The sequence below is a fragment of the Lathyrus oleraceus genome, chromosome 6 (genome assembly GCF_024323335.1).
Source record: "Lathyrus oleraceus cultivar Zhongwan6 chromosome 6, CAAS_Psat_ZW6_1.0, whole genome shotgun sequence".
NCBI lineage: Eukaryota > Viridiplantae > Streptophyta > Magnoliopsida > Fabales > Fabaceae > Lathyrus > Lathyrus oleraceus.
In genome coordinates this window covers 373,356,547-373,428,635 of record NC_066584.1, presented here as the reverse complement: position 1 = coordinate 373,428,635, position 72,089 = coordinate 373,356,547, and the positions used below count along the sequence as shown (strand labels likewise).

At 38.9% G+C, this 72,089-nt stretch overlaps 2 protein-coding genes and 1 non-coding gene across 3 annotated transcripts; 2 read left to right on the top strand and 1 right to left on the bottom strand.

Moving 5' to 3' along the window:
- The first annotated feature begins 605 nt into the window (after window positions 1-605).
- Window positions 606-1,597, top strand: LOC127095718 (uncharacterized). The gene is made up of 2 exons (XM_051034368.1): window positions 606-1,145; window positions 1,202-1,597. The coding sequence occupies exons 1-2, from the start codon at window positions 606-608 to the stop codon at window positions 1,595-1,597; spliced, it is 936 nt and encodes a 311-aa protein (XP_050890325.1).
- A 19,297-nt stretch (window positions 1,598-20,894) lies between these two features.
- On the bottom strand, window positions 20,895-21,001 carry LOC127099533 (small nucleolar RNA R71). The gene has a single exon (XR_007794025.1). It is a non-coding gene; the product is annotated as a small nucleolar RNA R71 (small nucleolar RNA).
- Window positions 21,002-61,012: 40,011 nt separating this feature from the next.
- Window positions 61,013-63,390, top strand: LOC127091148 (uncharacterized). Its single transcript, XM_051029706.1, has 5 exons — window positions 61,013-61,186; window positions 61,271-61,397; window positions 61,520-61,769; window positions 62,851-62,973; window positions 63,061-63,390. The coding sequence occupies exons 1-5, from the start codon at window positions 61,092-61,094 to the stop codon at window positions 63,183-63,185; spliced, it is 720 nt and encodes a 239-aa protein (XP_050885663.1). The 5' UTR covers window positions 61,013-61,091; the 3' UTR covers window positions 63,186-63,390.
- Window positions 63,391-72,089: the final 8,699 nt, after the last annotated feature.

Here is a 72,089-nt window from a genome sequence, read left to right as displayed (position 1 = left end):
CAATTGGGAATACCCCAAATAGGCCTTTAGTGCCCCATGGTTTCTCTATGCCTTTTAGTGGTCGAGAACAGCCTTATGGAATACCAACTTCAGTAATGGCAAGCTTACATAACGCTACTTCGACATTTTCAGAACTAGTGGTTAACATAACCTCCCCATTACAAGGGTCAGGATCTAGGGTTAACGTGGGTCGAAATAACCAATATTTAGGCTTGGGATACCAAACACAAATGCCTAACCTTACCAATAATTCAATAGTGGTGTGGAGGCAGCAGATGGACGAAAGCAACCATGATATTGTCCAAATGCTTACCCAAACATTTACCACTATATTGAATCCCTTGATTTAAAATGCGGCCCAATCGAATTAGCGGGTGACAACGCATATGGCGTGAATGGCTGATTTCTTGGGTGCGCCACAACCCTATCGACACCCTCCAAGGGATGGGATAAGGGAAAACCAAGGGGTAACCTTCGAAGAAGACCATACTATTAACCAAATTCCACAAAACCAACTGCCACCAGAGATGGTAAATCAGGGAGTAGGAGTCGAACCTCCTAGGGTTGCACCACAAATCCCTAGGGAGAGAGAGCCAAGGATAGTAATGGTAAATAGGAACCAAAATGTTGATAATGTCATACAGCAAATTCGACATGATGATATGGCAGTAGATAACAATCTAGCAGCTATGGTCGAGAGGATTATGGCATTAAATAGGGTAAAGTTTGGCCTTCAAAGGCCAAATTATACATCACCTTTGTCGGAATATATCCTACAGACAGTTACATCCCCTAGAACGAAAATTCCCAAATTTACTAAGTTTTCGGGGGATACCACTGAATCCACTATCAAACATGTGGCTAGGTATATAATAGAGGCAGGAGACATTACGAACAACGAAAGCCTTAGGGTAAACTACTTTCCAAGTTATCTCACGAAGAATGCCTTCACACGGTTCACAAGCTTGCCACAAAATTCGATCCACACTTGGAATCACTTGGAAAAAATGTTCTATGAGCAATTTTACATGGGGAAAACGAAGATAAGTCTGAAGGAATTGCCCAGTATTAAATGGAAATTTACTGAGCCAATTGATGATTATCTAAATAGATTTCGATTGCTCAAAGCCATGTGTTTTACACAGGTACTGGAGCATGAGTTGGTTGAAATGGACGTTGGGGGCCTTGACTATTCTATCAGGAAAAGTTAGACACCCAATATTTAAGAGATATAGCCCAACTGGCTAATAGGGTTCGACAGTTAGAACGCTTGAAGGAAGAAAAGGTTAGGGCAAATAAGAGTAAAAAAGTAGCCTACGTCGAATTCAATAATGATGATGAAGGATCCAATAATAAGCCTTTAGACTTCAACAAAAATGAGATCGACCTTGCTGAGTTAAAACAAGGGCCACCTTACTTTTGTAAGGTCTTGGCCCCGTTGAATGGGAAAAACCCTATCGAACCAATAAAGAATGATAAATTTCCTAAGAAAACTTACACACTCTACGTTACAAAATGTGACGAAATCTTTGATTTGTTAGTTAAGGATGGTCAAATGATAGTGCCTCCTGATGCTAAAATGCCTCCTTTGGAATAAAGAAAGAAAACAGGGTTTTGTAAATACATTCATTTTCTGGGTCATAAAATGTCTCAATGTTTTCTTTTCAGGGATCTTGTTTAGAATTCTATATAGGAAGGAAGACTCAAGTTCGGGGACAAACCCAGAAGCCAAATGAAGATTGACTCCGAGCCGCTACAAGTGGCTGATGCTTACTACACGGAGCCAGATAAAGTCAATATGGTCGAAGTTACTGAGCACCTCGACCAGGAATTCCTCAAAAAATTTGTTCAGGAAACTGCTGAAAGCTTCACCAGTGGAACCACTGATGGTTTCGACACCAGGGTCACTGAGGATTCCAATTTGATGATAGTAACCAAAGAAACTGCTGATAGTTTCAAACAAATTGATAAGGCTACTGAGGGCCTTCAACTAAAACTCCAAAATTTAGACATCACTGAAGATGTTGATATAAAGGTCAACATGGTCGAAATGTCCCAAGAAACCTCCATGGAAGTTGACAACGAGTGTCGACAAGAAAAGTACAATAAAGTTGCCTTCCCAAAAGAAGAGGAGACTCTAACGGATTTCCTTCAGAGATGCCAAAGAAAAAAAATCGGAAGTTATATTGTGCCCTCGTTGCAGCGCCATGTTCTACAAACAAGCGGCTGACAATCTCGAAGGAGTAAGGAGGGAAAAAGACCAAGGGTGCCAAAGGGGCCCTAAGGATCAATAGGTTTTTGAGCCTAGAAGGGCCTTCAACCCAAGGAGGTATTTTGATCCAAACATAACTTTGGTGAGGCTAGATGAAACAAAATGAAGGGTTCCTGCTGCCAAATCTATCTCCTTCAAGCCCAATGTTGAGGCCTCAAATGGAAAATGGGTGAGGCGAGTTGATGGAAGAAAATATGGCCAGGGAAAATGGCAGAACTTTGAAGTAAACAGAGGTTCGTCATTGGCGTACCGTAAGGAATTCCAGGCTACCAAAAAACATCTCACATCTCTAAAAACTATAAAGGGAAAAATCCCATGACAAGGTCCCAGTGGAGAAGGGAATAGAGAAGGAGGAAAACATAGAAAGAAGCTGAAGAAAAAGAAAAAGTTGAATCCAACACTAATGTGCCTGCCAGAAAGAAGGAAAAAAGGGAAGGAAGTCTTGACAAAGGGAAGTTTAACACTCCGGCAGAGACGACCAAAGAGAAATATGATCGAACAGTGGCCGAAGACGAAATGCTAACGAACAACTTCGGCTCTGGGTCAGATCCTTCACTGGATATCTTAGTTTGTGTGGTATCAGTGTTGCCCAGAGAATTCAACCAAATAACAGAGGTCGAAGACAGTGACAACATCACGGAAAGGGAAATGTCCGCTCATAAACTAGTATGCTATTATGTAATGAACAATGGTTGCATAGAGGAGCAAAATGATTTCTTTGAAAGACCAGATGAGGCAACGAAGAGTTATCTTAAGCCTATGTTTATTACTGGGAAGGTCTAAGACATCCCAATTAACAAGATCTTGGTATATTGCGGCGCAACGGTTAATCTGATGTCGTATCACATGTTGAGGAAAATAAGCAAATATGACACAGATGCCAGGCCCCACAACATGGTGCTTTCCAACTATGAAGGAAAGGTGGGTACTACCCTTGGAGTAATCCAAGTCGAGTTAACAGTGAGAACTGTCACCAGATCAACAATGTTTATGATTGTGGAGACAAAGGCCAACTATAACTTACTACTTAGACGTGAATGGATACATGGAGTTGGAGTTGTACCATCCTCCATGCACCAAAGAATCATCATATTGCACCCTAACGGTATTGTGGAGAACATAGAAGCAGACCATGGCTACTTTAAGACTCCTATAAATCATGTCGACAGGCGTCAGTTCGATAAACATTTGGCCAAGATTGCTCCATGCGATCCGACCAGCTTTGCATTCACTCTAGACGATGATGCCTATTGTTCTTTGTATCTACACCCCATAAATAGTTTTCAATGGGACCGTGAAGTAGTGGACGAATATGATTTTGGGTACATAGGAACGTCGGGAATCGACCCAACAGGTTGGGGAAGCGAATTCAGTGATGCTGACTGAGTTCGAAGCGCTGGAAAGGATTTTGGCTTATATAGACGAAAACAAATAACAATAGGCCTTGGAGGTTGAAGTCGAAAACATGGTTGTTGAAGCCAACAAGGAATTTCACCAAGAAGATCCTGGAAAGGACTTTGATCCAGAATCACCTGATAAGGTTCAGGGCGAAGATCAAGGCCAGAGGCTTGACGCTATTTATGATGAGGAGCCTTTGGGATTCGAGAAGGATCCGCTGGCAACAAATATCAAGATGTTGGCGCAAGATCCCCTTGAGGAAATAGACTTAGGAGGAGGGTTAACAAAAAGGCCAACCTACATTAGCGCCAATGTCAGCCCTCAACCCAAAGTCGAAGTGATCTAGTTGCTGAAGGAGTTCATGGACTGTTTCGCGTGGGATTACGATGAAATGTCTGGTTTGAGCAGAGATCTGGTCGAATTGAAGTTGTCAATCAAGCCTGGGAAGAAGCCCATCAAACAGAATCTAAGGCAATTTGCACCTGCAATTCTCTCAAAGATCAAAGAGGAGGTCAAAAGGCCTCTTCGATGTCACTTCATTCGTACAGCCAGGTATGTCGAATGGCTAGTCAATATTGTGCCTGTTATTAAGAAAAATGGTACTTTGAGGGTGTGCATAGATTTTAGAGATTTAAACGCTGCAACCCCAAAAAATGAATAGTCAATGCCTGTGGCAGAGATGTTAGTCGATTCTGCCGCAGCCCATGAGTATCTCAGCATGCTCGATGGGTATTCTGGATATAATCAGATATTCATTGCTGAAGAGGATGCCCCAAAAACAACATTTCGATGCCCTGGTGCTTTAGGAACTTATGAATGGGTAGTGATGCCTTTTGGCTTAAAGAATGTTGGGGCAACATACCAAAGAGCAATGAATTTGATCTTCCATGATTTTATAGAGACTCTTATGAAAATTTATATTGATGATATTATTGTTAAGTCAGTTCTAGGGAAGTGCCATTTGGATCATCTTCGATTGTCTTTTGAAAGGATGAGAAAACATGGTCTAAAAATGAATCCTCTCAAATGTGCTTTTTGTGTGCAGGAAGGGGATTTCTTAGGCTTTGTGGTCCACAAAAAAGGAATTGAAATAAACCAGAATAAGACCAAGGCCATAATGGAGGCGAAAGCGCCATAACAAAGAAGGAATTGCAGTCACTATTGGGCAAGATCAATTTCCTAAGGAAATTCATCTCAAACCTTAGTGGAAAAACGCAAGCCTTCTCGCCATTGCTTCGACTTACCAAGGAAGGCTTCGAATAAGGGCAGTCTCAGCAAAAAGCTTTCGATAAAATCAAAGAATATCTGAGTTATCCACCAATCTTGACACCACCTTGTAGGAATAAGAGTATGTATTGTACATATCTGCATCTGAAAAGACTTTGGGGAGCATGTTGGCTCAGGAGGATAATAATGGCGTTGAAAGAGCCATTTACTACCTCAATATGGTCTTAAATGATGCAGAAACTAGGTATAACATAGTTGAAAAGTTGTGTTTATGCTTGTATTTTTCTTGTACGAAGTTGAAGCATTATATAAAACCTGTTGATGTTTATGTGTCGTCTCACTTCGATGTTATTAAACATATGTTGTCTAAGTCAATTTTGCACAGTCGAATTGGGAAATAGGCACTAGCTTTAACTAAATATTCCTTAACTTATATGCCATTAAAAGATGTTAAGGGACAAGTGGTGGCAGACTTTATAGTCGACCACTCTATAATTGAGAGTGCATTGGACTACATTGAATTAGAACCCTAGAAGTTATACTTCGATAGGTCTAGTCATAAAGATGGAACAGACATAGGAATTCTAATTATTTCTCCTAATAAAACTCCAACAAAATTCAAATATAAAGTGGAGGGCCTCTACTCGAATAATGAGGCTGAATATGAAGCTCTCATAGTCGGACTTGAGATATTGTTGGAATTGGGGGCAACTTGAGTTGAAATAATGGGTGACTCGGAGTTAGTGGTAAAACAGATTACAAAGGAGTACAAATGTGTTAAACAGAATCTCATCGTGTACTTCATAATAGTCGGTCGATTATTGAAAAGATTTGAGGTGGCTAATATTCGACACATACCTCGATTGGAAAATCAGATGGCCAATGACTTGGCTCAAATTGCATATGGGTATAAAATTTCGAAAGAGAACCTGCAAAAAGTAATCGAAGTCAGAGGAAGAGTTGTGTCGACCAGATTAGCCCAATCAGACTTGGAAAAGACAAAACTGGGATACGCTGATAAAGAAAGTTTTTAAACATTTGTAATAGATATCCTGACAGACAGAGATTGGAGGAAACCAATAATGGAGTATTTACAGAATCCAACGGCGTCTGCTGATTGAAAAATCAGGTATCGAGCTTTGAGTTATGTTCTTTTGGGGATGGAATTGTTCAAAAAGACTCCCGATGGAGTTTTGCTTAAGTGTCTTAGTGAATTAAATGCATATTTATCCCTTTTGACTGTCCATAGTGGGGAATGCGGGGTGCACCAAGTTGGCCATAAGATGAGATGATTATTATTTCACCGGGGTATGTATTGGCCCACCATGTTAAAAGACTGTGTCGAATTCGCCAAAGGATGCCAAGAGTGTCAGGTACATGCAGGCATACAACATGTCCATACGAGCGAACTACACTCTAGTTAAACCTTGGCCCTTTAGAGGTTGGGCTTTAGATTTGATTGGGGAAATTCGACCAGCATCATCTAAAAATCAGAGATATATCTTAGTTGGCATTGATTATTTTACAAAATGGATCGAAGTTATACCTTTGCCAAATATAGTGCCAAGAAGATGAGATTGAATTTATCCAGAAGCACATCACTTACAGATTTGGGATCCCAAAGACCGTTACAACAAATCAAGGATCAATATTTACTGGTCGAGAGATGCAAGAATTTGCTAAGGAAATGGGTTTCAAATTGTTAACATCTACGCCATATTACGCTCAGGCTAATGGTCAGGTCAAAGCAACAAATAGAGTGGTAATTGATTTGATCAAGAAACATGTAGGGAATAAACCTAGAAATTGGCACAAAACTTTAGATAAGATTTTGTGGGCATGTCGGACCTCGCCCAAGGAAGCCCCTAATTCGACCCCATTTCGACTGACCTTTGGTCATAATGTAGTCTTACCAATAGAAATTTACCTGTAATCAACAAGGATTCAGAGGCATCATGAAATTCCATCAGAATCATATTGGAACATGATGCTAGATGAGTTAGTCGATCTAGATGAAGATAGACTAAATGCCTTGGAATTATTGCAAAGGTAGAAGAAGAGAGTAGAGAACTCTTATAATAAGAAGGTCAAAATTAAGACATTTTCGCCTGAAGATTTAGTTTGGAAAGTTAACCTTTCAATGGATCGAAAGGATATGGCCCTAGGGAAATGGTCTCTCAAATGGGAAGACCCTTTTCAAATTTTGTGTTTTATCTAATGGTGCTTATGAGATCGAAGAACTTAGTCGAGACCATATAATATTAAGAGTGAATGGAAAATATTTGAAAAAATATAAGCCAACACTCCAAGAAATAAGAATAACAAATGAGTAATTGCATTAAAATAAGTTGCTGCCAACATGGTAATGTGAAAATATTGCCAATATGGATGGAGTTTGTTACAAAGGCCCAAAGGGCTAATAGTCAAGACAAGTAAAACCAAAAGTCTTTAAGAGATAAATGATGATGAGGAGACCAAAGTTAAAATTGGAGATGATTCTTCATATGGAGGTATTTGGTCTTATGAAGCTCCAAACGTTTTTCACACAGAGATCGTTTTGATCGAAGAGTCGTGAGCTCTGCCTCTAGTTTGCGCATTTTTTCGACAAACTTCAAGCTAAAATCTAACTCTTTAGCCATGGAAGCATCATCAAACTTTAAAAGTTCATCTTTGTGTCTCTTTGCTTCAGTGATCTTGGCCTGAAGTTCCCTTATTTGTGCTTCCCAAGAGGCAATGTTGTGACCATAGTTTTCGATTTTGGCTTGGTTTTTCTTCTTTGTCTCCTCCAGTTTCAACGCCTTGTTGGTCGATTCACTAGCTGCGTCCCAAGCAGTTGCTTCAACACCTGATTTTTGCTCGATTTCTTTGGTAATTTGGGGAAGCAGTTTATTGTCTTCGACAACCTATTCTATCATGGTACCCAACTCCAAGATAATGTTGGCAACTTTAGGAGAAACATCTAACAAATTAACTTAGTTGGGGAGAGCTTTCAAAGATAAGGGGCAGAAGGATCAGCCAGCAAGAGTAGAAATAAGTCACCCTTAAAAATTTTCTCTTTAATTTTGGAGAGTGCGTCATTTAGGGGTCTGCTCGAAGATTGATCCTCAGAGGCTGCAGAAGTACTGAGACTTTTTTCAGATGAGCTTTCTCTTCGACTCAACATAGCCTTTAGATACTCAAGAGGTTGGATTTGTTTCAGAGCTGCCAATTCCTCTGAAGAAAGAACCCTAATTGCTCTTGTCAAATCTCTAAAACCCTCAGGGATAACTGCAGGTGTGGGGGTTGTAGCAGTTTGGCCCTGAGGTTGTTCTTCTTGGTCTTCAAGCTCCTCATCGCCACCAGTATCCTCAACATCATCGAATATCGATGACTCTTCGACTTTTTCTTCTTCTTCGTTTTCTCTCACTTCCTCATCTTGGGTGTCATCACCTACTAGAGCATTGGTGTCCGCACCTTCGACGTTAGGTGAATCACCTTCAGAAACATTGCCAACTTGGACTTCTTCGTCCACCACCATGGCATCTCTGTTTGCCTCAACTTGGGTTTCTGGACCCAAATCATCTTCACGATCAAAGCCACTTATGTGAGAGAGTTAAGTAGTGTTTTTTTTATGGCGAAGTCTTAATCCCTTCAGCAACAGGTTGGCTGATTTAGCTCATTGAGCCTTTCTCTGATGAGGGTCGATAAGTGGGTTCGCCAACACTGTTGAGAATATCTGGTGTAAAAGAAGATTTTCCTGCTGTTTGGGTGGTAGCGGCTACGCCATCCTGAAAGCCAAAGGTTAAGAAAAATAATAAGTTAGTCAAAGTATTGAAGGACAATAAAAAAAATCTAAGTCATGTATGCTTCTACCTTGTTCCCTTCGACTCCAGGGCTGGAATTGTCACTCTTGACTTGTGTCACTGCTATCCTTGACATATCTTCAGGAGTAGGCTCCAGGATGGAAAGGGAAGCATGTCGCTTTATAACTCTGGAAATTTTTGCCTGAGGCTGACTGGAGGTTTCGATAACCTTGGGTTGTTTCTTCCTCTTCCTAAGAGTCAGATCTAGGATGGGAGATAGATCCTCTTCGTCTGATTCTATTATCACATGAGTCGTCGCTGCTTTTGTTTTGATTTTTTGAGGAGTAGAGGGAGCTTTTCGAGCACTCTGAATATAAGATCGAAGTGTTAGAGATACCATTATACATAACAAAGTAATGGCTAGAGTAAAGATGTACCTTAATGGTCTTGCTGCCACCTTTAGTTTTTTCTTCGACCAACTTCTTGGTTGCTGGTTTCCTAGGTGGAACTCTGATAGCTAAAAGAAATAAAATGAAGCAGTTACTACAAGTCAAGAGTAAATATCCTAATAAGATATGTGAATTGAAAAGGCATTCCACCCCACACCTTCATATATATCTGATGCGACGCGAACATCTTCGATTCCTATATGAAGATGTCCTTTGAAACTATCTAAAGTATGCTTAGTCGCAACCACTCGATGGGCTTTTTTCTGTGACTGTTGTCGAAGGATTTTTATAGAATCCTCACAGATGAACTAGTATGGGAATGGAGAGGCAAGGGCCACTCCAAAATTAGCGTTTTGCAGTTGATGAAACTTAAGAGGATGCATTTTGAAAGCCATTTCGTAACGTTTCTCATGAGAAACGTACAAAGGGATTTTTAAACTCTCCATTTTCTTAGAAATATTTTTCTTTAGAGTGACAACTGCCTCGCGAATGGTTCGACTAAGATCATCAGGCCTATAGGTAGTTTCAAAGTAATTTTGGAATGCCTGAATTTCTTTGATATGTGTGTAAGTACCTTTTTTGGTTTTTTCATGCATAGAGAGGAAAGCTTTAGTAATATGCTGAGTAAATATAGAAACATCATAGAATTCTTCAGCATAGTATTTCGACCACCACTTCTCAAATTCTGGAGTACAGAGGAAGCATGGCTCAAATTTAACTGGAGCAAGGTGTGTTCTACCGGTATATCGAGCTATCTATTTGACAATAGTGGTTTCATTGTGGATCGTGTTGTAAAGAAGGAGGTTTCTCTTCTTGTCATAAAGACACTTTCGGAGAGCCTGAACTAATCCAAATTGTCGAACCACAAGGTTGGGTTGATAAGTGATTAAGGTAACCCGGGTTTTCGACGGGTGTAACCCGAGGGTTATAAATTTTGGGGTTAAAAAGGCTTCCCAAAGCATAAGGGATTATGTCTCTTGTTTTTTGGCAGGAGAAGGAAAAGGTCTTCTGAACCATGCTGGACCATATTTTCTGGCTGCAAAGGGGGCCATGTTCGACGTGAACTCATAGCGTCTTGCAAACATCAGAACATAGCTCATGAATTTAGTTCTAAGGGCTTGTCCTTCATCATTTGGTGTCAGTTGAGCCAATCGAACTCCTTCAACCCTTCTATTCTTCACTTCTTCAGAATATTCATCGACAAGGCCTTTGTTGGGAAGGCTTGCCTCGAAGGTGGTATTTAACCAGAGTTGTAATAGTCATAAAGGCCCAGAAAGGAGGAGATTTCTTTTCTCTCCCAGATTCTTGAGTTGAGTAACACCATCTCTTAAGGATTCATAGAGGATGGCCAAGTGTCGCAACCTGAAAAAGGAGAATGCGAAAAAAACAACCGGCGAGAAAGAAATGACAGAAGAGTCGCCACCATGTGTTATTTATCCCAAAGGAGGGAAAGGAAACGCTCGAAGTAAACCTGGAAAAAGGAAAGGAAAAGACAAGGTCTCGCAACCAAATCTTGGGTTCGGGAGTCGATTATGCGAAGGGAAGGTATTAGCACCCCTACGCATCCGTAGTACTCTACGGGATCCACTTTTGTTGTTCTTGTCTAAAGGGTGTGGGTTTATCTAATGTACTATTTGCTAAAAGAGGGGTCAAAAGAAAATGACTCGCACGGATATCGCATCCATTGCATACGTATCCCATCTGGATATGAGAATCAGAGTCTTCGTAGCTCGGCTGCCTATGGGCTAAAGAGGAGTGTGCTCACTAAGACATCGCGTCTTATGCCTATGTATCTCATCTGGAATGAGAATCAGAGCAAACCGTAGTTCGGCTAACTACGGGTTAAGGGTTGTGTTTTTTAGATGAACGACGTTACTACGCAATCTACCGGATGCTCGACCTTTGGAGACTTACTCGCCTATAGTAGAAGGAGTTAACGTGTTCTTAGGAGAAGAAAAATCAATGAGTTTGTTTGGGTTTTAGGAATGCTCATGCAAAAAAGGAAGTCCTAGACGAAGGAACAGTGCTACCTTAATTGACATGCAAACGAGAGACTATACGAAGCCTAGCAATCCTATGGGGAGACGATCACACCATACAAAACAAACATGCATAAAGTAAAATGCCACCAAGGGGGCTCAAACCTACATGGGTAGGGCTTTAGTCAAGAGGGGTACTATCAACCTCGACAAACAAGGCACGGAATAGGTAATCAAATGGGCTCTTAACCACTGACATTGAACGTCAGGGTGAGCAGATCATAAGGGTAATGAGGATAAGACCTCATAGCTCTTAACCCTGGACAGGGTGAGCTAATGACAAAAAGTGGGGATTCAGAAAGGTGGAACCCTCTCCACTGACTGACCGGACAAAAGATCTTGGGCTTTTGTTCTGAAGCATCAGCACGTAGTGCGAGCATAAAGAACGACACGCTGAATAACAGGGGATTGATTACTAATCCCTTTTATTCGTCAATTGCCTCTTCGTGGAGGTCTTTAGCACTGGTGCCTCCTTTTGGAGGTCTTTGGGCACAAAAGTAAACAAACAAAAGAAAACATTGCCTCCTATCGAGGTCTTCCAGCTAAGAAAGTGGTTAAATACGGGAAAGATAAAGGGATCAAGAGGTCTACCACACAGATAAAGATCCGAAGTAATAACAGCTAAAGAAATAAGAAACCTAGAGATCTCTCGAGCTGGCACCATCAAAGAAAGCAAGTCAATACAGGTAATCGGAATAAATCTCCAAATGGTATCCCACAAATAAAATGGAATGCCAAGCAAGCTATCCTTTCAGGAGTCATGTGAGCCCTCACAAAAAAACTCAACAAACAGGTTAGAGAAACAAGATGGAGTGCAATCAAGAGTTGCACCAAACAGAGAATCACATGAATCATGCCATTAAAGTTCACAAAAAGCAACCAAGGGTAGGAGGCCTAAACCTCTTGTCAAACAAATGCATCAAAAGGGTATCAAAATTCAAAGTCAGGGGGCAAGGATCCACACATCAAGGCATGACATACATACTAAAACATGTGCCCACATGCAAAACCTAACGATACCCACTCTTCCAAATTCACCCATAATACCTCATACATTCAGAAATTTCAGGTTGAAAGTATAAAGTAGTGGAAATAGGGCATACCTGATTGGGGAGGATCGATTGAAATTGAATTGCACTGTTGGCTTTGCAGAACAATCTTAGGGTTTATATGAGAGGGAATTGGTTCTTTGCAGATGAGTTCTCTTCAGTCTCTGGAGGTTGCTCTGAATTAGTTAGAATCTCTCTAGGGTTTTTCCACTGAATTTTTTTTAGAATTTATAACCTGGTTTTCGTGGCTTTGTGGGCTCAAATGAGAGAGATCCAAGTCCAAGATTTTTCTGTTATATTTTATTTATTTATTTTTTATTTTTTATTTTTTCAAAACGCGTGGGCTTCGCCTAGCGAGCATGACAGCTCAAGAAATTCCTCTGAGCGTAGGTGATTCTGGTGGCTTTTCTTGGGACTCGCTAGGCGATCCATTCTGCTCGCCTAGCGAGCATGACAGCTCATGAACAAACTTTTGCTCCTTCAAGATTAACGTTTTGACTGATGAATAGACCCCATTTGAACATGTTGGAAGTATCTCAAGCCATTCCCTTGTGTTGACTGATCACCCAGATAGGACCCACAAAGTGTCTTGGATGATATTCAAGCTTCTTGGATCTAATTCCGATTGACATGATGAAATGCAATATGAAATGTTAAATGACCTAAAAATGAATGCATGAATGAAGGGGGCAAATTTTGAGGTATTACAGCTCCCCCTATTCAATCAACTGGAGACCCGAAAAGAAGATAGCAGCGGTTTTCGCACTTTCGAGGTATCAAGGGATTGAATACAATAAAAGCCCGAAAATTTGCACTGAAGTGAAGTGAAGTAACAATGCCTGTCAGAATCGGCAAAGAGGTGGTCTTGAAAGAAGAATCTGTCTGGTACGGTGAGAGTCAGTCTGAATACCAAAAAAGAATGTTAACCTGGATACCAAAATAAATGGTAACACAGAAATAACCATGGCCTGAATGCTGCTCATCAGTCTGAATACTGGAAATGACTTCGATCTGAACATCGGAAGATATGAGATTATTAATATCGGTCTGAACACCGAGAGGCTGGCCTGAATGCCACAAGTTGCGTCGACCTGAATGTCGGAAACTTCTTCGATCCGAACATCGGAAAACTGGCCTGAATGCCACTTCGATCTGAATATCAGAAAATTGGCCTGAATGCCACTTCGATCTGAATATCGGAAAATTGGCCTGAACGCCACTTCGGTTTGAATACCGGAAACTGGCCTGAATGCCACAAGTTGCATCGACCTGAACGTCGGAAACTTCTTCGATCTGAACATCGGAAAACTGGCCTGAACGCCACTTCGGTCTGAATACCGGAAAAACTTCATGCCTGTCAGCATCGGCAGAAATAGGGAAAGATAATAGAGGCGGCGCATGGGCCAATGACACTTGCTGGGGATAATAAAGGTAAGTCATGAACAATCTTCAGCCTGAGTACTGGAAACAACTTTTGGCTTATCACTTGGGATACCGAGAATGTTTTATGCTTACATGCGTATGTTTGAATTTTTCAATGGCGTAATGCTCCATGAAAATGGAAATGCTACGCGATTTGGGAGGATGCAATGCAATATGATTCTACATGCAGGGATGCGAAATGCTAGGTAGAATGCCAAGCCGAGGCAAGGAAATCTGCTGGGGAAATGATCACCATCTTCTAGACCCTGACAAGGTTGTTGGAGATGCACAGCGCAAAGAACTTTGTGGGGAAATGACTCGCCACACGGTGTTCTAGCAATGACGAAATACCGAGACTCTGACTGGGAGAGAACGACACTAAAAACCTGCTGTTGGGGAAAGCGATAGTGGTTCTGGCAACCATAATCTGCGAGAGAGACGACTCAGCAGGGGAAGCTAACACCGATACGGTACCGAGATTCTGCTTCAAGGAAAGAGACCATGGATTTGGCATTGGGATTATCGATCTGGCATCGAACTCTAAGGAGCAGCCGCTTCTGCTGGGAAGATACAATCTGGCACAATCAACTCCGCTGGGGATATACAGTCTGGCACTGTCAACTCTACTGAGGAGTGTATAATATGAAACCACTGCTTAGGGGAGGTACAGCAGTGAGAGCCTGCTGGGGATCGAAGAATCCAATGCTCTGATCAGCTTTGCAGGGATAAGATACCAACTTTGACTGTTGGGGGAAAACATTCGCGATCATCGGCTGGGAACCTTAAGGAAATGCCCCGAGGGTACCTGTTCTGAATAGACGATCTAAAGCACTTAACATTTACAACAATTTTAAATGTTTATTAAGCATGTACCTGTAAAGCTCTTATGTTTCATGATGCAATGTTTATCAAAAATTTGGACGTCATTTTTGCAAACAAAACAGTAAAATGAAAATGAAAACAGAGATATACTTAATAACATGATTTTATTGATTGAATGGCCTCTGAATAGGCATTTACATCAGGAAGCAATCCTTGGAAAGAGGTAATCGCACAAAAGATAAAAACAGAAATTAATCTAATGGCAATGTGAAATGGATTTCTATTGGGTTCCAATTCTGCTATGACTTGCTCGTCTTCAAGATCCTCCAGATGATCAGCTTTCTGAAAAGAGTGATTGGACTGTTTCCTATCCTTCAAAAGTTTCCAATCATTGACACGAGATGAGATTCAGAGCTACTCAGAATGCAGTCATTCGTTTAATCCCTAACTTTTGCCTGGATCGCCCTTTTCGGGTTTTCAATCCAACGGGATACCCATTTTTGCCTAAGTTGCCTTTTCAGGTTTTCAACTTACCGGGTGTACGATCTTTTCATTTTTAATCCCTAATTTTTGCCCGAACCTTTTGATTTTCTTGGTTCGCGATCATCGGGCTGGGAACCTTAAGGAAATGCCCCAAGGGTACCTGTTCTGAATAGACGATCTAAAGCACTTAACATTTACAGCAATTTTAAATGTTTATTAAGCATGTACCTGTAAAGCTCTTATGTTTCATGATGCAATGTTTATCAAAAATTCGGACGTCATTTTTTTCAAACAAAACAGTAAAATGAAAATGAAAACAGAGATATACTGAATAACATGATTTTATTGATTGAATGGCCTCTGAATAGGCATTTACATCAGGAAGCAATCCCTGGAAAGAGGTAATCGCACAAAAGATAAAAACAGAAATTAATCTAATGGCAATGTGAAATGGATTTCTATTGGGTTCCAATTCTGCTATGACTTGCTCGTCTTCAAGATCCTCCAGATGATCAGCTTTCTGAAAAGAGTGATTGGACTGTTTCCTATCCTTCAAAAGTTTCCAGTCATTGACACGAGATGAGATTCAGAACTACTCAGAACGCAGTCATTCGTTTAATCCCTAACTTTTGCCTGGATCGCCCTTTTCGGGTTTTCAATCCACTGGGATACCCATTTTTGCCTAAGTTGCCTTTTCAGGTTTTCAACTTACCGGGTGTACGATCTTTTCATTTTTAATCCCTAATTTTTGCCCGAACCTTTTCATTTTCTTGGTTCGTTGGGATGCCCATTTTTGCCTGGACTATTCTTTTTACTGTCCAGCGGGTCTATTTTATGCGAAGTATTTTTTAACTGTGTCTGAGTTCACAGGGGAAGTGAAGTTTTCACCATCCATAGTTGCAAGCATTAAGGCCCCACCATCAAAAACCTTGGTGACAATATACGGTCCATCATAGTTAGGAGTCCACTTGCCCCTGTGATCTGTCTGAGGAGGAAGGATCCTTTTCAACACCAAATCTCCGACCTAGAAGCATCGAGGACGCACTTTCTGATCAAAGGCTCTCTTCATCCGACTCTGATACAACTGCCCATGACAAATGGCTGCCATTCGCTTCTCTTCGATAAGAGTCAACTCATTGAACCTTGGCATCCAACAGGACTCTTAGAGAAGGAATCTCCACTTCAACAGGTAGGACTGCTTCCATACCATACACAAGGGAGTAAGGGGTTGCCCCGGTCGATGTACGTACTAAAGTACGGTACCCATGCAAGGCGAAAGGTAGCATCTCATGCTAATCTCTGTACCTAACGACCATCTTCTGCACAATCTTCTTTATGTTCTTATTTGCCGCCTCAACAGCACCGTTCATCTTAGGGCAGTAAGGGGAAGAATTGTGATGCTGAATGTTGAAGTTCTGGCACAACTCCTTCATCATTTTGTTGTTGAGATTAGAACCATTATCAGTAATGATTCTTTCAGGAATCCCATAGCGACAAATGATTTCTTTCTTGATGAAACGGGCAACCACATGTCTGGTGACATTCGCGAACGATGCTGCTTCGACCCACTTGGTGAAATAGTCGATGGCAACAAGGATGAAGCGATGCCCATTAGAGGCGGTCGGCTCAATCTTTCCAATCATATCAATGCCCTACATAGCAAAAGGCCACGGCGAAGACATCACATTCAGAGGATTTGGCGGCACATGTACCTTATTAGCATAAATCTGGCATTTATGGCACTTCCGAGCATATTTGAAACAATCAGATTCCATGGTCATCCAGTAATAACCTGCTCTTAACAATTTCTTAGCCATTGCATGTCCGCTGGCATGAGTACCGAAGGAGCCTTCATGAACTTCCTGCATTAACATGTTTGCTTCGTGTCTATCCACGCATCTGAGCAAAACCATGTTGAAGTTCCTCTTATACAGCACATCGTCTTTGTTCAAGAAGAAACTGCCTGCCCATCTTCTCAAAGTCTTTCTATCATTGTTGGATCCCCCTGCAGGGTACTCTTGATTCTTTAGAAAGCGCTTGATGTCTTGATACCAGGGCTTGTCATCAACTACCAGTTCAGTAGAAAACACATATGCAGCCCTATCAAGGCGCATAACATCGATCTTGGGAGCATAGTTCCACCGAATCACGTTGATCATGGAGGATAGAGTGGCAAGAGCATCTGCCATCTGGTTCTCATCACGAGGTATGTGATACAGCTTTACTGTTGTGAAGAAAGTCAATAGTCTTCTCGTGTAATCTCTGTAAAGGACCAGATTGGGCTGGAGGGTGTTCCAATCACCATTCACTTGATTGATCACTAGAGCTGAATCTCCGAAGATGTCCAGAGTCTTGATTCTTAAATCAATGGCTTGCTCAATACCCAAGATACAGGCTTCATACTCAGCTTCATTATTTGTGCACTCAAAAGTCAGACGAACGGTGAAAGGCATGTGGGCACCTTTCGGAGTAGTAATGACAACGCCAATTCCACTTCCTCTGGCATTGACAACCCCATCAAACAACAAAGTCCATTTTTCGTCTGGATCAGGTCCCTCCTCAACAACTGGCTCTTCAGAGTCTTTCATCTTGAGGAACATGATGTCTTCATCTGAAAAATCAAACTTCATCGGCTCATAATCATCAATCGGCTGCTGAGCAAGATAGTCTGACAGAATACTCCCCTTGATGGCTTTCTGGGATGTATACTGGATATCGTACTCTGTCAGTACCATTTGCCAACGAGCAACCCTTCCGGTGAGAGCTGGCTTCTCGAATATGTATTTGAATGGATCCATCTTGGAGATCAATAAGGTTGTGTGAGACAACATGTATTGTCTCAATCGCTTAGCAGCCCATGCAAGTGCACAACATGTCTTTTCAAGCATTGAGTATCTCGACTCGCAGTCTGTGAATTTTTTACTCAGGTAGTAGATGGCATGCTCTTTCCTACCTGTCTCGTCGTGTTGACCGAGAACACAACCCATGGAATTGTCTAGTACTGTAAAATACATAATCAACGGTCTCCCTGGGACCGGAGGCACAAGGATAGGAGGATTCTGCAAATACTCTTTTATCTTCTCGAAAGCCCTTTGGCAATCATCATTCCACCTGATAGTCTGATCTTTTCTCAGCAATTTGAATATTGGCTCCCACGTGGCTGTTAGGTGAGAGATGAACCTTGCAATGTAGTTCAACCTCCCTAAGAAACCACAGACTTGTTTTTCTGTTCTTGGCTCAGGCATTTCCTGTATCGTTTTCACTTTGGCCGGATCCACCTCAATCCCTTTTTCACTAACAATAAAACCCAGTAATTTTCCAGATCTCACCCCAAAAGTACACTTGTTCGGATTAAGCCTCAGCTTGAATTTTCTCAAACGCTCAAACAATTTCTGCAAATTCACCAAATGTTCTTCTTCCGTCTGAGATTTGGCAATCATATCATCAACATAAACCTCGATTTCATGATGAATCATATCATGGAAAAGAGTCACCATCGCTCGTTGCTATGTTGCTCTGGCATTTTTTAGACCAAACGGCATCACCTTGTAGCAGAAGGTGCCTCATGGGGTTATGAATGTTGTCTTCTCCATGTCTTGATAACATGAAATAATATCACATTTTTGGACTCGATTTAATTAAATTATATTATTATTTGTTTCAATTTATTTCATATTATTCGATATTACGTGGTATTTTCCCTTCTATTTGTCTCAGGTAACTTATTTGAAGCATAAGTGAAAAAGGAAGAAAAGGGGGGTGAAAAAGAGGATGAAAGCAAATTCCACTAAAGCCCAGCCCACAATTACAAGCCAGGAGCGCTGAAGCTGTGACGACCGCCACACAAGGTGTGACGAGCGTCACGCCCTGCTACTTTGTGTTACGAGCGTAACACATGGTGTGACGAACGTCACACCCCACTCCTATATTTTTGGCTTTTGACGCGTAACAGAGGCACGTTGAAGCTATTCTTCCGCTTGACTCGTTGAAACGTGAAGCTTACTTACTGAAGGAATTTTGGGAAAACGGTTACAAAAGGGACTAATATAAATAGAACCAAAGATCCAACCCTGAATCTCGCTTCCCTTTCCGCCGTGCAAGCATTTACAGCACTAATTTTCTACATCTTTCTATTATTAGCAATTTTTATTTCCTTTTCTTTTCCAGTCAATTTTCAGAGCACTTAATTAATTTTTCACACAATAGTTTCTACACCGGAGACTATTGTGTATCTTTTACTGGATCTAACCTTACGTTAGATCATAGTATTTTTATCCCTTTGCTTTTATTTTCCTGTCCGATTGAAGAGTGCAAGAACAAATCCAACCGGTCTGTGGTGGAGTGTTCAAGATTCCTATTAATTATTCAGGTTCTTTAATTTATTGTTTTAATTTATATATGCTCTGCATTGCTGTTTATTTATATTGTTTGCCTGATATGGTTTTATTTAAGCATGATAATTGTTTAGACCTGTTTAGCATGTCCGGCTAATTAATTTAGATATCGGTATGTAAAGTAAGCAGAATGAAGGAATCAAAACTAAGTTGGTATAATTGTATTTAAAAATAAAGTCACTCTTTTTATGGTCTCAATTTACAGAGTTAATACCAAGGTTTTTGTACGAGAGTAAAAGACATAAAGAAGTTAAAATTAATAGAACGACGGTTTGAGTTTTTAACTGGACAGTGTAAATTGGACATTAATTCTAAATCAGGGCGAAAGCAATTTTTAGAGTTAATTAAATTCTAATCTTTTTCAAAAAGTATTTTTAAAGGTTAAATGTGAGGACGAGAGTTAAGCATTTAAGTTTAATTATATAATCTAAGTCAATAGAGCGAGAGTTTGAGACGAGGGTGTTTAAACGGTTATTATTTTAATGAAAAGAGTTTCTATAGATTCTGTTGTTTTCAAAAAGTGATTTTGGACTTAACTAATAAGTGACAACTACGTTAATATAAAGTCATAGTCTATTCAACAGAGCGAGAGTTTGAGATAAGACTTTTAATCAATAGTGTCTACTGAAAAGATTTATTTTAAAACCAAGAAACCAACGAAGATTTGATTCCCTAATTACGACGAACTACATACCGATATCCGCTTAATTGATATTTAAATTAGATCCAATTTTAGTTTTACTTCTCCCCCAAATCATCAAAGTATCATCCGCCTTAGCTTTACGAAGTAACCTTAGAAAACGGTATATCCATTCATAAGTCCCTGTGGGATCAATATCTTTTAAAACTACGCGATAGAACTGTGCACTTGCAGTTAGTACCCCAATAGACTTATAAAGTCGCGATCAAGTTTTTGGCGCCGTTGCCGGGGACTTTTATTTAGTCGATATCGTAACCCTTCTGTTACGCTGTAGAGACTAAGGAAATTTTTATTTCTTTCTTTCATTGATTTGTATGCCACACACTCGCTCACAAGGCGAGCCGTTTTACTTACGAATCAACGACGTTGAACTATATCTCCGAGTCTTACGACGAATTCGGGAATATCGTGCTGCAAACAATCTCCCTCCTATCGAAGTGCCCGACCTCAAAAATCTTCTTCCTTCGCTGATACCCGAGATGGCAGAACCAGCTCGTGCTCTTCGAGATTACGCCGCTCCATCGCAAGATGAGCTGCATTCGAGTATTGCTTCACCTGCAATCGAAGCAAACAACTTCGAACTTAAACCTTCGCTGTTACGAGCAGTGCAACAGAATCAATTCTCTGGAAATCCTACCGAGGATCCAAACCTTCATTTATCCGTATTTGTCCAATACGCTGATACTGTTAAAGCTAATGGTGTCACTTCAGAGGCGATTCGACTTCGTCTTTTTCCCTTCTCGTTAAGAGATAAAGCTAGAAGATGGCTTCAGTCTCTTCCTTCCAACTCAGTCACCACATGGAATGAGTTGAAGAAAGTCTTTCTTGCCCGATATTTTCCTCCAAGCAAAACAGCTATGTTGAGAGCCCAGATAACTGGATTTAAACAGAAAGATAACGAGTCTCTTTTCGAAGCATGGGAAAGATACAAAGACATGATGAGATTTTGTCCACACCATGGTTTAGAGGACTGGTTAGTAATTCATACCTTCTATAATGGTCTCTTATATAACACAAGGTTAACAATAGACGCCGCCGCAGGTGGTGCGCTTATGGATAAACCTTATTCGGATGCTTATCAACTTATCGAGAGTATGGCCCAAAACCATTATCAGTGGGGAAGCGACCGAACAATGGTAGAAAAACCTCAAACGAAAAGTGGCATGTACGAGATAAGTAGCCTTGATCATGTTAATGCAAAAGTGGATGCTCTGGCCCAGAAAATTGAAAGTTTAAATGTATCACCTCCAGCCACCGTGGTTGCCGCAGCTCAAAATTGCGAAGCCTGTGGAATCCAAGGTCACACTCCTGCAGATTGTCAACTCCTAACAGGAATCCAAGCAGAGCAAGTGAATTATACTCAAGGAAATCCCTACTCGCATACCTATAACTCAAACTGGAAGAACCATCCTAATTTTTCATATAAGAGCAATAATGCTTTATACGCACCAGGACAAGCTCCCAGTCAAGTCCCAGCTATACCCCCTGGATATCAAAAGCCGACCCCATCTACACCTAACAATAATGTTCCTAGAAAATCCAACTTGGAAATCATGATGGAGAACTTCATAGCTTCTCAACAGCAAACCAATAAAGATTTCTTAAACCAGAATGTACACACTAGCGAACAAATTAAACAACTAGCAAGTAAAGTAGATGCCCTGGCTACTCATAACAAAATGCTGGAAACACAAATATCACAAGTAGCTCAACAACAAGCGCCTACTGCTGCCCCAACTGGTACATTTCCTGGACAGCCCCAACCTAACCCGAAAAGCCACACTCATGCAATCATATTGAGAAGTGGAACAGAGGTAGAAGGACCGTCTGATCCAAGAATTAAAAACCAAAACTCTAAAAAGTCAACTGAGGAAGAAAATAAACCTAAGGAAAAGGAGGATAGTAATAAGGAAACCGTAGAAAAGAAAGAACCTTATGTACCTCCACCACCTTATAAACCACCTATCCCTTACCCTAAAAGGCTTATTAAAACCAAAGATGCAGGCCAATTTAAAAAATTTGTTGACTTACTGAAACAATTAAACGTCACAATTCCTTTTACAGAAGCTATTACGCAGATGCCCTCATATGCTAAGTTCTTAAAAGAAATTCTTTCTAATAAAAGGAAACTTGAAGATAGCGAAACTGTTACACTTACTGCTGAATGCAGCGCTATAATCCAGAATATGCCTCCTAAACTTAAAGATCCTGGTAGTTTCTCTATACCCTGTCACCTAGGAAAATTTGTCATAGACAAAGCTCTATGCGATTTAGGAGCAGGTATCAGTGTTATGCCTTTATCCATATGCAAGAAACTGGAAATGGGAGAATTAAGACCAACTAAAATGTCTGTGCAATTAGCAGATCGTTCCGTTAGATATCCTGTAGGAATTCTTGAAAACGTTCCCGTGCGCATAGGTCAATTCTACATTCAAACCGATTTTATAATTATGGACATAAGAGAAGATGAAGTTACACCCATTATATTGGGAAGACCATTCTTAGCAACCGCCGGTGCGATCATAGACGTAAAACGAGGACGACTCACTTTCGAAGTAGGAGAAGAGAAAATTGAGTTCATTCTTTCCCAATTTTTGAAAGCCCCTGCAATAGATGACACATGTTACTTCATGGATATCATCGATGAACGCATAAAAGAAACAGAGTTAGAAAATGACAAATTGTCTGACTATCGTATAGAAGACAGACTTAACAATTGTTTAGCAATGACATCGGATCCTACGCAATGCCTTAAGAAACCAAACCTCGACTTGAAAACACTTCCCAAAAATCTGAGATATGAATTCCTAGACTTAGAACTTGAACGACCAGTGATAGTTAATGCAGACCTAGGAAAACTCGAAACCGAAAAACTCCTACATATCTTAAGAAAATATCCAACCGCACTAGGATACAACATCACTGATCTTAAAGGAATAAGTCCTTCTATTTGTATGCACCGCATCATGCTAGAAGAAGATTGTAAAACTTCTAGGGAACATCGGAGGAGACTAAACCCGATCCTGAGTGAGGTAGTGAAAAAGGAAGTAACAAAGTTATTAGAGGCAGGTATCATATATCCTATATCTGATAGCAAATGGGTTAGTCCTGTACACGTAGTACCAAAGAAAGGAGGTATAACAGTTATTGAAAATGAAAAAGGAGAAACTATAACCAAACGAATCGATTCGGGATGGAGAATGTGCATTAACTATAGGAAACTAAACAAAGCAACCCGAAAAGATCATTTCCCTTTACCATTCATTGACCAGATGTTAGAGCGATTAGCAAAACACTCTCATTTCTGCTATCTAGACGGGTACTCAGGCTTCTTTCAAATACCAATTCATCCTGATGACCAAGAAAAGACAACATTCACATGTCCTTTTGGTACCTTCGCTTATCGACGAATGTCGTTCGGCTTGTGCAATGCTCCTGCAACCTTCCAAAGGTGCATGATGGCAATATTCGCCGATTTTCTCAAAAACATCATGGAAGTATTTATGGATGATTTTTCCGTATGCGGACAAAGCTTTGAAGAATGTCTTGAAAACCTAGAAAGAGTTCTAGAACGATGTGTAAAAGTAAACCTAGTACTTAATTGGGAAAAATGTCACTTCATGGTACAAGAAGGAATTGTTTTAGGACACATCATATCGAATAGAGGAATTGAAGTAGACAAAGCCAAAATAGAAGTAATCGAAAACCTTCAACCTCCGAAAACTGTGAGAGAAGTACGAAGCTTCTTAGGACATGCCGGTTTTTACCGACGATTCATTAAAGATTTCTCTAAAATAACTAAAACTTTAACCGGATTATTGATGAAAGATGTTGAATTCATCTTCGACAATAAATGTTTAGAAGCATTTCAAACGCTTAAAACAAGCATTGATCTCCGCGCCCATAATGCAGGCTCCGGATTGGAATGAACCATTCGAAATAATGTGTGACGCAAGTGACTACGCCGTAGGCGTTGTTTTAGGACAACGAAAGGATAAAAAGCTTCACGTCATATATTACGCAAGTAGAACCCTAGACGAAGCACAAATGAATTATGCCACGACCGAGAAAGAACTTTTAGCAGTGGTGTTTGCACTAGATAAATTTCGTTCTTACTTGGTCGGAGCTAAAATAATCGTTTACACTGACCACGCCGCCATTAAGTACCTCTTAACAAAAAAAGACGCTAAACCTAGACTCCTAAGGTGGACTTTGTTGCTACAAGAATTCGATTTGGAAATCAAAGATAAGAAAGGAACTGAAAACGTAGCAGCAGATCACCTCTCTAGACTTGAAAACCTGGAACCGGAAAGAACATCGATCAACGATGATTTCTCGTACGATAAACTTATAGCTACTTTGGAAGAAAATAAAGCTGATAAACAGGTAGAGACCACCTTAGCTATATGTGTTACACCATGGTACGCTGATCTCGTCAATTATTTAGCTGCCGGAATAGTTCCACCTAATTTATCTTACCAACAAAAGAAACGATTCTTCCATGACATAAAACATTATTACTGGGATGACCCTTTACTTTTCAAAAGAGGCCCGATGGTATTTTCCGTCGGTGTATACCTGAAGAAGAGATAGAAAATATAATCCAACATTGTCACTCCGCTCCTTATGGTGGACATGCAAGTACATCCAAGACCTGCTCTAAAATCCTACAAGCCGGTCTTTATTGGCCAAACATATGGAAGGATGTGCATGCGGCTATCAAGAAATGTGATAGATGTCAACGCACAGGAAACATATCTAGACGTGACGAGATGCCACAAAAGGGCATTTTGGAAGTAGAGATTTTCGACGTGTGGGGAATAGATTTCATGGGACCTTTTCCACCTTCTTTCGGTAACAAGTACATACTCGTAGCGGTTGACTACGTATCAAAATGGATTGAAGCTATAGCTTCTCCAACAAACGACACACGAGTAGTAACTAGACTCTTTAAGAATATAATTTTCCCAAGATTTGGTGTCCTAAGAATAGTAGTCAGTGATGGTGGATCGCATTTCATATCTAAGGTACTCGAAAAACTACTGTTTAAGTATGGTGTAAGACATAGAGTAGCGACACCTTACCATCCTCAAACCAGTGGACAAGTGGAAGTGTCTAACAGAGAAATTAAACAAATATTAGAAAAAACAGTCGCCACCTCAAGGAAAGACTGGTCATCAAAACTATCCGAAGCTTTATGGGCATATCGAACCGCTTACAAAACTCCCATAGGGACAACCCCATTTAAGCTTATTTATGGAAAATCTTGCCACCTCCCGGTAGAATTAGAACATAAGGCCTACTGGGCTATTAAAAATCCAAATTTAAACTATAAGGCCGCTGGTGAAAAGCGAATTCTTGACATAAACGAATTAGAGGAACTTCGACAAGACGCCTACGAAAATGCCAGAATCTACAAAGAAAGAACGAAAAAATGGCATGATAAACGTATATCAAGAAAAATCTTCAAACAAGGCGATATAGTCCTTTTGTTCAACTCTAGACTTAAGTTATTCCCAGGAAAACTACGTTCTAGATGGTCAAGCCCTTTCCAAGTCACCAATGTCTTTCCCAGTGGAGCGGTGGAAATTAAAGGAAAATCCATTGAACCATTTATCGTAAACGGGCAGCGTCTAAAACATTATCATTATGCAGAGAACAATGAAGATTCGCAAGTCCTGCACTTAGACGTAATGCCTCCAGAAGTTATAGATTATATTTGATGGTTTTTATGTCGAACTTGCGACATTAAACAAAGCGCTTCGTGGGAGACAACCCACAAATATTTTTTATTTTTATTTCTTCTTTGATTATTCTTTTAAATTTTATTTAGTATTCATTCTTCATTTATTTTAATTTATAAAAAAATTCTTCTTTTCTTCTTTCGGCATTTGGCCAAATCCTGACTAAAACTCTTGTTTTTCTTTTCTCTAGCTAACACTAACCTGATGGGACAAATTGATCATATGGGTATCAAATTCAGAGGGAAAGCTCAGAAATAAAAGTTTGAGGAACTAGCAGAGAGAGAGATGCTACCTAGCTTGTATGCTGATGATTGGGCAATGACTGCCCTTGGACTAAGAGAAAGTGTCATGTATTTGCTGAGTCAAATAGGGTGGGAAACCACTCTTATTCGAAGATAATTCGTCACTTACCGGAGACTAACGCTAGAATTCCTTAGCTCCCTGATCTATCTACCCAGTCATGGAAAAGGAATAAGCAGAGGTTTCATTCAGTTCAGAATGTTCAACATGGAGTATCAGTTTAACATTCAAGACTTTACTAACCTTTTAGGTTTCCCTACCTCTTTTGATACATTCACAGTGAGCCAAGAAGACCTTTTTGAATATAGAGAACTTGAACATTTTTGGGGAAGTTTGACTGGAAATAACGACCCCGAGGAACATGATTTTCTTTCTGGAAACATACATAACCCGACCTTTCGTTATTTCCATAAGATCCTGGCCCACACCCTTTTTGGGAAGAAGTCAAATATTACTACAGTATCACGTGATGAACTCTTCATCATATTTTGTGCTTCCCAGAACCGTCCAGTGAATGGTGCCACTTTTATGTTGGCGAACTTTGACCGCCTAATCCAAGATGAACGAGCACCGATTCAAATAGGCGGACTGATAACCATGATTGGTAATGCTATCGGATTACGTCAACCTATGCTTGACCTAAGCCCTTTTTGTGGCATTGCGACTATGAGTATACCCTTCCTTTTCAACATTATGTTTATAGCAAACCTCGGGCCTGAAGAGTTCGAACTAATAGTTGACAACCAAGTTCTTTGCCTATTCACCTTGCCTAGTCCGAGGACTGGTGTTCATAACCGCAATAACTGGCTCTACAACCTGAACGGAATACCTTCTCCTTCTAGATCTACTGAATCCATCCAGGACTATGAGATTTGTGACGACCAGATTCCTTATGCTGAGTCTGACCCTCAGACACCATCTGGTTATTATGATATTGACCCTCCACCTCAACCTATCCCGACCGAAGAGTCGGCAATACCCGATCTTAGACATCATATGCCCGGAGCTAATTATAACACCACCATTCAAGCTTTGATGTCAGAACAAGACGCCCTCAGAGAAGAGTTGGCTAATATGGGACAAGAATTTCTGGGATACATGAGCAGTATGACAAATCAATTCCACGAGTTGCTAAACCGTGTTAACTCCTTCGCTCCTCCGGCCAGAGATCCTGCAAGTGGCTAGAAGTTGTTTTTCTTAGTTACTTAGTTTTAGTTTAGGCTATTTATTAGTTTTGTTTCACATTATTTTTAATATTAGTATTTGTTTTTCTTTCGCATGTTTGCTTTTGTCTTCCAATGTTACATTATGATTATTTTATGAAGCTATTGCATTATTGGTTTATCTTATTTTAATCTATGTAATTTCTATAATTACAAGTAATGATATCCACTATATGCTAATAATTACTATGCCTGTTAAAGAAATACATATATTATGGTAGTAGAATAGCATGCAAGGCAATTTAAAAGCATTACAATAGCAAAATAAAATAAACATAAGCAAAACAAAATAACAAAAATAAAATATAATAATAAAAACAAATTATGAAGCACCCATGCAAGCTGACTGTGTGACGAGCGTCACACACGCCATCACGGTCATCACACCAAGTGTCTGTGACGCCCGTAACACCCCTGTCACGAGCGTGACACCTTCAGACTAGGTGAACGTTAGTAACCGTTGGGGACACTGTTGCACCCCAAAATTTGCCCGTTAATGTTATAAGGCATTTTTTAAGGCACTCCAACTTATTTTCTTAAGCATTGATCTTAAAGGAACAAAGACCCAGCTCACAGATGGCCAAATCCAGAAAATGGCCCAAACTGGCATGCTCGCTAGGCGAGCAACTCCTTCGCCTAGCGAACCCTTCGCCACGCCACTCGCCTAGCGAAGCTTGCGAATACCAGAAAATTCTGGGCTTCATTCCGAGCCCATCAGGTCACAAAGATTATTATAAATAGCAGAGCTTCATTCAGAAAAAGAGAGAGAGGGAGACGGACAGAAACCCTAGCAAAGAAACCCTAACAGAAGCAACACAGCAAACCTTGGAGGCTAACCCAGAGAATTCAGAGCAACCCTAAAGGAAACCCTGAAGGAAACTCATCTGCACCAAGGTTACCTCCGCCCAACTCAATCCGACTTGCCAATTCAAGGTTGCAATTCAATTGCAAACAGGTTTGCATTACTATTACCGCTTTATGTTCTTAATTTGCATATGGCATTATGATTGAATTTGTAAAAGTATCTTAAGTTTTGCATGTGAATTTAGGTATATATGAATATCTTGGATGTTTAACCATGTAATCTCGGTAATGGATGCCATAGGGTGTGAAGCTTGCTGAAATTGTACTGTTATCAAAACCAGAACCCGCAGTCGCTCGCTAGCATATCGCTAAGCGAGCATGTAGCGAGCATTCGCTAAGCCTTCGCTAGGCGAGGCAGGAGCGAACGTGACAGTCGCTGACTTTTCTGTTCTGATTTTTGCTCATCTGACATGTTTTATCATAGCCACGCATTATTTACCTGACCCTATTACTGTTGTGATTTCTTTTGTGGTGTAATTCTCGATTGCACCCTGATTTGGTATTCTGACCTGTTTGCTGAATTTTGTAAGGGTTCACATACTCCCGGAAAGGGTAGCTTGCTAGGTATTCCACTTTATTTGTGGGATACCCTTGTGGGGATTCATCCTAATTACTTAATTGATTTTAATGTGGAGATTCCTCCTAATTACTTAATTGATTATAATATGGACCTAATTACCTAATTGATTACAACTACCTAATTGATTATAAAATATTACCTTTGAATATGTGATCTTGGACCTCTCTTTGTTGCCTTACGATATTACGGTATTATGGTCATGTTCCGCAAATGTGGGGATACACTTATCAAAGACCCTTCGATTAAATCATCATGTCCCTATAAAATAAATCATTGTCCCTCGGATGTTGCCTGCGAATATATGATTATGTCCCTCGATGACCCGTCGTTGTAGCCTACGGTTAAATGATGATCGTCCCTTCGAATGCTAAGGTATCCTTACAAATGTTGCCTTCCATGACCAATCGATGACCCTTTTACATCCAAAGGATAAAACTACTTACTTCTCAATAGTAAGGATAGTTTTACCCTCATAAGGATAGGAAATGCCCATAAAGACCTTGGGTAGGTATAACTCTTAATTGCTGGCTCACAACCTAAAACATTTTTCATACCTCACACTTTGCAAATACTAGAAAATCACCACTTGGTATACATTCGTACTAGAATCATTGCCAAGTTATATTTTTCTAAACCGCTTTCAAAATTAAACGAGATAAATACTTTGTATACATTCGTACAAGATTCATTACAAAGTTAAACTCTCTTTTCAAAACATTTTTTAAGCAATTCACAAACACTTTTTTTCAGACAAACATAAGTGATCAAGCAATTAAGAGCCCATGGATAACCATGGATACAAAGGGTGCTAACACCTTCCCTTTGTATAATATACCTCCCGAACCCAAAATCTAATTAAGGTCTTTCCTGTTCTTTTCCACCTTTCCTTATGGGATAAAAGAAATGTCGGTGGCGACTCTTGCTAACCGCGACATTTGCTTTCCAAAGCAAAAACACACAAAGTCAGTTCACCGTATGACAGAACTGGCGACTCTGCTGGGGACAACTTAAAGAGAGGTTACCTTAAAAACAAGATCACTTATTCAAATTGTCTGATTTACTTTTAAGGGATTGCTTGGGTATCTTATGCTTGAGTGAAAGATCCTACACCCGGATCTAGTGTACCTTAGGTAAGTAGCAAGAGATCATCGCGACTATCCGGCGTATACTGGAATGGTTAAAATGATGGCTACGGTTAATGTGACACTTTGGATGTCCTGATGTTCCTCATGTTTACTTGAGGAAAAATTTGGCTTCCGCGTGGTGTCATCAAAGCGTTAACCAGACCTTTAGAACCCTAATTGACTCATCCTAGCCATTAGAAAATAGTGAGATAACTGACTTCGGTTCCGACTGGGGTTGGTTGAGACTCGATACTACACTCTTTGAGATTGGACTTTAGGGAAGCTTCGGTCAACCACTTGGTGTTGCACTGAAGTGGACTTAAGGAAAGGTCAATGATTTGAGATCCTTCTAGAACCCGATTACTATTCTAGGACAGGTTGAACCAACCAAACTTCAGTGGGGAGGGTACTTACCTATGGAACTCATGCAAGCCTTAAAACTTAAGAATGATGATTGTGTGACTTGCTTGTGCTTGTTATTTACATAACATCATAACATCATAACATCATAACATCATAACATCATAACATCATAACATCATGACATCATGACATCATGACATCATGGCATTGTACTAACCATTTCAAGGACTTTAAACATTGAAAACATTTCATACATTGCATAGCATAACAGGTACTCTAAAGGGATCAATGTTCTCACGGTTTTCCTCCAAACAGAAAAATGGACCTCGAACAAACTGTCAAAGATCTCCAGGCTCAGAATGCTCAATTCCAGGAGATGATCTTGAACTTATCCAAGGGGCAGGAGGAACTGAAGGCTCTCTTGCTCGAGAAAAAGAAAGACAAGAAACCTGTGAGTTACATCAACCCGGGAAGAAGGCTCAAAGGACAGGTTACAGGAGTCAAGATTAGAATTCCGAAGGATCAAGAAGATGAGACAGAAAATGATTCGGAAATGACTTAGCGACAGCTTTCTACAAGCATTACCAGTATAATTCTGAGTTGGCACCTACTCGGCTACAGTTGCAGAATATGACTATGGGATCTAAAGAAAGCTTCAAAGAATATGCTCAAAATGGAGAGATTTGGCTGGCAGAGTCAAACCCCCTATGACTGATCGAGAATTAGTGGACATGTTCATGAGCACACTGACTGGCCCATTCTACAGCCATCTATTGAGGAGTTCCTCACTGGGTTTCACTGAACTTATATTAACAGGTGAACATGTTGAAAGCGGCATTCGAAGTGGAAAGATACAGGCAGCTACCTCTGATCCTCCGGAGACTCCTAATGTCATCACTGCTCCTCTGCCTAATCATGACGAGACTGTCAATGCTGTGGAAGATACTGATAACGATTATGACTTGGATAGCTGGATTTTCCCGACAATTGGTGACGGACTCGACAATTGGAAGGCTGAAGACACTATCCCGATTTCCTTTAGTCAGGAGTAATTGTTATTGTCTATTTTAGTGTTGCAAATTTTTTAATACGATTGAACTTCTTAAGGCATTGTGTCTATGCCCGGGGCACAATAGCTAATTTGTTAAGGGTTTTGTCATTTTCATAAGCATATTCACATTCAATAAATCAATGGACCTTTTTGCATTCAAATATTGCGCTCTTTATCTTTCCTGTCATCTTTCAAATAAGCTACGTTTTCTTGCACACACTCACGTAACAATTTGCCGATCCATATCCACTCTGGATCTTATTGGTAATAACTCTGCTACTGTTCATTATGACTTTGAAAATCCGATCTACCAAGCCGAGGATGGAAGTGAGGAAGATTGTGAAGTCCCTGAGAACTTTCCAGACTATTACTGCAAGAAGAAAAGGCCATACAGCCGCAGGAATAATCAATTGAAACTGTGAATCTGGGTACTGAAGTAGACAAGAAAGGAGCAGGCTTGGAAAACAGTGTCAAAGAAAAATTGAGTCGGATGTTACGTGACTATGTAGAGGTTTTCGCTGGAAAAATCAAGAGATGATATGGAATGATGAATGTCAAAATCAAGAAGCATCTCCAAGAACCCATAAATCCGATGCCACCAGTTGAAGGAAGGCCTCTAATCATGTATTTGACCGTGTTAGAAAATTCAATAGGGTGTGTGTTGGGGCAACATGACGAGTCTGGTCGAAAAGAGCATGCAATATACTACCTTAGCAAAAGGTACCGACTATGAAACAAGATACTCACAGCTCGAGAAAGCTTGTTGTGCTTTGGCTTGGGCTGCTCGCCGACTAAGACAGTATATGTTGAATCATACCACTTTATTGATTTCTAAGATGGATCTTATCAAATATACATTTGGAAAACCTGCTCTCTCCAATTTGAACAACAAGATGATTACTGAACTCTGCACGCAGTTCAAGATAAAACACCATAACTCTTCTCCGTACAGGCCAAAGATGAATGGCGCCGTAGAAGCTGCTAATAAGAATATTAAGAAGATTATACAAAAGATGACAGTAACATACAAAGACTGGCATGAGATGCTACCGTTGCTCTTCATGGTTATCGCACTTCAGTACGCACTTCGACAGGGGCAACTCCATTCTCTTTAGTCTACGGAATGGAAGCCGTCTTACCAGTGGAAGTTCAGATTCCCTCTCTAAGAATTATGAAAGAGGCAGGTTTAGACGAGGATGAATGGATTCAAACTCGACTCGATCAGATCAATTGGATTGATGGAAAGAGACTCGCGGCTGTTTGTCATGGGCAGATATATCAGAAGCGCACGACCCAGGCATTCAACAAAAAGGTCAAAAGACAGGTGTATCAAATCGGCGACTTGGTGATCAAGCGTATCATTCTACCACAAAGTGATCCCAGAGGCAAATGGACTCCCACATACGAAGGGCCATTTGTAGTTAAGAAGGTATTCTCTGGTGGAGCCATGATACTTGCTACAATGGATGGCGAAGACTTCCCACATCCCGTGAACGCAGACATAGTCAAAAAAATACTACGCATAAAAGAGACCCGCTAGGTCGACGTACTTAGGCAAAAGTAAGGGCATCCCAGCGAACCAAAAGGGTTCGGGCAAAAATTAGGGATAAACATATAAAAATGTACACCCGGCAAGTCGAAAACCTGAAAAGGCGGCTTGGGCAAAAAAGGGTATCCTGGTGGACTGAAAACCTGAAAAGGCAGTCCAGGCAAAAATTAGGGATTAAAAGCGTATGACTATGTCCCGTTCTCAGACAGCTTCATCCAAGTTCAAAGGACTGAACAAGCCAATCACTTCTAATTTGACGGTAGGAGATGAGATGCTTGAAGACATAATGACAGTGGCAGAATTAAAACAATAGGACTTTTTCTTCATAGCTTTTCTTTGTTGTCTCGAGGATTTCCTCTTACTAGGATTTCTGTCTCCTTGTACACAAATTGCCTGTTTATAGGCCCTCTTTCAAAATCAATACAATTTCATTTCCAAAAAAGATGCTTTTGTTTTGCTTTCTCTGTTTTGTTTGCGTAAACGTCCATTGATTTAGATTGAATTGGTATATGCATTTGAATATGATCGATGTTTATCAAAAATACATGCATAAAACGGAAATAGCAATTACATAAGACTTCAGGATCGAGGAGAAGGTCTAACCATGCGTTCCAATGAGTCCGGTTGCTAACTCCATTCCCCAACAAAAACAGCTATTTCCCAGAAGAGGTTGGCATCACCAGACAGACTGGTCATCTCTTCTGTCCCCAGCCAGACCCTGTTGAGTGTTTCCACCATCAGACAAAAATCAAGTATCCCCAGCTAAGAAAGGGTCATCAATACAAATGTCTCCAACCAGAATATTGGGATTTATTTTCCCTTGGAAAAACTCCTCATGCATAGTTCATTCATTACATTATTTCATAGTATACGCATGCATACAACATTCGCATTTATTTCCGAAAGCATAAAACATCTCATGCATCATGACATAGCATGAAGCTAACTTTATTTTTCAGGTTAATTATCCTCCTGGTACAGTCAAAACAAAGGTCCATTCAGACGGACATCTTTATCAATTACATTCAAGATTCAACTACATCTCTCATATACAATCCATATGAACATCCATTCTGACAAGCACTCTGATATCCTCCCAATGGTGGCATCTTTAAGCCCACCCCAGATATTCATTGCAAATACAACATATACAAATACTATCAGATATAGCCTAGCGTACGGTTCATTTTGACTCAGCTCAACAGATGACTCCTTCAACTCAGATACGATCTAACGTACGATCCATTCTGACCTTCAACAACTCCAATACGGTCTAACGTACGACCCATTTGGATCTTCAAATCCTCAGATACTGCCTAGCATACGGTACATTCCGGGGTACAGTCTAGCGTACGACTACTTTCTTCTTCAGATACAGCCTAACGTGCGGCTCATTCTGCAACTCCAATACGGTCTAACGTACGACCCATTTGGATCTTCAACTCAGATGCGATCTAACGTACGATCCATTCTGACCCCTTTTTCAGATACAGCCTAAAGTACGGCTCATTCTGCAACTCCAATACAGTCTAACGTACGACCCATTTGGATCTTCAACTCAGATACGATCTAGCGTACGATCCATTCTGATCCTACCTTCGTCAGATACAGCCTAACGTACGGCTTATTCTGCAACTCAGATACGATCTAGCGTATGATCCATTCTGATCTTTCATCCCCAGCGAAGTCACCCGCCTAATGGATAACTCGTTCTGCTACTCAGATACGATTTAGTGTATGATCCATTCTGATCCTTCATCCCCAGCAGTGTATGACCCATTCTGATCTTTCATCATCAAACTTCCTGGATGGCATCTTTAAGCCCATCTCCATCAGGAATAACCTTTGATTAACAAGTGCAAATTTTTGGGCTTTTGTGTTCAATCCCCTTCAACCTTCCAAGTCACGAATGGCACACAGGCCAATCTAACTCCTCAGGTTTCAGAAAATTGAACAGGGGCAGCTGTTGCACCCCAAAATTTGCCCGTTAATGTTACAAGGCATTTTTTAAGGCACTCAAACTTATTTTCTTAAGCATTGATCTTAAAGGAACAAAGACCCAGCTCACAGATGGCCAAATCCAGAAAATGGCCCAAACTGGCATGCTCGCTAGGCGAGCAACTCCTTCGCCTAGCGAACCCTTCGCCACGCCACTCGCCTAGCGAAGCTTGCGAAGACCAGAAAATTCTGGGCTTCATTCCGAGCCCATCAGGTCACAAAGATTGTTATAAATAGCAGAGCTTCATTCAGAAAAAGAGAGAGAGGGAGACGGACAGAAACCCTAGCAAAGAAACCCTAACAGAAGCAACACAGCAAACCTTGGAGGCTAACCCAGAGAGTTCAGAGCAACCCTAAAGGAACCCTGAAGGAAACTCATCTGCACCAAGGTTACCTCAGCCCAACTCAATCCGACTTGCCAATTCAAGGTTGCAATTCAATTGCAAACAGGTTTGCATTACTATTACCGCTTTATGTTCTTAATTTGCATATGGCATTATGATTGAATTTGTAAAAGTATCTTAAGTTTTGCATGTGAATTTAAGTATGTATGAATATCTTGGATGTTTAACCATGTAATCTCGGTAATGGATGCCATAGGGTGTGAAGCTTGCTGAAATTGTATTGTTATCAAAACCAGAACCCGCAGTCGCTCGCTAGCATATCGCTAAGCGAGCATGTAGCGAGCATTCGCTAAGCCTTCGCTAGGCGAGGCAGGAGCGAACGTGACAGTCGCTGACTTTTCTGTTCTGATTTTTGCTCATCTGACATGTTTTATCATAGCCACGCATTGTTTACCTGACCCTATTACTGTTGTGATTTCTTTTGTGGTGTAATTCTCGATTGCACCCTGATTTGGTATTCTGACCTGTTTGCTGAATTTTGTAAGGGTTCACATACTCCCGGAAAGGGTAGCTTGCTAGGTATTCCACTTTATTTGTGGGATACCCTTGTGGGGATTCATCCTAATTACTTAATTGATTTTAATGTGGAGATTCCTCCTAATTACTTAATTGATTATAATATGGACCTAATTACCTAATTGATTACAACTACCTAATTGATTATAAAATATTACCTTTGAATTGTAGCGGTGTATTCGTCGCCATATGATCTATTGATTAAATCATAAGCAAGGTATACAATGATTTTTCGAGTTGCCACCGTACTTTTATTTATCCAAAGGATTGGCTAAAAAGCGAACAAAATCCTAAGAAGTTTTACACGTAGAAAACTAATAAAAAGATCAGAGAGTCTGGGTAAGGGGTAAATTACGCAATGGGAAGGTGTTAGGCACCCACTACGTCCTAGGTACTCCTAGGGAGCCCTTTTCACACTTGTTGTATAAAATTGTTATTTGTTTTTTTTTGACATAAATATTGTGCAAACATGATTGGGATGATGAGAAAAGAATATACAATTTTTATTGGGTTTGAACGGATGAACCCGCTGCCTACGTACCATCCATCAAAGGTAAGGATCAAAACGCCGTAGTTCGGCTAAAAACTTCCAAAAGTTAGTGGATTCAATTTTAAACACAAGCCCTAAGGTCTTACGTTATCCACGGGAGAAAACTCAACCTTATACAAACAACAGGTCCACCATGTGAGAACAGCTTCAACTTGCTAGTGAGGGGTTAACCCTATAATAAGCAAGGAAGACTTACAATTCAATCAACTAAGGACAAATAGGTGAGATTGACATCAACCAACTAAGATAAATCAAACCTATAGCTCATGTATGAAAACTTAACAAGAATGGACAAAGCCACAAAAACATTGAATGGGTGAAGTTAATTGATTGTGAGTATTCATGAAAGTAGGTCAAAGTATGATTAAGATTAATTTAAAGAAGTATTATGAAATGGAGTTTGAAAAAAGTCAAGGACTTGGGTCCAGGTTTTTAATTTGAAAACATGAAGATGTTTGCACAATATCTATCTCAAGTTTGAAAGTAAAGTGTGAAAAAGTTTAGGACATAATGGGGATGAATGGATGAAGATGAATTGTAAAACTTCTCAGAAAGTTCACCTCTTGAGATCATATAGAAGATGATTCAAGTGTGTCCTTTGGAATGGGCAATAAGCAATAACCAAACAAACAAACAAATGATACCGGATGCCACTCAATGGTCTTACTCCAATCTCACAAGCAAAAAGCGGATACCGGATACCAATAAATGGATTTACACCAGTCTCCTAAGACAGAAAATGGATATCAGAGGCCACTCAATGGACTTACACTAATCTCCTTAACAAAGAAAAATGAAAGAAAGTGGATACCGGATGCCAATCTGTCTGGACTTATACCAATCTCCAACAAAGGAAACATTGGGATGTCAGATGCCAATCTATCTGGGCTTACTCTAATCTCCAACATATGATCATAGGAATACAAATGCCAAATTACACGGACTTACAATTGTATCCTCACATACAATCAAACAAAGCAACTTATGATCACAGGAAAGCAAATGCCAACTTACAGGGACTTATAATTGCATCCTCACATAAACAAACAGAAGCAAAACATGGATGTCAGATGCCAATTTATCTGGGCTTACTCTAACCTCCACAGTATGGTCCTGGGAATACAAATGCCACATCACAGGGACTTATAATTGCATCCTCACATACAACAAACAAATGCATCAAGTAAAGATGAGATGAGTAGCCAATGAAATGGTCTTACAACTCACTTCCATATCATAGAAACAATGGCCAAAGGAATGGTCTTACAATTGTTCTCAATGGGGAAATCAACAATGATATAATGTCACAAAGACAAATGAGATGATCATGCAATAATGAGCAATTGATGATGATAAATGCATAGAGCATACAAGCAAACATGTGCATATGAAACAACAATCAATCAATGAAAGCATTCAGCACACACTATAACCAAACAATGAGGCTCATACAGAAGGGTTAGGCATTAAAGCCAACTGGAATAGGGTTAATGGTGCTCTTAACCTTGCCATTGAAGGGCTAAGGTGAAGCAGATGAAAGGATATGAGGGGTGTGCCTCATTGCTCTTATCCCTGATCAGGGAGAGCATTGAATATCAGAAGGTGTGGGAGTTCAGAAAGTAGGAACTCTCTCCACAGATAAGACTCTATAGATCTTGGGCTGGGATCTCAATGCTACAACCATGTAATGGGAGCAAGGAGAAGACTCACAGAATAGTAGGAGATAGGTTGCTTATCTCTTGGATTCTACCAATTGCCTTATTTGAAGGACTTTTCCTGCTTGGGACAAAAGTAAACACACACAAGCATTGCCTCTTAAGGAGGACTTCAGACAGTTGCCTGGCCAAATAACAGGCCAGGTCTTCCAGACTACATGAAGAAAAGGGATTATACCTCAATGCAAATTGCTATAATAGCAAAGCAAAGCAAGTTCAAAGAACTAAGCAACTAATGGTACCTGAAATAGTCAAACAGAATCAGTACACAGTTCAAAAGTTAAAGCAAAAGGAGGTAGGAATCAACAGTCAAAACAAATAGACAAATGTGCAATGCACAAGTCTCAAGGCATATGAGCCAAGCAACCTACAAAACAAAGAGGTTAGCTCATGATAATCAAATAAAACTCATTCAACTTGTATAAGTTTCTTTGAGACAATTGCTTCTCAACCTGAAAACATGAACTCAATCATAAGCAATAAGACCACTAGGACAAGCCTAGGGTCAAAAGAGGATGAGAAAGTCAAAACAGAAAGTGATATCCAATCAAAATCAAATTCAAACATTTAAGAAGCAATCTCAATTGGTTTCATGTTCATATCATGCATCATTATCATTTCATAAGCAAAAGAAGTCAAAGCATGGCAAATGAAAGCTCATAGAAGTCAACAGCAAGACTTAACTCAAAACCAACCATAAACAATTCCAAAAATCATCAAATAATTCATGATCAATCATAATCCATAACATGACATGCATATAAAATTTCAGCTCAATTGGATCATGGGAAGATAGTCAATGAAAATCAGAAAGTCAAAACAATTTCAAACATGCTCAAAGAAGTCAACCAAACATGCATCAACTTCAAAAATTCATAAATCAGTGATAACATATGAGAAATGAATGGGATCAACACCATGGCAAAGCTTAAGATGTCTAGTAATCACATACCAAATTTCATGTCCATCTAATAAAGTATGAGAATTTCACAAATGATATGGCATGGAGTGTTACAAAAAGTCAACATATGACCAAACAGGGGAGAAAAATCTCAATCAATTGGAAAATGCCACAAATAAATCCACAAAAACTCACATGTAAACTAGACATACTCAAGTACATTCATGCAAAAATTCAATCCATTTTGAGGTCAAGAAGCATGGTATTGAAAATCATGAAGTTGCACATCAATGGTGTGACACAAATTGTCACACCCTAATTCAAAAAATCATAACTCACAAACCAGATAAGATAAATTCACAAACTCTATACCAAAATCACCATGAATGTGTCTAGTTTGTGCATAAAAAATTTAAAGGCCATTGGATAATGCATCATCATTTCACAAATGTTTTGGTAAAAGGTATAAGAAATGGATACATGTTACAAATCCTAATACCATTAAAAATCCACTTATCCAAAAAATCAGGAAAAATCATGATAAATAAGTAGAGATCAAGCAGAGCACAATGCAAAAATTTTCATGAAATTTGGATCAAAAATGGATGAGATATGATTTTTGTAAGATTGTGCATCAAAGTGAAATAAATATTGAAACAAAAACATGAAATAATGGATTAATTGGGCACGATGGCAATTTTGTAAATAATGGGAACTTTAAGTAAAACGGTGCGCATCAATTCTGGGCGTGGCAAGCAACAATACGCTTATGGCAATCAAACAGTAGAACTCCATGCAAATAACACAAATAGCAACAACCAAACGCGATTTCATGGTTCTGGGCAAATTTTTAGGGTTTTAGCAACAGTGTATATCATCATCTTATTCACCAATCGTGAAAAACAAATGTGCCCATAAATGGAAAACTAACACACCATTCTAATCAGCAGGCAACACACATCGTGAATCCAAGCATCATTTTCATTGAATCAAACTATTCAGCAAGCATCAAACAAAAACTCACTTGAACATGAAACTTTAAAACCAGATTACTCACTCATCACTCAACCATTTTTAGTGATTTAAAGTTCATTGTGACCAGCAAAACATAATCTAACTAAAGCATGGCATGATTTAGGGAAATGAGAGACTCGAAAACTGACCAAAGTTGGAGGGCAGTTGAGCTACAGTGATGATTTGGCTCCAAATGGCAAGAACAGTTGTTGCTTCAGGCTTCAAATGATGAATGAGTAAGGTAATGTGGCTCAGGAATGTTTGTAATAGCTCAGCTCGACATTTGCCATGGATGGAGCTTGGAAGAACAGTCCATGAAAATGTTGTTACAGTTAAGATTCGAGGCTAGCAAATGGTCCAAAGATGTTGGTAGACCAAGGAACAAAGGACCAAAACTCGAGCTCTTTGGAGTTTTTAGCAGAATAATCAAATGAAGGAAAAATGGTGATTTGAGAGCACAAGAGTTTTTCTGTTAGAATGTGTGGCTGCTAGGGTTTTCTTCAGAATGAAAATGAGCTATATGTATACTGTTTAACATCTGTAAGCATGATTAAGTGATGTGTTAATTGGAATTGCTAATTTAACATGTTTTTGCTAATTTGGTCACTTTTCACTTAAGTGCATGGTGCATGAGGCTGCAGCTCGAATTGGGCCTTCAAACATGTTTCAAATATCATTCCAGACCTTATTCAAATGGCAAAATGGATTGGAAATGGTTATTTGGAAAATTCACTTTTCACCCTCACTTGAAAATAAATCATGCAAGTTCAAAAAGGCCATTTTGATTTGTAATGTTTTGGTGCATGATGATGACATTTTTGGAAAGAGGGGATCAAATGTGACTTGTTGCAAAAAACCCCACCCAAATTGGCCAAATGGTTTGAGAGATATGGCCTTTTGAAGTTCAAAATTTTTTGAAAATGATTTGATCATAACTTGCCAACCATACATGGGAATTGAGTGTTCTTGGACGTTTTGGAAATGGGAGAACAAGATCTTCAACTTTCATGTTGGGCAAAAATTCATTTGAAGCTTGGATCATGATGTAAGTTTAGGATCAAGAAGTTTCCATTTTTGGCAAATTCCAATTACAGGTCAACTTTCTATTTTGGGAAAATTCTTGTCTGACTTCAAATTCTTCATTGATGATGCTTGACATGATATATGAGGCTTATATGGACATGAATGAGACCTCTCAAACCAATTCCCATCATCAAATCACTGATTAAATGCACAGTTGACCAAAGGTTGACTTTCTAGGGTTTTGCTTGATTGAACCATCTTCTGATGAATTCCAAACCCTAATTCCTTGAGATCTTGATTCCAAATGATATCACAACATATATGAACTCTTGATTATTGATCATGGTGCCCAAATTCTGCAAGAATGGCCACCATCCACTGCAATGACTGACTTTGACTGATTTTGACCTAATTGGCTTCATCTGCAAGTAACATGGTTAGATGACAATATTTTTGTACTTTTGGTTAGCAAACATATGAAAAGCAAAGATATACAAATGCAAAACATGCTTGGTGATCAAGAACCACACTCACAAGGCAACCCACCCACTAGGAGGGAAACTAGGGCATGCAATGATCCTTGAGGCCATGATATGATATGATATGGGCCATGAGGGATCTTAGGGCCAAAATTGGGGTCTTACATGAATATGTGATCTTGGACCTCTCTTTGTTGCCTTACGATATTACGGTATTATGGTCATGTTCCGCGAATGTGGGGATACACTTAGCAAAGACCCTTCGATTAAATCATCATGTCCCTATAAAATAAATCATTGTCCCTCGGATGTTGCCTGCGAATATATGATTATGTCCCTCGATAACCCGTCGTTGTAGCCTACGGTTAAATGATGATCGTCCCTTCGAATGCTAAGGTATCCTTACAAATGTTGCCTTCCATGACCAATCGATGACCCTACGATGACCCTTTTACATCCAAAGGATAAAACTACTTACTTCTCAATAGTAAGGATAGTTTTACCCTCATAACGATAGGAAATGCCCATAAAGACCTTGGGTAGGTATAACTCTTAATTGCTGGCTCACAACCTAAAACATTTTTCATACCTCACACTTTGCAAATACTAGAAAATCACCATTTGGTATACATTCGTACTAGAATCATTGCCAAGTTATATTTTTCTAAACCGCTTTCAAAATTAAACGAGATAAATACTTTGTATACATTCGTACAAGAATCATTACAAAGTTAAACTCTCTTTTCAAAACATTTTTTAAGCAATTCACAAACACTTTTTTTCAGACAAACATAAGTGATCAAGCAATTAAGAGCCCATGGATAACCATGGATACAAAGGGTGCTAACACCTTCCCTTTGTATAATATACCTCCCGAACCCAAAATCTAATTAAGGTCTTTCCTGTTCTTTTCCACCTTTCCTTATGGGATAAAAGAAAAGTCGGTGGCGACTCTTGCTAACCGCGACATTTGCTTTCCAAAGCAAAAACACACGAAGTCAGTTCACCGTATGACAGACACGACCGTTACACCACCCCACTTTTTACCTTCCCCATTCACTTACCCATTTACTCACATTAAACCACATTTATTTATTTTTCACCCACTCCCTTTCCAACTTCCAAAACTTTTCCTATAAATACCCACCATACCTTTCTTTCTACATCATTCCAACAAACCACTCTATCAAAATCCTTTTTCATCCCTTCTCCTCCTTTCAACCCACTTATCAGTATGGCGGGAAACCAACAATTCGGAAATATCATCTTCCGATCCGAAGATGATAATTATCAAAGGAAGCAGTTCGAGCGTTTCCAACAGCGAGGTGTCGTATCTACCAGGTATCCTGATTTAAATTGTTTACAAGAATTAGGATTACTTCAAGGTATACAATGGATGCTCCGCCTTGCTGATTTAACCTTTCTATGCACACACAATCAACCTACCTACCCATCTCTCACCTTAGAATTTTTAAGTTCTTATTCGTACAACACTCCTACCGGTGAAGACGAGTACTTAACCGGCACCGCAACCTTCCGCATGTTCAACACCGAATACTCACTATCCCAGAACCAATTGAGTGTCATGCTACACTTCCCTGTAGGAGACCGAGTCCACCCAAGAATCCCTCCGAACTCCCAGTGGCACATAAACGCCTTCGACCTCTTTAGAAAATATCCGGTGTGGAAACCAACAACTGGGATGTACTACTTGCTTCGCATATACATAACCCAACCATCCGGTATTTTATCCGCATCCTGCAAAACACAGTTTTTGGAAGACCGAACAACAACAAAGTCAACGCCAAGGAATTATTCTTCCTCCACTGCGTCTTTGAATTGGATACAAAGGTAAACGCTGCTTCTTTCTTATTTCATCATATCCGCACCCTATGTGCTAGAGGCCGTCAACCTTTTGTGATTGGAGGATTAATAACCACAATAGCACTTGGTTTAAATCTAGGGGACCGACTCCAAAATTTACAATCTCTGCCACCCCTATTTATGGATATAAGCTATTGTCGGTCCAGCCGCCTAATCAAAAACAGGGTAGGCGGAAGATACTATCTTATGGTAAACAACCAAAAAGTCCCAAGAGTTGTTTTACCCAACATTGCCCTCACAGATGTCACCAACCCCAACCGCTTCATCTACGATCTGAATGCTCCCGAAGCTACCGAGCCTACACACTCAAACTCGCCTCCAGACGAGTTTGAAGAAATGGAGCAAGGTGATCAAGGTCCTGAGCAACAATCAATCCCGCTCAACCCTTCCGATAATGCTACATCCTCCCGACGCCATCGAAGAAGAAGGCCAACAACTAATGAAGACATCATGGACGCTATTGAACATCAAACCCAATGGCTTGATGCCATGCAAGTGCATAACAACGAAGTAATGCAACTAGGGGTGTTCGCGGTGCGGTTTGGGCGGTTTTGGTGATAAAAATCATCCGAACCGCAAGAGAAAAAGGCATGCGGTTTGGTTTGGTTCGGTTGACTTTTAGAAATAAAACCAAACCAAACCAAACCAAAGCGGTTTGGGTTGGTTCGGTTGGTTCGGTTTTTTATAATATTTTTATTGTGTCATACATACACCTATAGAGATATGCATAACTTTGTATTTAGTCATTCATACATGACTAAATAACATCAAAACTCATCATATTTAGACAAAAAATGTTTCATTCAATATACAAAAAAAATTAGATTAGACAAAAGTGGAATAAAAAACATATATAAATAGTAGCATAAAATAATATCGAAGACATTATAATAAAACATAAAAAACGTATGAGATGTGAGATTAGAGAAGATGAAAAAAAGAACATAAGAGATGCGAGATTGAGAAGAAAGGTGCGATAAAAATATAATTAAAAGAGAAAATAGTAACATAAAAGATGAAAAAGAAATAACATAAGAGATGACTTATTAGAGTAGAATAAGCGAAACCTACATGGAAAAAAAGACAAGAAGAATGTGTGATACTACTATGAGAGATTTAAGAAGGTTGAAATTGAAACCCTAAGCGTGAGTAAGAGAAAATCGTTTGTAATTGTAAGCTTAAGGCATACTAGGTTTGATGTTGTTTGTAATTGTAAGGTTAAGGCATACTAGGTTTGATGTTTTTGTTGGATGTGGGATAAGTAAAATTTGGGTTGTAACATAATGCGGTTTGGTTTGGTTTAATTCGGTTTTCAAAATACAAACCGCAAACCAAACCAAACCGTGCGGTTTTATTAAAAAATGACCCAAACGAATCCGAACCAAATGCGGTTTTTTGCGGTTTCGGTTTGGTTTGGTTTGGTTTGCGGTTTTCTATTGGGTTGGTTTGGTTTTGAACACCCCTAAATGCAACTAATGCGCCAGATGCAACAACAACAGGAAGCGAGGAATGCAATAACCGGCCAGCGGTTCACTAAGTTGCTCAGCAGGTTTGACGACTTAGGAGTACGTCAACGATCACCAGGTCCAAGAACAAGAGGCGACAGGCAGCATTGACTTTAGTTTCTTTTTCTTTTTCTATTTCTTTTGTTTTCTTTGAAACATTGGGGACAATGTTTCATTTAAGTGTGGGGGGGAAAACCTTGTTCTTTCAACCTTCCCTTTTCAAGTATGTTATTTTCCCTTTCATTGTTATTTCCCTTTCTTATTATGAAAAAAAAAATTATTATAATATATATTTATTTTAAGTTAAGTCTCTAGTGTGAAAAATTCTTATTATTTATTCCCCTCAATTTACTTGAGCCATAACAAAAATTCAACACACTCAATAAATATAAAGGTTGCTTATTTTATCAAACTTGAGTGAAATCAAGACAAAATTATTACCATACCAACGCTCTAAACAAACCTCAACATGTTGGATCAGAAAAGTACCTATTATACCAATCCCTTGAACTTTTAGTTTTATAGTAACCCCGAGTAGTTTATACAAGAAGTCAGCACCATCTTAATAGCAAACTACGTGGAGAGCCGATGAATATAAGTGAATGATTCCCAAAATAACAAAATATATATATATATATATATATATATATATATATAATATATATATCAGGAAATGCACTAATTAAGTTAGGTGATCCTTACCAGATCATTTAATCTAAAGGTTGCAGATCATACAAAAGCATAGTACGAAAGATCCATTATGAGTTGGTTCAGCAGGTATCTGGTGCTGAACTTGGTAGGGCGGACTACGGTCCGATCCCCCACAATCTGCAATGGACTAAATAACGAAGTTATCCAACTTATGTACCAGAACTTCAAGCTAAAAAGGGGTTCAGAATCACTAACCGGTTACTCCACTATGTGCGCGAAAAGATAAAGGGCTTAATGTGATTTCGCTAGAATGAAAACGGGTGAAATAAGAGTAAAGGAACTAGGATAGCTATAATAGCATTACTCGAACTGGTTTGCATAAGGTGGGGTTATCTGAAGTTGTGACGGTAGTTGTTGATGTCAAGATTAAACTCAGGTTACTTCTAAACAAGGTTTACATGCAACCTAGTACGAATTGATGTGTGTTTTGAAATTTCATCTGGCCAAATTTTTAAAACGATTTCTATACTGTATCTTACTTGAGGACAAACAAAGGTCTAAGTATGGGGGAGTTTGATAACATGAAATAATATCACATTTTTGACTCGATTTAATTAAATTATATTATTATTTGTTTCAATTTATTTCATATTATTCGATATTACGTGGTATTTTCCCTTCTATTTGTCTCAGGTAACTTATTTGAAGCATAAGTGAAAAAGGAAGAAAATGGGGGTGAAAAAGAGGATGAAAGCAAATTCCACTAAAGCCCAGCCCAAAATTACAAGCCAGGAGCGCTGAAGCTGTGACGACCGCCACACAAGGTGTGACGAGCGTCACGCCCTGCTACTTTGTGTTACGAGCGTAACACATGGTGTGACGAACGTCACACCCCACTCCTATATTTTTGGCTTTTGACGCGTAACAGAGGCACGTTGAAGCTATTCTTCCGCTTGACTCGTTGAAACGTGAAGCTTACTTACTGAAGGCATTTTGGGAAAACGGTTACAAAAGGGACTAATATAAATAGAACCAAAGATCCAACCCTGAATCTCGCTTCCCTTTCCGCCGTGCAAGCATTTACAGCACTAATTTTCTACAACTTTCTATTATTAGCAATTTTTATTTCCTTTTCTTTTCTAGTCAATTTTCAGAGCACTTAATTAATTTTTCACACAATAGTTTCTACACCGGAGACTATTGTGTATCTTTTACTGGATCTAACCTTACGTTAGATCATAGTATTTTTATCCCTTTGCTTTTATTTTCCTGTCCGATTGAAGAGTGCAAGAACAAATCCAACCGGTCTGTGGTGGAGTGTTCAAGATTCCTATTAATTATATATACTCTGCATTGCTGTTTATTTATATTGTTTGCCTGATATGGTTTTATTTAAGCATGATAATTGTTTAGACCTGTTTAGCATGTCCGGCTAATTAATTTAGATATCGGTATGTAAAGTAAGCAGAATGAAGGAATCAAAACTAAGTTGGTATAATTGTATTTAAAAATAAAGTCACTCTTTTTATGGTCTCAATTTACAGAGTTAATACCAAGGTTTTTGTACGAGAGTAAAAGACATAAAGAAGTTAAAATCAATAGAACGACGGTTTGAGTTTTTAACTGGACAGTGTAAATTGGACATTAATTCTAAATCAGGGCGAAAGCAATTTTTAGAGTTAATTAAATTCTAATCTTTTTCAAAAAGTATTTTTAAAGGTTAAATGTGAGGACGAGAGTTAAGCATTTAAGTTTAATTATATAATCTAAGTCAATAGAGCGAGAGTTTGAGACGAAAGTGTTTAAACGGTTATTATTTTAATGAAAAGAGTTTCTATAGATTCTGTTGTTTTCAAAAAGTGATTTTGGACTTAACTAATAAGTGACAGCTACGTTAATATAAAGTCATAGTCTATTCAACAGAGCGAGAGTTTGAGATAAGACTTTTAATCAATAGTGTCTACTGAAAAGATTTATTTTAAAACCAAGAAACCAACGAAGATTTGATTCCCTAATTACGACGAACTACATACCGATATCCGCTTAATTGATATTTAAATTAGATCCAATTTTAGTTTTACTTCTCCCCCAAATCATCAAAGTATCATCCGCCTTAGCTTTACGAAGTAACCTTAGAAAACGGTATATCGATTCATAAGTCCCTGTGGGATCGATATCTTTTAAAACTACGCGATAGAACTGTGCACTTGCAGTTAGTACCCCAATAGACTTATAAAGTCGCGATCATGTCTTCTGGTGCCATCTTAATTTGATTATAGCCAGAAAAGCCATCCATGAAGGAGAATACCGAGAACTGAGCCGTTTTATCCACCAAAACATCGATGTGAGGTAATGGGAAATCATCTTTAGAACTAGCTCTGTTCAGATCCCAGTAGTCAACACACATCCGTACCTTTCCATCCTTCTTAGGTACTGGAACGATATTTGCAACCCATGGCGGATAATTTGTGACTGCTAGAAACCCTGCATCCAACTGTTTTTGGCACTTCTTCCTTTATCTTGACAGCCATCTCTGGTCTCGTTCTTCTGAGCTTCTGCTTGACCGGAGGACAAACTTCTTTGAGAGGCAAACGGTGTACCACGATGTCCGTGTCAAGCCCGGGCATGTCCTGATAAGACCAGGCGAAGATGTCAACATACTCTTGCAGCAATTCAATCAGCCCTTTCTTCACATTATCTTCCAAAGCAACCCTTATCTTGATTTCTCTCTGGGCATCCTCGGTGCCGAGATTAATCACTTCAACAGACTCTTGATGCGGTTGAATGACCCTTTCCTCCTGTTTTAATAACCTGGTAAGTTCTTCAAGGAGTTCACAGTCTTCATCACCCTCTTCTTCAGCTTGAAAGATTGGATTTTCAAAGTCGAAGCGAGCCATAGCAGAACCTTTATCAATAGGATCCGGTGATGTGCATCTGCATGAGTGATGGTCTATGCTTATGAGTGTGAACAAAGAGTAAAGACTAAACAAAACATTGCCAAATATTTTTTTGATTTTTGAAAACTGCAAAGATAGAAAGACAGTGAACGAAATATTTGAATGCAAAAAGACGTCCCTTATTGATGACAAAAAATGCAGGTATTCGCATAGATGAGCCCTACAATGAGTCATTACGCCCTGGGCGGAACGTAAGACTTGGATATGCATGAATAAACAAAGAAAATTACTCCTTCAGAAAAGTGACTTGGACAATCTCCTCAGAAGACCAATTGTTGATGACTTCACCAGGGATCCTCAGACGCACCTAGTTATCGATGTCGTAATCGCTATCCCCATCTTCATCGTTGACCGCAGAGACCTGGCCATACTGAATGATACCAGCACTGGAGAAAGTAATCAGCCCCTGACGAGTCTGAGGTGCTAAAGTACACACATCCGAAACATCGGAATCAAGTTCAGCAAGTACATCAGAATCAAACGCCATGTTTGGAGTATCAGCGACAACATCATCATGGATCACAGAATCAGTAGGAACAACATCTGCGAATTCATCAGTAGAATCTTCAAACACTTCTTCCTCAACCCCTTCCGCAGACTCTTGGACAGACAAATCTTCAACCTAGAGGATACCTTTGTTGAGCAAGACCTGGATACCCTGCTGTAGCTTCAAACAACCTCCACTCTGAGTAGCACAATCCACACAAACCTTCCCACAATCGGGGAAAACATCAGCCTTCAACAAGTAGCCCTTGATATCCAACAACGGAGTCTTCAGCTTCAACACATCTTTGACGGGTCTGGTTTCCCCTTCCGTCATATTAACATTCGCACCACCATGCTGGGGCATGGGATTGTTGACGACATTCGGAGCCGGTGCAAGGTCGATGGCCTTTGAATCTATGAGGTCCTAAACTACGTGCTTAAAAGCTTTGCAGTTCTCAATATTGTGACCAGGTGCCCCAGAGTGGAAGCTACACCTAGCGTTAGCGTCGTAACCCATCGGAAGTCTACCAACGGGAGGAGCCAGAGTGCGTAACTGCACAAGTTGTAATTGTTGAAGACTAGAAAGCAACTGAGCGTACGACATTGGAAGAGTGTCGAAACGCCGGTCCATCATCCTTTGCCTTTGTTGATAGGCGGGTCTGTTACCCGGTTATTGTTGTTGTAGTGGTGCTACTGACGTTGTGGTTGTTGTTGTTGTAGTGGTGCTGCAGCTGGAATGGTCACAGCCGCAACATACGGATGCTGATGATAGTTCTGAAAGTTATTCCTCCAGTTATCCCTGTTCTGATAAGAAGATATGACACTTGCATCCCATTCTCTCCTCTTCTGTCCCTGAATGAACGACTTCTTCACCCCTGATGAAGATCCACCTCCACTCTGGGTCTTGTATGTCTTCAGGTAATTCTCCACCCTCTCTCCGGTAGAGACTACATCAGCAAAGTTGGAGGCATTGCAACCCACCAGGCACTCCAAATAAGGTCCGGGCAGAGTGTTCATGAACATGTTAGCCATTTCCTTCTCCAACATAGGAGGCTGAATACGGGAAGCTGTCTCCCTCCAACGTTGAGTGTATTCCCTGAAGCACTCATTGCTTTTAAGAGACAGATTCTGAAGTTGAGTTCTGTCTGGAGCCATGTCTGCATTATAATGATACTGCTTCACGAAAGCCTCAGCCAAATCCCTCCAGCAGCGGATGTGGGCTCTGTCCAGCCTCATATACCATTCCAGGGGTGCCTCAGCTAGGCTATTCTGGAAAAAGTACACAAGCAACTTTTCATCGTCAGAGTATGCAACCATTTTACGGAAGTAGGCTTGCACATGGGTCTTCGGGCAAGAGTTGCCACTGTATTTGTCAAATATCGGGACCTTGAATTTCGGTGGCACCCTCACGCCTGAGACCAATCCCAAGTCAGCAACGTCTACTCCCAGAGGACTCTGTCCTTCCACTGCCTTCAACCTCTCTTCCAGTATTCGAAACATATGGTCCATACCATGACCCATACCAAAGTCTTCCTGAAGCAAGGGGAACTGATCCTCCTGGTCATCATGGACGGGTTGTTGACCGGAGTTGACAAGTAGGATCGGGGTAGGCCCCGGTCCATTGGGTCCGTTAACCTCTCCAGCTGGAGGATTTGTCAACGTCTCTGGTTGAGTAGTGGCGGGATTCCTCTGCATCATCTGCCTGAGCTCTTGATGTCCCTGAGCCACCCCTTGAACCACATCCATGAACTGATTCATGCGAATCTTCATCTTGGCGAGTTCTGCTTGTAGGCTTTCCATTACTCTCTGGTGGTTTCTGCGGGTACCATACCGGTGAATGCCTGAGTCAGCTATCCTGCTAGTGGAACACCAAACAACTGAGAACACTGCGGCGGTACCTGTTATGCAAGACATGCTGATGGATATGCAAATGCAATGACATGTTTATCGATTCCAAAGGGTATTCTACCCCCTTGATTCCATTCTCACATTTGATAAACAGTGTAAGAAGAAAAACCCGACTAGAATCAAGAAGAAGATATGAACCCCTGGGAATAGATAAACATGTGTTAAATGATATGAATGCAAAATGATGTGATGCAATGATGTGACGCAATGATGTGAATGCAAAACGATGTGATGCAATACAGTGACATGGGAATCAGGATTGCTGGATCCGCTTGAACATCTGTCAGGTTGCACTGTCTGAAGAGAAACCCACTGAAGAATGTAATACAAGATCAGAACTCTGCTCCAGAAAACTGGGTTAGTTGGAGGTTAAGGTTTCCTGAATTTAGCCCGCCCCTCACTGGTAGGTTCTAAGAACAGAAGTTCGTCAACTTCAGCCCTTCAGTCGCGAATAATACATTTACCACTGAAGGTTTGGCATTATTACGGGATAAAAGACCTCCATTGACTCCCCTCAACAGGACATCCTAATAGTAAGTTCCCAGTCTCGGGGTCCTCGGATTGATCAGCGAGAATGCGCCCACCAGAGCTAACATAAACGCGTCTCGGAGGAGAGGCTTCGACTGAGTTCTCGGGAAATGGTCACCAGAGTCGACGATTTCTAGAGGAACATCGTGTCGTTATGGAACACCCATAGGACAGAATATATCCAAAAGAAACCTTGTCTGGGTGTGGGTCTTCATGAACGACTTAACGTAGCAACACGCCACGTAAGCCTCATGACTATCCATTCTAAAACCTGTGTGTATACTCAAGCCTGGGTAATGGGCTTATCTCTCATAGAACATCCCGTCCCAACAAACAAACAAACCAACAGCAGAGCCAATAGATACATCAATGATATGTACACAATGCAATGAAGCAGGTAAATGCTGAAAAATAAATAACTGTACAAAAGAATGAACACCCAATAAACAAACAACCTACAAAATCTAGGAGGGACTCGCTCAGGGAAACCAGGCTCCCCAGCAGAGTCGCCAACTGTCGCAACCTGAAAAAGGAGAATGCGAAAAAAACAACCGGCGAGAAAGAAATGACAGAAGAGTCGCCATCGTGCGTTATTTATCCCAAAGGAGGGAAAGGAAACGCTCGAAGTAAACCTGGAAAAAGGAAAGGAAAAGACAAGGTCTCGCAACCAAATCTTGGATTCGGGAGTCGATTATATGAAGGGAAGGTATTAGCACCCCTACGCATCTGTAGTACTCTACGAGATCCACTTTTGTTGTTCTTGTCTAAAGGGTGTGGGTTTATCTAATGTACTATTTGCTAAAAGAGGGGTCAAAAGAAAATGACTCGCACGGATATCGCATCCACTGCATACGTATCCCATCTGGATATGAGAATCAGAGTCTTCGTAGCTCGGCCGCCTATGGGCTAAAGAGGAGTGTGCTCGCTAAGACATCGCGTCTTATGCCTACGTATCTCATCTGGAATGAGAATCAGAGCAAACTGTAGTTCGGCTAACTACGGGTTAAGGGTTGTGTTTTTTAGATGAACGATGTTACTACGCAATCTACCGGATGCTCGACCTTTGGAGACTTATTCGCCTGTAGTAGAAGGAGTTAACGTGTTCTTAGGAGAAGAAAAATCAATGAGTTTGTTTGGGTTTTAGGAATGCTCATGCAAAAAAGGAAGTCCTAGACGAAGGAACAGTGCTACCTTAATTGACATGCAAACGAGAGACTATACGAAGCCTAGCAATCCTATGGGGAGACGATCACACCATACAAAACAAACATGCATAAAGTAAAATGCCACCAAGGGGGCTCAAACCTACATGGGTAGGGCTTTAGTCAAGAGGGGTCATATCAACCTCGACAAACAAGCCATGGAATAGGTAATCAAATGGGCTCTTAACCACTGACATTGAACGTCAGGGTGAGCAAATCAAAAGGGTAATGAGGATAAGACCTCATAGCTCTTAACCCTGGACAGGGTGAGCTCATGACAAAAAGTGGGGATTCAGAAAGGTGGAACCCTCTCCACTGACTGACCGGACAAAAGATCTTGGGCTTTTGTTCTGAAGCATCAGCATGTAGTGCGAGCATAAAGAACGACACGCTGAATAACGGGGGATTAATTACTAATCCCTTTTATCCGTCAATTGCCTCTTCGTGGAGGTCTTTAGCACTGGTGCCTCCTTTTGGAGGTCTTTGGGCACAAAAGTAAACAAACAAAAGAAAACATTACCTCCTATCGAGGTCTTCCAGCTAAGAAAGCGGTAAAATGCGGGAAAGATAAAGGGATCAAGAGGTCTACCACACGGATAAAGATCCGAAGTAATAACAGCTAAAGAAATAAGAAACCCAGAGATCTCTCGAGCTGGCACCATCAAAGAAAGCAAGTCAATACAGGTAATCGGAATAAATCTTCAAATGGTATCCCACAAATAAAGTGGAATGCCAAGCAAGCTATCCTTTCAGGAGTCATGTGAGCCCTCACAAAAAAACTCAACAAACAGGTTAGAGAAACAAGATGGAGTGCAATCAAGAGTTGCACCAAACAGAGAATCACATGAATCATGCCATTAAAGTTCACAAAAAGCTCACAAAAAGCAACCAAGGGTAGGAGGCCTAAACCTCTTGTCAAACAAATGCATCAAAAGGGTATCAAAATTCAAAGTCAGGGGGAAAGGATCCACACATCAAGGCATGACATACATACTAAAACATGTGCCCACATGCAAAACCTAACGATACCCACTCTTCCAAATTCACCCATAATACCTCATACATTCAGAAATTTCAGGTTGAAAGTATAAAGTAGTGGAAATAGGGCATACCTGATTGGGGAGGATCGATTGAAATTGAATTGCACCGTTGGCTTTGCAGAACAATCTTAGGGTTTATATGAGAGGGAATTGGTTCTTTGCAGATGAGTTCCCTTCAGTCTCTGGAGGTTGCTCTGAATTAGTTAGAATCTCTCTAGGGTTTTTCCACTGAATTTTATATAGAATTTATAACCTGATTTTCGTGGCTTTGTGGGCTCAAATGAGAGAGGTCCAAGTCCAAGATTTTTCTGTTATATTTTATTTATTTATTTATTTATTATTATTTTTTTTCAAAACGCGTGGGCTTCGCCTAGCGAGCATGACAGTTTAAGAAATTCCTCTGAGCGTAGGTGATTCAGGTGGCTTTTCTTGGGACTCGCTAGGCGACCCATTCTGCTCGCCTAGCGAGCATGACAGCTTATGAACAAACTTTTGCTCCTTCAAGATTAACATTTTGACTGATGAATAGACCCCATTTGAACATGTTGGAAGTATCTCAAGCCATTCCCTTGTGTTGACTGATCACCCAGATAGGACCCACAAAGTGTCTTGGATGATATTCAAGCTTCTTGGATCTAATTCCGATTGACATGATGAAATGCAATATGAAATGTTAAATGACCTAAAAATGAATGCATGAATGAGGGGGGCAAATTTTGAGGTATTACACCAAGATCATTTCGCTTCGTGACCAGCGTGTAGTTGGTTCGCCAGAGTAAGATACTTCTTGGCGACCTATAGTGACTTCGAGTAGAAAACGCAATGGGATAACCATAAATCCAGGAAGGTAATATGTTCCACGCCAAAGACGGTTTCGATGTCCTTGTCATGATAATGGTCTATATCGGTCGAATAAGTATCCCTAGAAATGGATAAGGCAATGGAATCCTCAAAGTCTATCTCTGGGTCGTAAGTGTGTCCAGTCAGTTTTAGCCCTACGATATCGACTACGTCGAAGAGGGTGGGGGTAACCATTCCACAAGGAAGATAGAAAGTGTAGTGGGTGTTATCCCATAAGTATAAGGAAGATACTAATAAGGATGAACTATACTCTAATCCTACCTTCGACAACATGATTAAATCATAGACTCCCATGTCTTTCCAGGTTTGAGCTTTGGATTTCTCTATTTTGTTTAGCCAGTTTATATAATCAGTTAGATCTTTAAATGAAGGAGTTGCACAGAAAACCCTAAAACCATTATTCATGAACCTAAGGTCTACAGGTTCATTTGTTGATGATTGAGGTTCCTCAATAGTGTTAGCCCTAAGATTTTTGGACTGTCCTATGGGTTTGCATTTGTGGTAAGAGGGGAAGAAATCTCTAAGTTTGCTAGGGTCAGTATTTAAATCAGGAAAAGATTCAAGCAAATCATTAGTTTTTCCAGAGACAGTAACAGGAATAAGTACCTGGGATTCATAGATTTTCCGTTGTTCTTTAGTCTTGAGTTCAGGAATGTATTGTTGGTTGCCTCTCATTACTGGACTAGGGAGCGTAGCGAAGGGAGGAAGATCTGAGATCTTTTTTGGAACATTCGTGGATTTGACAGAAACCTTATCCGCTTTGGTGGTTTCTTTGGAAACTTTGCTTGAAGTAACCATTGTTGTTGAAAGTTTGAAGAAAATATGGGTTTTGTTCTGAGTTTGTTTTTGGAGGAAGATGAAAAGATTAAGTGCTTAAGGTTTTTGGAAAGCGTAAAAAAGAGAAATGAGGAAGAAGTGCGCCTTTTATAAGTTTTTCTGGAAGTGAAACTGTTCAAATCAGCATTAATGGTTGACAAGTGAGTGGGACACATGTCTCTCCAGGATTACATAGTGAAATGGTGATAATTAATGCATAATACCACGATCTCCTAGAGTCCAGGAAACGTGATGATTAAAAAAGATTCAGGTATGGGCGGAAAAGACATGTTAGGAAATGGGTAATGATGGTGCTGATGTCACAAAGCTAGCTGGAGGAAACTGAAAGGTTTTGTAACGTTGGGTGTTGGTAACATTCAACAATTGCTAAAGGCGTCAAACCATACTCTCAAAAATGCCTTTTTCTTCGTAAGGTCGAAAATGACATTTTTAGGGGGCAATTTGTTAGCTCCCAATTTCGACGCCCATATAAATTAAGATAATAAGGTTTCCTATGAAGACGTTTCGACAAAATTGTGTATTTGAAGTTATAGTCAAAGATGCCTTGGTACAATGTTAAGGATGCTGCGTGGACTTAGAAATATTTTTAAGTAGTTCAAGGTGTTTTTTTTTCGACAGAGGAGTCACCAGTTGTGGTTCGACGAGAGATTCAAATTCAAACAAAGAAGGGAACTTTTATTCCTATCTAAATTGTTGAAAATACACATGGAGCATAGTGGATGGTTACGTACATGCAAATCACCATTTGTCCCGATTTGGTGGAAAGGTCGTTGGAGACGATTACTTCGATTAGTATAAATAAGAGGTCTTAGTGTTAGGATCAAAGGTGTTCAAGTGTGTATAAAATCTATCAATTTTACCTAAGTATCCGTGTGCAGAGAAAGAGTAAATTGAGAAATGTATGTTTGATGTTACAACATTGTTTTACTTGAAGTAATTTAATCAGTTCTTTATTTCCAGAATTTCACTTTTTCCCTGAAGTTTATCTTTACTGCCATTTATTTTTTATTTACATCACTCTTTTTGCCCTCTTTCACTTTATATTTTCATCAAAATCTGTTAACGAACCATTATTGGCATGAACATTGTCGAAGTGTTTATGTTCATTAGAATTTATCTTTAAAAATGGTTAGCATATGTCCTAGGATCAATCTGATCGATCCTGTGAGTGACCAAATCTAGTGATATGGAAGATCAATGGTTATTTACCAATTTTCACGGTAAACAACACAATAACACTTTAAAAGCACAAAGGCAAAATTCATGTGAGGAAAATAGAGATTTATAGGAAAATACGAGAGAGTGAGAAAGTAAGATCAAATATCGTTTTCTGAATTATTTGAAATGGTAGAAGAGCTCTCTATTTATAGGAAAAAGCATGACTCAAAATGAAAACAATCCATGCGCTAATTAAGTCCCATAATCGATTATTAGACCCCAAAATAGAATGTTTCGATTTCTAGCCATTGTCAACCATTAAGAGTCTACTCAAATCGATTATAGGTGTGGTAAATTGAAATAGTCAACTATTATTTTAGGTATAATTGATTATACACTTGTAATCATTCTTATAATTGATCGGGAAGTTCCCTAATCAAGTACCTACACCATGCAAATATTCTTAGGTGTTTTAACAAATTAAGAGAGGCTCCTCAAAGGTTTTAACTGTGTGTGTGTAATTTTTCCTTAGTAATTCTAGAGATACCCTTGTTCCTTTACAAGACTCTGGTCACTCAGACACTCACGGCCAAACAAGCTTTTACATTTCCTCTCTTTCACAACTCCGAGTCTTTAAGTCTTGGCCTTATTATCTTAAAAGAACCTTAAATATTCTAGCTTTATGAGGCTTGAGATGTCTTCAAGTTAATTACCATCATTGGAGAGTTGAGAGACCAAACCACTAAAGAATATTGAAACCAAAGTCTTCACTTGAATGTCGTTGGACAACAATGTTGACTTCAAAGAGATGACTTGATGCTTAAGGTAAGTCTTCTAAGCATCTGACAAGAATATCTTCAAAAGGATAGCTTGATATAACATCTTGGTACTGAGAGCATATTCGTTCGCTTGAGCTATCTTTAAGAGATAAGGACTTCACTAGATATCATTGGATATCAGGTGTACTCATTACCAAAATGAAACAATTGATTGCAACTTTGATACCAACAACCTCCATCACTTTGGATCACCCTGATAGTACATTCAAGCACATAGATCCACACACACTTATCCGAGTCCCCTTATATGCCTATCTATGTTAAGTAAAAGACTATGAGTTTTTCGACTCTAATTCCAAAGGTACATTTTTCTGGATTGCTCCTCGTATTGTATTGTCGAACATGTTAGTACACATTGGCTAGGTGTTCGTCATGCAATCCTTCTTTGCTGGACTTAACGATCATATCATTCATGCAAACTCTTAGTTTTTCACCTATCTCTGGTACATTTCTCTTGCATTCTTCAAACAAAAGGGACGATGTAGTGTAGATAGTTCATTCACTAAGTCATGAAAGCCGTCTTGTCCTTATATGCCCCAAACATGGGAATCTGGTTATAATTGTAATATGCGTCCGTGAATGAAACCAATTTGTAACCGCTTGAGTTATTTTTTGGGAGTGAAAATGAATCTTTCAGATATTCTATATTGAGGCCAGTGTATTCAACACACATTATTCACTTCCCTAAAGATTTCTTGACTAATGCGACATTGGATAGCCATTCAATTTATCTTACTTCATAAAAGTTAGCATCGAGTAGACCTTGCACCATACTCATGGCCGCTCCAACCTTTTTAGGAGATCTTTGTCTTCTTCGTTGGGCCACATATTAGGCGAAGGGATCAATATTACATTGGTAACAAGCCACATTAGGGTCTATGTCAGGCATTTTTTAGGGAGAAATTGCAAAGAGGTCGACATAATCTTGAAGGAACTTAGTGGGACATCTCTTGACCATAAATGGAAAATTAGCTCATATACGAACCGGTCTCACTAAATTATCATTAAGATGCACAACCTCATAGTTTTTGTATGGGACCAACCTCAAAGTTGTCACTTTAACCATCGATAGATAGCAAAGCTCATCATCTCATAAGGTTTGATATTCTCGTACGTAGTAATCAACCGTATTGATGGTAGTTTCCCGAGTCTTCTTCCTTTTCTTCTCAGAGGTGATGGTGGATAATAAAGAGTTATTGTGTATGGCTTCATGTATCAGGCGAGCTCTGTATAGATTAGCTGAAATGAAAGATGGTTTGCCAAAATTATTGTGATACTTCATTTTCAGATGGTCTGTAGAAGCAACTGCATCTAGTGCTGTGAGGATAAGTCTTATAGGACGACATTGTATACACTTTCATAAGGGATAACCCGAAAGCATGTGTTCATTATCCTCTTTGACATAAACTAGTAATTCAAAGGCCCTAGACGGGTGAATAGAAGAGTCATTAAATGCTAAAAGATTCTTGCCTTTATACAATGTGAGATCCCACTCACATAATCCTAACTTCCTGAAGATGTCGGGGTACATAATGTTACAAGAACTCCCACCATTGATAAGGATTCTTGACACTAAGTAATTCTTTATGGTAGAAGTTATTGTTGGTGTAAGCCATAGAGGTCAATACTTTTGGTACTTGTATCGAATTATTTATTAATAATATAAAGCTTTTTCTTTATTATGTTTGTCTAATAAAGTCCCTAGAATAGATAGTCCGTTTAATGTATCAAGTGTGACTTAATCATGAGATCACATTAAACATAAGGACACTATTCTTAAAGTATCCATAGTCGAGCTTTATTGTGAAGTGAGATAACATTAAAGCATTAAGACTATTATGTATATAGACTGATGATCACATCTCATGGATCATGGATAAGGAGTTATCGAGTCTTAAACATAGGTATGAATATTAAGAGTAGTATTTATACCAGATTAACCCGCTATGAGAATACTATATAGAATGTTATACAAAGTGTCATAAGTTATTCTCATGGTGATAATGGTGTATACCACCCTTCGACCTGAAACCACTATGGACCCTAGATGTAGAGTCGAGTGCCTTATTGCTGATCAAACATTGTCCGTAACTGGATGACCATAAAGACAGTTAATGGGTACTCCACGAAGCATGCTGATGGACATGAGTGACTTAGATGGAATTTGCCCATCATGCGTAACAGGATAAATGTCTATGGACCCAATATTGAACTGGACAAGGATGACACAGTCCATGCCCTGTGTTCAATATAGACATAAGGGCAAAAGGGTAATTTTACATATAAGTATTATCACAAAAGGATTTGTCAGATCACATGACATTTTCGTGTCTTGGGTAGTAGTGATGTGTTGCTAGATACCGCTCACTATTTATTATGTTAAATACGTGATTTAATATAATTGTCAATGCCTCGAAAACCTACAGGGTCACACACAAAAGGATGAATTGATGAGAGATAAAGTAACTAAGGAATACCGTAATGTACGGTGCACTTAAGTGAATTATAGAACATCGTAAGGTACGGTATACTTAAGTAGAATACGAAATATGGTAAGGTACCACGCGCTTAAGTGACTTTGGCATATTATAAGATATGGGACACATACACTTGAGTGGGCTTTTTAGCTTGCAGCTCACACAAGTGGTTCTATAAATAGAACCCTTGTGTAGAAGCATTTGTGCAGTTGCAATTTCGTTTCTCTCTCTCTCTCTCTCTCTCCCTCTCTCTCTCTCTCTCTCTCTCTCACACACACACACACACACACACACACACACACACACACACTTAAAGCCTTCATTCGTAGAAGCTAGCACTGAGATTGAAAGAATCCGTTCGTGTGGACTGAGTAGAGGCGTTGTCATCGTTCAACCTTCGTGATCGCTCCGTAGATCTACATCAAAGGTTACAATCGCCACAAGAGGTAACGATTCTATCACTGATCATGCCCATTCGTAAGGATCACTAAAGGAGAAATTTTAAATTCCCCTGCGTTTTGGATCGCTCTTCTCCTTCAGTTATGACTAGTAAAAACTTCACATTAGAAACTTCCATCCACTTTTTTTCGTCTCGAAACCCTAAGATATATTTGTCTTCTTCCAGCTTCCTAATTACCACCCACACTATGAAGAGTTTCACATTGGATGCTTTTTGTTCTCATATTCCTTGCCAAATGATCCACCATCAATCAGAGAGATGAATAATTAAGGGGATAATCTTTGAGTTGATAAATTTGTGGTGACTTCAACAACTGGATCATACACCATCGTCTTCTTTCGAGTGAGAACATGATAATGATTTATTACTTCGGAATCAGAAGAATCTAATTGTGATAATGATTTTTACATTATTCGAGAGAATCAAACAGAGATTCCCACAGACGACACCACCGTTTCGCATAGGGACCATAAATAGGTAAATATCAAATGAGATTGAGTTTTGATGAGGTGGAATGAGCTTCCGACATGACATATTAAGGGTGAACCTATAAGATTAACACTCCAACGCCCAAATCAATAAATGAACAGGAAAATAGTTTTAATATATGAGAGAAAATATCTAAAATGATAGGTGTTGAAGGTTAAAAAAATTGACTATTTTAATTTCTTAACATAAATTTATTAAATTTTAAAAAATATCGATCATATTAAGAAAGCCATTATTTTGGCGCGAACTACAAAATTGAGTTTTTGAATTTCCTTTTCTCGGAATGAAGTTTAGCGAGTGTATCACTCACTCACACAGTCACACCTACAAATTAAAATTCCCTCAAAATTCTACTCAATTTCCCTTCCAGCGCAATGAACTCAAAGTCAAAACCAAAAAAACCCACACCGATTAGGGTTTTCGGACAACGATCCATCACTTCAACATTTCGCTCTCTCCCTCCAAATCCGTAAGTCTTCTCTATCCCACTCCATTCCTCAACTTCAATATCTCCATGAATTTTTCATAACATTGTCACTCTCGCTGAATCCAGCTCTCATGATTCCGAAGCAAGTTCGACAAATCAAGCTTCGCGTAAGTGCGAATCTACTCGTTTATCGCTTTCTCACTTCCTTGTTGGCAAACTACATAGCTCTTCAACAGCCCCTCATACAGTTCCGGTAATTTTATATCATTTTTAAAATTCTGGACCAAAAACTACTCTTAGGGTTTTGGGCTGATTTAATATATATGGGACAGGTTGAAGTGTGTTGATTTATTATTTTCTAATTTTTTTTAATAGGGGAAGTTGACGCCTTTTCAATCACCTTTGGGTTTGAGAATACCGTCGAGTGAGCAAGTTGGAAGCGTCAAACAGACTGAAGAAGAGAGAAAGTTTGCAACTGCTGATGAGAAGTTGATTTTGGGAATGTTCAAGCATACTGAAGAAGAGGGAAAATGCGACTTTGTTCTTCCATTAGATGTTGATCAGTTAGAAAATTCAGTGGCAAATGATCGTCAAGAATCTCGGAAAAGGAAAAATCCATTTGAAGGTTTGGATTTCTATTCCGATGTATTTGAGCATGCGGTTTTTAAAATTAACTATTTAGTTTTGGCTCTGTTATTTGTTATTCTTATGGGAAAGTTGAAACTGTTATTTAGGGAAATAATCCAATTAAAGTGTTGTTGTCTTTTACTTTATTGACTGATTAATGATTGCAAGTGAGGTTCTTTGTTTAATTTATTGATGTCATAGAAAGATATTTGTTTGAGTCAATTTTACTTGGAATGATCATGAAAAAGATTTTATAATGACAACCATTTTTAGTCTATTTTGGAAGATCAAGTTGGCACCATGTCTCTGATTTCATACTCTGCCGTTCATTGTCATATGCTTCTTTAGGGAACTTCACTTTATGCCATTATTTCAAATTTTTGAATTTGTTCAGTTTGATATTGAGTTTGCTAGCAAGTGTGAGTCTTGCACTGTTCGTAGGGTTTTATTGTTTGATTTAATAGTTGGTTGACAACCCTCTTTTCGACTGAATATACTGATCAACTATACGTTATTCAGAGGAAGACAAGAGAGTTGTATGTACTGAGTACAGGGACAGGGCAGCTGCATAAGACTGATTGAGAAGTTGAGATGGAGTTGTCTAATGCTAAAAACACCTTTTTTTCTGTACCTAGATTTGTCTCGTTACTCAATAACCTATCAAGATAGATAACTTATGGTTAAACCAATAGAATATGCAGATCATAACATTATAAGTTTCAGTTAAGGTTAGGAGTTAAGACCCCAAAAACTTTGGTATAGGATGCAAACTTGTTTCTTGGGCTGTGGTGCAGACACGATTTTGAGCATAACTATTACATGATGCTAGATTTTTTATAGTTGATATGTATGTGATATATATAATTCATGAAAAGATATCCATGAAGTCATATGATAATGAGGTTTGACATTGAACGGTCAGAAATGGAAATGATAAGATAACAGATAGATACTACCTTTCTCTGCTTGCAACTCTTTAAAAACTGCTAGCTTAAATATGACTGAAAGGTTTTTAATTGAACTCTGGATTATTATTTTTTGCTTCTTCTATGGATTCTCTTTGTTCTATATGTTAATAGGTAGAAATGAGAACCAAACTGTTCGGAAGCATGTGGTAGTTCTTGGAGGTGAATCAAGGTTGAAGCAAAAAAAGCAGATAAAAAATGACTTCGATGGCAAAAAGCAAAAACCATATAATCACTGTAAGATATACATGCATAAATATCTTTTGTTAGAGGGTGCATTTGAAATTTTGCATTGACATTACTATTTATATTTTTGATGAGCAGATGCAAATGGCTGCGGCTGGTGGGACTATGACATGGAAGGTGTTGATAATGAGGCCTTGGGGGTCAGTGAAGTATGGGAGGGAGTGGGATCTACCACACTTGGAGGTATAGCTGACTGGCATTGATGTTGATTTTATTATATATGTCTGTATGTGACTCTGACTTAGTTTAGCTTTGATATCAATACAATCAGAAACTCAGTTGTTCTGAGAAAATTCCTCAATGTGTATAAATTCATAATTCACTTCGATCAGTTCTATTCTCTCCAAATCATATGGTTTTACTAATATGTTTCAAATAATGTAAAAAAGAGTAATTCAACACCGATTATTGATGGTGCCATGTAATTGCAGTTCTTGGTCCAAATTGATTCCTAAACCAGTTAGGAGGATTCTACAAAACTTTTGTGATAGCTTAGAAAAAACTATATTTAAAATGTTGCAGACGTACATATTTGGAAACACTATTACTTGGAAGAGAATGTGGTTTCTCATTAGCCCATCCTTCAAGATTTATGTTTTCTTGTTATGGATTTTTGTTCATCACTTAGCCCATCTTTCAAAATTTGTATTTTCTTTTATGGGTCTTGGTTCATCATAAATCTCTATTGCAAAAGGAGCGACATGTTTGTCGCCACTGAAATCAAAGTCAACAACAATACTCCTATCACGGAGAGGCGGTAATGAAAGACAATGTTCAACGGGAATCACATAGGTCTTCACATGTTGCTCTTGTGTAATGAGAGGAGTGTCAACATATTCTCAGCTTGTTGGTGAAGAGTTGGGATGGTGCGAGTACCAGAAGAGCCACAATAGAAGTACTTTGAGAACAATTATACGAAAGATATGGAAGAGGTTCAATAACTTCAGTGTGACCTTCATGTTGTTGATTTATCTTTATATTTAGAAATAGAGAAATTACTTTCATTGGTGATTGTGACGATGACCACTGAGTTTAGAATCTTTAATGTCTTGGTAGGTTCTTTGTTTTTATTCGTTGTTGCCCCAAAATTCCCATTAATGATTCGGCGGTTAATTCCTTTGGATCAAAATTTGTGGTGACTTTTTATGCAAAGATGACATGTAAAATGATAGTGAATCGATCGATTCCATTTTGAGGCTCTGCCGAAGACTAGGGCGGGATAAAATAAATATTTTACCCCATTCCCTGTGCCCTGCATTTATCTCTATACTCTTATAAATTAAAAATTTAAATAAAAATACTCCCTATAAATACCTATAATTATATTTTTTAAAAACTTTTTTCCTTATTTTAGAGAGAGTGAGAGCACGTGAGAATTTATTCGATTTAATTACAAATCAAAGAATCCAGACAAAATATATCCGATTCTTTTGTTTTTAACACCGGAGAACTCAAGAGTAAGTTATCCAGTTTGTTGCATGAAAAAAATACACCCCGGAGAACTTGGTTCATAGTATTCCGGTTCATAAATATTCTACACCGAAAAACAAGCCTTGATGTTATTTGTTTTGAATTTTTTTCGAAGAACTTAGGGCCTGTTTGATATGGTTTTGGAAAACTGTTTTTTAGTTTTTAAAAATTAAAAATTATAAAATTTGTTTGGTAGTCTAATTTTATAAAACTATTTCTCAAAACTATTTTCTATTTGTGAGTTTTTAAAACTAAAAATCTAAAATAGGTTTTAGAGGTTTTGATTTTTTGGTTTTTAGTTTTGGAAATTAGGAAGAGGACAAAACAAGGAAAAATGGTACTATTTTCATCAATGACAAATTTGTAACGTTGTTCAACTTTAAAACAATTTTTAAAAATTAGATTACCAAACATGTATTTTCCTCAAAACTTTTTTTTAAAACTTAATTTCCAAAATAGTTTTTAAAAACTAAAAACTAAAACTCATTCAAACGGGCCTTAGTTCTCAGTTTTTTGATTCGTGTTTTTTGACATCCAATTTTTGTTGTTATTTTTAGTGGCTCGCATTAGAGGCCAGGACATGAGCGTTTATCGACGATATGGTGATGGACGACAACCTCAACAGTCGACGGATCGAGAGGAAGATCAAATAGATGCACCTGAGCCTCGTCCACTGCATCCAAAGTTTCTCGGAAGACCGTTCGATACGTCTCTTCTGGTGAGGTATCAGGACCACGTTGTTTGCCATTTGTGGTTCGGCGAAGTAACTTAATCTCTGTCATTTCATGTTGAGTCAAATTTAATGTTAATTATTTATATTTTATAGCATATATTATGAATTATTTTTAAGAGAGAGTTTCAAAGAAAGAATTGAAGATTGCTGCACATGGTAGCAAATTGATCAGATGAGTTTCGAAGATAAATCAGAATTTAGTATCAACATTTGTGGAGAGATGACATCCAGAAACATCTTCCTTTCATATGCCATTTGGCGATATGACCATTACATTGAACGATGTTTCTTGTCTTCTTCATTTATCGTGTAGGGGGAGTTCTGTAACCCTACACAAGATTTCACTGATTCTGATGCTATTACTCAGGCTATTGACTTGTTGGGTGTTTCGTTGAAGGAGACAACTGAAGAGGTTTGTAGTTGTAGTGGTGCTTATTATAGGATAAATTGGTTGAAGGTAATTTATACGCGTCAGTGAGCTGAGAGTATATTTGACTGTGCAACTAGAACTTATATGCTGTTGTTGGTAGGCTGCACCATTTTTTTCGACAAGACTTTTACTCTTGTAGAGGCAAAGTATTTATCACTATTTAGGAACTTGCCTGTATGTGGTTGATATTGTTTGGGGGGGGGGGGAAGCTGCACTTGTCACACTCTATAAATATCTAGGAGATACTTCCTTATATACTTGCAAGCAACTTGAGGGATATGCCTCTCGCTACAGGTACAAATCATTTATTTTAATTTCATTTTGACTTATATTAACTTATTTATAATAATTTTAATTGATAATATTCATGTTATGTAATAATGTTAGATTCATGATTGTTTTCCAACTGTTGGCAAGAGAGATTTTTTAAGACGATGAAATAGATGTACAAGCAAGGAGCACATAAGGTTGATGAGCTCAGGTCCGTGTTGGATGGATTAACACATATTGATGTTATTTGGTGCCATTTTGAGGATCATAGACAACATCGACCATTTGATGATATATGCTTGTACAAGGGTGACTTGAAATGGTATATCACAATTGTACTATACTTATCTGGCAAATGCTTACGTCAGTTTGGATATAGGCAGTACATACCGCCTTCACCTCCTGATGTTTCCTAATGTCTTGTACGTACTGTCCATAATCAATACACTAGGAAATATATTGAACAACTTCACCGATTCTGGATGGGCCCAGAAGATATCTCTCACAACTTATGACTAATCTTTTTTCCTACTCTAATAAACATAATCTAAATCCTCTATCGGCTTAAACAAATGTTGCATTTACATTCTAGGACCCCTGATGTCTTTCTGAATCTTACTCTTATGTCTATATATTTGGGTGATACGAGTCACATTCTCCGGATCTCGTTCTTGCAATGATAACAATATGTGTCTTGGTGGAACATGACATTTTGTCAAATCAATAATATATTGTTGATCATCAATATTAAGCCGACCTACAAACGAATGACCTTCAAATCTATCCGGTAAACCATGATTGTGAAGTCCACATTTGACGTCAATCTTCAAATCAGAACCATCTTTTGACGGCGTTGACCTAATTTTGAATGAAAAACCACATTTCTGGGTAGTACTTTGTGTTTCACTATCTCCTTGTTTGTATTTTTCACCTCCATCACAATCAAATATAACTCTGTCACTTCTTCCTCTCTTGCTAGTTTTTGTATCTGAACGGGTTACTATAATAGTCACTTTATTCTTGATTGCAACCCCACTAATCCACCTAGTCGCCTCTTCTCGTGTGTATCAAATTTTTCTATAATTGAGAATATCACATTGGTATCTTACACATGTCTGATTTTTATTGCATATCATCAAAGGAATATTCTTACTTATAAGTTATCAGGTTATTAAAAAACATAAACCGGAAATCACTTATTGAAGTTATCCGGATAAACATTATGAACCAAATTACTAAATAACAAGTTATCCGATTTGGTAACCATATAAACCGAAAAACATTGCTTTAAGTTTTCCAGTTTGAAAAAAAACATACCGGATTTCGTACTTAAAGTAATTCAGTTCGCGTAATAGGGTTTTTTAACTGTTACTTTAGACTGAGTTGAATGAATAGTAAAAAGTAAAATATTAAAGTGAAATTAATAAGGGTAAATTTGGAATATTTCTGAAATTGTTGGGGAAGAGGGATAAGTGTGAGGTATAGGGTAAATAAAATCTATTAAGATAATATCCATCCAATCCATCCAAAAATTAAGAGGATTTCTTAATGCATCCTATATCTTTCTTAGACACCATACGAAAATACTAAAATATCATCCGCTTTCGGAGATTCATCTTCGAATGCACCTCAATATACACATTTTATTCGTTTTTGAATTTATAGCCTAACTTTATGAATACATTTATTATGAAAATACATCTCCGAAAAATTTCCAAAAATATATTTTCAGAAGAAACAATATTAACTTTCTGCACTTGCATCACTACCTTCTACAAAATTTGTTTTAAATATTTTTATTCTTTTAGTATTTTATATTGATTTAATATGGAATAATAATTATACAACTATATTCTTAAATAGGCATATTTGTATAGTTTTTTCCATTTATTTTTCATAATAAATAAAATTTATTAGATTAATACGGTATCACAAATGAATTATCACGTTTAATACCATACCAATTTTAATTCCATAACGGTATTTAATTATTGTGATATTAAATTATCTAAACAACTCTATTTTTTTTTGATATTAAATTATCTAAACAACTCTATTTTTTTAAATATTTATTCAATCACTAAACCTAATATATAAACCTAATATATAATAAAGGTTGGACTAACATATTTTGAAATTTGAGGAAAAACTAAAAATTAAATCTTTTATATAAATAACATTTTATTTAATTAATAACATTTTAATTAAATTTTTTATAATATAAAATTATTTATTAAGTTATTGTACTCAATTTTGTTTAACATTTTTTAATTAATAATAAAATTAACCCATCAAAATCTTTTCATTTAAAAATACTAGCAAGATTCATGCAAGTGTAGATAGAAAGTTAACATCGCTGCTTTCGAAAATACATTTTCGAAAATTTTATGGAGATGTATTTCCGGAATAAGTTTATCCATAAAATTGGGGTGTGATTTAAAAATGAATGAATTGTGTGAATAAATGCATCCGATTGACACTGGCTCTTCTCTGAATGTTATGCCAAAGTCTACTCTGTCCAAGCTCTCTTATCAAGGTGCTCCGATGAGGTTTAATGGAATTGTTGTGAAGGCCTTTGACGGCTCGAAGAAAACTGTGATTGGAGAAGTTGATCTCCCTTTGAAGATAAACCAGTGCTTATTTCAGATTATGTTTCAAGTGATGAATATCCATCCCGCCTATAGTTGTCTCCTGGGTCGTCCATGGATTCACGAAGCTGGAGCAGTGACATCAACTCTTCATCAGAAGTTGGAATTTGTGAAGAATGGAAAGTTAGTAATTGTGGGTGGCGAGCAGGCCATGTTGGTAAGTCATCTCTCTTATTCTCGTATATTGATGCCGACGAGGCTGTGGGAACTCCGTTCCAAACTCTTTTTGTCGTTGATAACACTGTTAAGAAGAATGTGGCATCCATGACTTCTTTGAAGTACGCGCAATAAATTGTGGAGAATGGTTAGTCTGTTGGACGAGGGTCAAGTTGTTGAACTTGCGGAAAACAAAAACAGAGCTGGTTTAGGCTTCTCTCCTAGTTCAACCTGTAGGGATTTGAAGCATATTCAAGAAGTTTTTCACAATGTTGGTTTCATCCACTCCAAAGATCAGTCTGCTGCTACAATCCTGGAAGATGATCAAGAACAAGAAGCGTTAAGCTTTGTGACGCCCAGATTGATGTGCCATAATTGGACTGCTGTTGACGTTCCCTTTATTGTTTCACTTGTCAAAGTAATGTGTTTTTGTTATTTTCAAAAAATCCTTTCACTATGCCTAAGGTGAAAACGAATCTATGTGGGCTTTGTTTCAAGTTTTATCATCATTAATAAAATGTTATTTTGTTTACCCATATTATATTTTCTCTTTTTTCTTTTTCTGAAAAATGGTAACATAAAAAACTAAGATAATAATTACTTTTTATATCTCCATAATACTTGTGCGTTTATTTGTTCATATTCTAAAATCAAGCATAAAATCATTGCGCGGATTAATTGTTAAACCCATTGAAAACAATGATTCTATGCCCTCTCCCAACTTTGAATTCCCTGTGTTTGAAAAGAGGAGGTTGAAGAGATTCCTGATGAGATTTCCTGTTTACTTGAGCACGAGGAAAATACCATTCAGCCTCATAAAGAGCCATTGGAAGTGATTAATTTGGGTTCTGAAGAGAACAAGAAAGAAGTCAAGATTGGATCACTGCTTTGTCCAGATGTTAAAAAGAGGATGGTAGAGCTTCTTAGAGAATATGTAGATGTGTTTGCTTGGTCTTATCAAAATATACTATGTCTTGATACTGATATTGTGGAACATAAATTACCATTGAAGCCAAAGTGTCCTCCAATTAAACATAAGTTGAGAAGAACTCATCCTGATATGGTTGCTAAGATCAAAGAAGAGGTTCAGAAGCAGATCGATGCTGGTTTCCTTGTTACTTATGAGTATCCTCAATGGGTGACCAACATTGTGCCTGTTCCGAAGAAGGATGACAAAGTTCAGACATGTGTTGATTATAGAGATTTGAACAAAGCTAGTCCAAATGATGATTTTCCTCTGCTACACATTGAAATGTTGGTAGATAATACAGCTAAGTTCAATGTCTTCTCCTTTATGGATGATTCCTCCGGTTATAATCAGATCAAAATGGCACCCGAGGACATGGAAAAAACAACATTTATTACACCATGGGGAACATTATGCTATAGAGTGATGCCCTTCGGTTTAAAGAATGTTGGTGCAACATATCAGAGAGCCATAACTACTCTTTTACATGACATGATGCACAAAGAGATAGAGGTATATGTTAATGATATGATTGTTAAGTCAAAGACTGAAGAAGATCATGTTGAGTATTTGTTGAAGCTGTTTCATCATTTGAGAAAGTTTAAACTCCGCTTGAATCCTAATAAGTGTACTTTTGGTGTCCGTTCAGGAAAGCTGTTGGGCTTCATTGTAACCCATAAGGGTATTAAGGTAGATTGTGATAAAGTAAGAGCTATTCAAGAGATGCCTACACCAAAGACAGAAAATCAAGTCAGAGGATCCCTTAGGTGTCTGAATTACATCTCCATATTTATATCTCACATGACTGCCACATATGGGCCAGTCTTCAAGCTTCTCCGTAAGGATCAAGGTTATGTTTGGGCAGAAGACTGCTAGAAAGATTTTGACAACATCAAGGAGTATCTGCTTGAACCTCCTAACTTGTCTTCTCTAGTGGAAGGAAGACCATCAATCATGTACTTAACTGTGTTAGAAGAGTCCATGAGTTGTGTACTTGGATAACAAGATGAAACTGGTAGAAAAGAGCATGCCATATATTATCTGAGTAAGAAGTTTACAAACTATGAGTCTCGGTACTCCATGCTTGAGAAGACTTATTGTGCTTTAGCTTGGGCAACCAAACGTCTATGCCACTATATGATTAATCATATCACTTGGTTGATATCCAAAATGGATCCAATCAAGTATATTTTTGAAAGGCCTACTTTTGATTGAGAGGATTGCTCATTGACAGATGCCATTGTCTGAATATGATATTGAGTACCGTACTCAGAATGCGATTAAAGGATGTATTCTTGCAGATCATTTAGCTCACCAACCAATTGACGATTATCAATCCATAAGGTTTGACTTCCCTGATGAAGATGCTATGTACTTAAAAGCTAAAGGTTGTGATGAACCATTGCCTGAAGAAGGACCAGAGTTTGGATCTCGGTGGGGTTTAGTGTTTGATGGAGCTGTTAATGCTTATGGTAATGGAATTGGTGCAATCATTATTACTCCTCGGGGTTCTCATATCCCTTTCACTGCAAGATTGATGTTTGGTTGTACGAACAACATGGCAGAATATGAACCTTGTATCCGGGTCTTGAAGAAGCCATTGATATGAGAATTAAGATTCTTGATATATATGGAGATTCATCCTTGGTGGTTAATTAGATTAAAGGAGAATGGGAGACTCGTCATCCTGGCTTGATTCCTTACAAAGATTATGCAAGAAGATTGCTATCTTTCTTCAATAAAGTTGAGTTTCATCATATACCTCATGAAGAGAATCAGATTGCTGATGCTTTGGCTACTTTGTCCTCCATGTATAAAGTAAATCGTTGGAATAACACACCCAATATCAGAATTATGCACCTTGATAGGCCTGCTCATGTGTGCAAAGCAGAAGAAGTTACAAATGATAAGCCTTGGTATCATGATATCAAGTGTTTCCTCTAAAGTGAGGAGTACCTGCTTGGGACATCCAACAAAGATAAGAAGACTTTGAGAAGACTGACAGACAATTTCTTTATGAATGAAGATGTGTTGTACAAGAGAAACTTTGACATGGTCCTGCTCAAATGTGTGGATAGACATGAAGCAAACATGTTAATGAAAGAAGTTCATGAATGATCCTTTGGTACTCATGCGAATGGATAGTCAATGACTAAAAAAATGTTAAAGGCAAGTTATTATTGGATGACAGTGGAATTTGATTGCTCTAAATTGTGAAGAAGTGCCATAAATGTCAAATTTACGCTAATAAGATTCATGTGCCTCAGACTCTACTAAATATTATTTCATCCCCATGGCCTTTCTCTATGTGGGGAATTGACATGATCGGTATGATTGAACCCAAAACTTCAAAGTACATCGTTTCATTCTGGTGGCTATTGATTATTTCACCAAATGGGTTGAAGCATCATCTCAGACTCTGCTAAATATTAT

Bases quoted from the DNA above. Each gene is read 5' to 3' on its own strand.
- LOC127095718 (XM_051034368.1), top strand. From the start codon at position 606: ATGGTAAATAGGAACCAAAATGTTGATAATGTCATACAGCAAATTCGA. The intron at 1,146-1,201 runs GTACTGGAGCAT...CTATTCTATCAG, and splicing joins AAGCCATGTGTTTTACACAG to GAAAAGTTAGACACCCAATA.
- LOC127091148 (XM_051029706.1), top strand. From the start codon at position 61,092: ATGAACTCAAAGTCAAAACCAAAAAAACCCACACCGATTAGGGTTTTC. The intron at 61,770-62,850 runs GTTTGGATTTCT...ATATGTTAATAG, and splicing joins AAGGAAAAATCCATTTGAAG to GTAGAAATGAGAACCAAACT. The intron at 62,974-63,060 runs GTAAGATATACA...TTTGATGAGCAG, and splicing joins GCAAAAACCATATAATCACT to ATGCAAATGGCTGCGGCTGG.